This window comes from Catharus ustulatus, chromosome 17 (genome assembly GCF_009819885.2).
Source record: "Catharus ustulatus isolate bCatUst1 chromosome 17, bCatUst1.pri.v2, whole genome shotgun sequence".
NCBI classification, from domain to species: Eukaryota; Metazoa; Chordata; class Aves; order Passeriformes; family Turdidae; genus Catharus; species Catharus ustulatus.
This window is the reverse complement of record NC_046237.1, coordinates 10,287,421-10,359,509: the sequence shown is the minus strand read 5'-3', so window position 1 is coordinate 10,359,509 and position 72,089 is coordinate 10,287,421.

Genomic DNA, 72,089 nt, shown 5'->3' with positions numbered 1-72,089 from the left:
TTTTACAATATTAATTTCCTTCTTTTTATACCTTAGGCTGTCCAAACCCCTTTTTTACATCCCTTTGCTGAGTAGTTGCTGCTTTCACTGGATTCTGGAATGCTGTTTCCTATGCTGGGAATCTGAGCCAGAATTGTTTCCAGAGCAGAAATACATTTTTAAAGGATGAGCAATACACAAGTCATGCTAAAACTTGACAGATCCTCAATATATTCACTCTCGAATAGGTATGGCTGTATATGTTGGGCATTACAGACTTTTTTCTTTTTTTTTTATACTGTTGAATATTTCTCAATGAAAATTGAGATTTTGTTTTACGTTATTTTTTCAGGGAAAAGATCCCCTCAAGAGCTTGGATGATATTTTTCCTGAAGGCTGAAGAGAAGGAAGAGCAGCTAATGCTCTGTGTTCCTTCTCTTCTAGGGACATTGGGTCAATGTCTTCTGTTCTCACTCCCCTTGCATCCTTGCACTGCCAATTCTCTTTAGGGGTGAGGAGATAAATGTTCTCTTCTCCGTGAATTTAGGATGATAAAGCAACTCTTATTGCAACTGTTTTCAAGTTTGGGAAGAGGTGTAAAGTGGCCCGGGAGAGGGCAGGGAATGGGACTGAGCGGAGGATGTGGTGTAACAAAGCAAGCAATGGCTCGAACCGATTTGCATCAGAATTCCCGGCATAGGTGAGGAGGAAAGAAAGGAAATGAGTGAACTCAGACTTGGGATTCGCAGAGGAAGAGCTAGAGAGGGTTGTATTTGTGTGGAGGAGATATTAGATGCAAGAGCACTTAACAGGGTTCCAGGCTTGAAGTCTCACACCAAACGGATCAATAGGATTGTTTAGACCCCTTGATCTCAGAGCCTTGACACGAAGATCTTCTGTGCATACCCTCACTCTGTCTCCCTGAAGTCTTGATTCTCCCAAACAGGCCTTGCTCTGGCTGTATATCTGAATTACTTTTGTCCATAATTTTATCAGATTATAGCTTTGATAACCTGAACGTGGGGAGTGGATGCAGATCCACATAGAAGAAATAATTCCTGATGTAATGAATGTGGGGGTTGTGACTTTAGCAGGAATTCATTTCACTCTTGCTGAGAGTTTTGCAGAGTGGATTTGTGTGATGCTTTGTAGGCTGAGCATCCCTAAATCCGACCTGTGACAGTTCAGCTCATGACACATCTGGTGAATGAGTGACCTCCCAGCTTATGGCCACTAAAGCAGAGGAATTTCACCATCGATCTGGAGAAGCACTTGAGACAATGGGAGTAACAGTGCAATAAAGATTGCAATATATCACAGATTCGGCTGCTGGCTTGTATAGATCAGAGCTGCATTAAGACCATTACAGCCTGCCTGTGACTGATCTAAAGAGAGAAAGCCAGCTCTAGGAAGGCAAAGAGCAGCTGATATAGGAACAAAACCAAACTAACTAATGAAATTTTTTTCTAAAAGTTCAACGTGACAAAATTTCTTTTGCCAGCCCAGACAAATGCCTTTGAATTCCCATTCTGTCGCTGATCAGGGAGCCTGGGATTGATCCCCTGATGCAAAGTCAGAAAAAGGAAATGTTTGCTACACCCTGAACTGAAAAAAGTGACTAGAGGAGTAAATCCCACCAGCCTAAATCTGCCCACATTTACTGCTGTGGAAATACAGCTGAGGATTGGCCCAACAGGTGTTCAGCTTTCCAGGGCACATGTTTGTCCCCTGGGCATTTCCTTCTTTCCATGTCCCTGCAGATCACCTGCATTGTCTGGAGCTTTTCCTGTATAGCAGATCCACCGATAACCTGTAAAGGAGCCAAAGCAGGAGCAAAAGCGATTGCAAGAACCCAGTCACACAGGTGACTCCTTATCAGCCTAAGAACAAATGCCCTTTCCTGGTCCCTCATTCCTGTTAAGAGATTTGCTGCCAGTCACCTTCCTATGGAAGTAAAAGATGGAATTTGACACTTTGTGGAGAAAAAAATCTGGGTGGATAGAGGAGAAAAAGGAAGAGGGACCTTCACCCATGAGTCCCATACTCTCCAAGTCACTTCCATCTGCTCTGGGTTTGCCAGCACCCGCTGGATCCTTTTCACAGGGATGCACTCAACATCTCCGTGCCGTGCCAGGTGTGCTGAGCCATTGAAGGCATTTTTATCAGCAGGATGGGGGAGCCTTAATCCTCCTAAGTAGAGCGAAACCTCCCTGCAGATAAAAGACTTGCCTGACTTGTTCCAGAGGGAGTTGGTGACACGCTGCACCCTCGCCCCCTCTCCCTTAGGAAAATACGGCCCAGAGGGCAGAGGGACGATCAAAGGCTGTGCAGCTTGGCTGCCTGCTGCCAGCACTCAGAGGCCACCCCGGCATTTCGGGGAGCAGCTATTGGAGCTGAATGGCAGCGCAAGGGAAGCGCTGGATCTTGGCACACACAGCACCTGGGGCTCTGCCACCGCGGAGGAGGGGTTCGGGCTTGGGAGGGGACCTTGTTTCTTCCCACTCCTTTGGCAAGGTAGAGCCCAGGTGTGTCCCTGGGAATCCCTAGGGTTTTAACTCGCTTCGGAGGAATAATGAGTGGATGGTGGTTTTCACCTGCACAGCTTGTGGGTAACTCTTGGGCTTCCCACTGCATTTCGCCTCTGCAAAACTGCTCACTCCTTCTCCTGCTGTCCCCTTCCCCAGAACACGAGTCCTCTTCAAGAGCTTCTGTCATATTCTTTTTCCCCTCTGGCTTGACAGTATAGGGACGGAGGAGGGCAAAAGGGCAAATTTCCTCGAAATTTTAAAGCAGAGCTAGAAAACTAAAACAATTCCCTGAGAAAAAGCATGTAGCAGTGTTGGAGTGGGAGCAGGCTGGGCAAGTTCTGCACTTTCTCCTCTGAGTAAGTGTGGCTGCCTTGGGACAGGGTCCAGCTAATTATCAACTTGCAGGAGTTTTGGAAGGTGAGCAAATAGCCTTAGTGAGACACTGGAGGGTGTTGGTAAAAGCACATTTTTCATCTGGCTTTTTAAGGCAAGCTGAATGGAGATTTATCTGTTAAAGAGCTTGCCTGCATGAACTTGAAGCCTAAACTTCAACACATTCACATTACCTGTTCTCCTACTGCAGAGTTGGCAACTTAGAGGTTTCCAGCACAGATTTGTGTTGTCAGTCCCAATAACCAGACACAGGGAGCCAAAGAGAAGCTGTGGAGCAAGCAGGGATTGTTTAATTAGTGCTGCTGCAGCTCAGTGGGACAGAGAAGGCTGGATGGAGGTGGAGAGGGAGCAGGGAGGGGATTTACCTTCACCCTGAGGATGAATCTGCCTATTGATGATGGTTGGACTTTGGAAATTAAATCGTTGGGTAAAGACCATGCCTAGCCCTGGGTAGCCCTACTGTTCTCCAGAAAAGGGACACAGTGCAGTGTCCTCTGCCAAGACCAGTAGATCCAGGAGCAGACCCTGGACTCTAACAGACTGTGTCATGCTTTCCCAGGAGGAAATCCAGTTTTTCCAGGGGCAGCTGAGCAGGACACTGGGCCATGGTTTCTCTGCTGGTCCTTTGGGTAGCCCAGCATTCCTGCTGCTTCCAGCCTGGAGCCAGTCTTGTATGTGAATAGAAGGAGTGAAGTAATGACCTTTTGGGAAGCCCTCTGGTGTCTCTAGCAATCCAGACCACAGGCAGGAACAACCAGGCTTTTGCTTTGTAAAAATTCATCATCTGCCCATTTGCATTTCAGCCATCCCTTGGGTTGTCTGACTTTTATCCTCCTTCTACATAGGAAACCGTATAATTTTTGATTTTTGAACCCTCAGACTGGAAGCTACAAACAGGAATTTCCAAGAAGGCAAGTGGTTATTAATAATAAATAAAAACAACCTCTTACATGTATGGAGCACCTCTCATAGAAAGAAATAGATCCCAAGGTGTGATACAGACATGTTTCTGCTCTTAGGAATCACTCTGATATGGATTTACAGCACAAGGACATTTTATGCTCTACCAAAGAAAAATCACATTATCCATCACTGAAAGCAGCTGTCTCAGGGGCTGAATGAAACTGATATTTTCCAGAATTAGCAGCTAATAGTGATTATGATTCATTTTGCATATTTATATGAATATGCTTCAGTCTCATCTAATACTTGAAGTCTGGTTTTCTGTTTGTCGTGATGAGCTCTATGTCTAAAACTCGTTTTACGCCCAGATTCCACTTTTATTAAAGCACTCCAACAGGCACAACCTTTTAGCCTTCCCTGGTGAGAACAATATTTGCTTTCTGATAGGCTGGATTTCCATACATTTTCTTTCAGTGTGTGCGTGTGTGTCATGATGAGAAGTTTTAAAACAAACGGAGTTATCCCCAGCTGCTAAGTTCTGACATGCACTTTAAACAAGTAAACCCAGGGATGTGGCAGGCTGTGAAGGAAGGGAGAGCAAAACTGCCTTACGTGTTGCTCTGATCACAGAATTATCATCTGCTATCACACAGTTTACCATTAGACCCAGCTGCTGCCAACCTGACCAGTGCATTTCTTCAAGCTAAGCTAACAAAGCACTTATTTGTTATCCAGGGAACTACCTCTAATAGACTTCCAGTGAAATAATATTTGCTTTCCAACCCTACTTTGAATCCCACTCACTTTGTTAAAAAGATTGCCTCTGGCTGTCTCCGCTGGTCTAATCTAATAGTTTCTAGTTTGTACAAGCAAAGCGCTTTCAGCCAACTATATAAATAACTTAAAGAGAAGAAGACACTTTTACAGCGCTCTGTGCCGGGTGCTATAGAACATGACAGATTAGTAAATGACGCCTCAGTGGAGCTCATCTGGGAACCTCTGTCAGTTGAATATGAGCAATTACAATATTGTATTTGGGCTGAAAGGGTTGTCTGTCTTCTCACAAAAAGGCTAACAAGAAAAATAATTCCTGTCTTGCTTCTCCTGTGCATGAAACTGATCTAAGTGGCTCTCGTCCCTTTTCCCTTTCCTCCCATTGCTGCCGCAGCAGCAGGAGGGGAGAGGGGGGGAGAGGCAAGTGAGGAGAGAAAAGAGAGTTATTTTCTCTCTGTTTTCACTTTTGGTTTGAATTGAGAACGAAGAAAGAATAATATTAGGAGACGGGGCTCCCTGAGGTTTGAGAGGGGACGCTATATCATTATATCAAAGCTCATTCCTGCCTCCCACCCTGCCCCAGCAGCCCCGAGTGCTGCCTAAAGAGAGAGTGCCCCATGCCCTCAGAGCTGCTCCATTTATCCCAGCTCACCTGCTAAGATCACCAAGGGCCTAGAGTTTCAAAGAGTTGCCTAAGGTTTACCCATGCTATTCACACTGTTGAATGTTTTTTAAATAGAAATGCTCAGGCTGAGCACCATGCAACAGAGAATTTACCATCCACACTATGATTTCCAAAGGAAAAAAATTGCATCCCATTGAAGCTTCCTTGAGGCTCTTTTGAAATTGCCTGTAGGACTGGAAGGTCAATACCACATGGGCTCCTCTGGGATCACTGAGGGTACACCAAGTCTTTGTCATCATTTGACGAAGGATTTTGCAAACACCTATAGCCAAAGCATTTTTTTTTGTTCCTTTTTATTTATTTTTTTCCTGAAGAACCACCCCAATACCAGGAATTTCTTTGGTTTACTCTGTCTTTTTCTCACCACAGCCTGTTACTCTGGCTCTTTCCAGGCCCGTGAGTAACTGCATGCAACTGCAAGCCCATGAATGTGCACCAGCAGAAAATTGTGCTCTTATTAAATTAGGTACTCATGCTACAGAGAGGAAAACAGTGTCATTCCACCTCCATTCTGCTATTAAAGCACTGTGTGCCACATGCTGTGCCACCCTGCAGGTATATGGGGAGGTTTGGAAGAGGATGAAGCCACACAGGTCTGAGCATTAAGCCACTCACTGCTGTGTCAAACAGGCCCTGGCATTCCTGGCATGGAAATTGCTTTCTGAAGTCCAGTAGCTTCTCTGGAAGAAAACAGAGTCATGATGAGAAGTGACCAAGAAACTGCCACTCACTGAAAGCAAGTTGTGATCCCTGCATGGAGAAAATAGAGTCACAAAACCATATTTCACTTGGGGTAATGCCAGGAATAATATAATCTAAAACCTGGACAAAAATCCATGCAGAACAAAACTAATATGAGCCTTTCAAATCTAAAATCTGCCTTTGGTTCTGCCCATGCTGCTGCACCTGATGGCAGTGCTGTGTGCTGGCAGCACTGGGCAGAATGTGACCCACAGGTTTCCCCACACTGTAACCATGCTGTACCAATGCTGAAAATATCTCTGAAAACAGATATATGGAACTGATCATCTCAAGCAAATCAGGCAGTTTTCATGCTGAAATGTGTATGATGCTACATCCCTGGCTCATGGGCAGGGGCAGTGGCTCAGGGACTCACTGCAGCCTTGGAGAAGAGAAGTGCAGCCATTCCCTCCTGGGGCTTAGGAGGTGTTTAACAGGATTTTAGTATCTGATTTCCTCCTCATTTTGCTTTGTTTGATCCCAGCTGATTTAATCACAGGTTATCTTTTGCCAGATAGGAAGAACCTGCGCGATGACACAACAGCACTGAGTGTAAAGTTACCTCCTAAAAATACAGCCTCGATGGAAAAGCAGAGAGCATCACAGGAGAGCATGGAAGGAATGGACCAGCAGTTCTGAATCAAAGAGCCTGGACTGCAGTCACAGACTGGGCCACCAAGTTCTTGTTTGATCTTTGACTTGATCTTTCATCTCTCTTTGGTCTCTTTAAACTGTGAACTCCATGGGACAGGGCTTGTCACGCTGTGTAGTATGCAGAACATGGAAAGGATTTGTTTCTAGATTGTATCTGGTTTTGCATTTAAAAATAGGAGTGCAACCCCTTCCTTTTGCATGAAAAAGTACAAAATAATTTTCAGAACACAGTCACTCACATCTTCAGTTCTCAGAAGAAGATCTGGTAAGTCTTTATGTTTTCAAAATGCTGATTTCTATATTGACTGCCTTTATTTCAGCCTTGGACATCATATTCTCAAATGTAGGTGAATACAGTTTTCTAAAACTCTGAAAAGCACATTTTATAAAGAGAACTTTGTGGGAAGTTTCCTGTTCCTGTGGGAAGTGAAACAGGCAGACTTTGGCAGCCTTGGCAGATTTAGGATTGTGTTGAAGGGATTAATCTGTTTCAGATTGGATGCCTTACACATTTTGCAGTTGCTGGAGGGGAGCACTGGCAGCAGCATAGGGACTGCCAGGGCTAAACAAGGACAGTGCAATGTCCAATGAGTTCATGAGTGTGTGCCAGAAGTGCCACAAGAAAGGGCAGGGGCAGCATCTGAGTATCATGAGCATATTTTTCCCATCAATGCGTGGTTCCTTAAATGAGTGGTTAGATCTTCAAACTGCTACTGGGTTGAGCAAAGCCAGGGCTCATACTCATAATGCAGGAATTATCTGGTAGCTGTACCTAGTCAAGGCCAAGCATCTGCCTGCCCACAGCTCAGCCCATGCACCTCTCCTTGGAGGAGCAGCCATGGAGCAATTCAGCCTCCAAGACCTGCATTTCTCAGACTCAGAGTGGGATGAAAATAGCATCCATATATCTTTCACATCCTTAATTGTAAAGTTGTTAACCTTGCATTTAGTGCTTGAATACTCTTGTGATGGGCACTGGAGATAAACCTCTGAGAGCCAGACATTGAAATAACATTGTGAACATTTTTTTTAACCCAGAGAGCTATTATTGACAGGGTGTCAGCTGCTGATGAAGGGCCCTGAAATATTTTATGGGATGTGACAGCTAATAAAACAGGTTGTTGTTTTTAATTGTTTGGCAGGTTGCAGTGAATTGTGAACAGATGTGAACTGGGTGCAGAGGAGTCTGTAGGTTTCCCTGAATTTCTTCCATTTTCACTGCCACCACCAACATTGAAAATCAGAAATATTAGTTTCCTTGCTTTCACCCTGTGCCTTGCTGCTTTGGTCATATTTAAAAATTTCACATTGCAACCAAAAGTGCTCTGCAAAATGCCTGGGTCCCAATCAGCAAGGGCAGAGTTTCAGTACAGGGGGGATATGAAACAGCCATAATTTTCCACATAAAGTTCTGCAAATGATCCTGTCACAGCTGATCTGCCGCTTGCACAGATGGTGCTGCCCTGAGGAACACTCAAAACTGTCCTGAGAGCTGAGTCCTCCTGAGCTGCCCAAGCTGAGCATTACCTGCATTGCACTGCAGAAGTGCAGGCTCAGGGCACGGCGAGAGGAGGCTTGAGGCTTTGCATCCCGCTGTGCAAAGCTTCCAGAGCTGCTCTGGGGACGGAATTTATCCTTGGTTTCAGCCAGGTGCCCTGGCTCCTTCAGCCTGCTGCATAATTAGCTCCTGACACTTTCCAGTTCAATGTGCTTTTGGGAGGCTCCAAAGAGCCTCTCTTTAAGAGACCCAGAGGGACTGTACAGGGCTTGCATTGCCTGAAATGAAAGATGTCTTATCAGGTTACACTTTTAGCTCCTATCTGTATAAGCATGCTGATAAGTGGTGCTTTCTCTTCCTCCATCTCCCCACTCCCTTTCTCTCTAACATAATCTTTTGCCAGATCTAGTCAAAGCAGAATAGCTACAGGGGATTCATTAATCCTAGTTTGAAGGTAACCACCACCACCACCGAATCATAAAAATAAAGATTTGAAGATCCAGGTTTATTATTCATGTACTCTAAGTCCAGCCTTTTCTTCCTGCTCCCAGGGTACATTTCCCCTCCCTGTGCTGGGACCCCTGCAGTCACTCTGTCTTCTCCCCCTGATGCTCTGTTAAACAGTTATCAATTCCTGAGGGAGACTTGGGATAAAATGGCACTCCTCCCATGTGCCGAGAGCTGCCAGGCTTGTGTACCCTGGCACAAGTACAACAGAAACTAAGCCTTGGCCTGCAGCAATGTAACACCCAGATAAACAAGTCTGCCAGAAAGAGGCCGGGCTGAGGCTCTCCGGAGTGCAGATAGCTGCAAGACAGGGTGTATCCAGGAAAGCCAGGCTGGTACATCCCTCCTGGCAGCAGCCCAGTGCATCCCCCACAGCCCCCTCCCCACGGCACGCCTGCCAATAATGCAGGGCAAAGTCAGCGTGCAGAGCCGGGCAGGGGAGCCCTGCTGCTCTGGGGCTTCAGTGTGTTTGACCATGAGAACACACTCAGAGGGGTAGCACTGCTTGCCCAAAGCCTTGGCTGAAGGTGCACCCATGGCTGGTTGAACCCTGGAGATTCTGGGAACAGACCCCAGCTGTGCTCAAGGTTCAGGAGCAAGACTGAAGGAACAGCAAAAAAACAGTTCTGTCCTCTAGAATCTGAGATTATTCTGCCTTTCTCAGAGCTGGGCTCCAGAAACACTGCCTGCCTCCTGCCACAAAGCCTCTCTTCCACTCCTGGGCACTGGCACCAGGAAGGAAAGCCCTTCCTGCAGGGCAGACAGTGAGATCTGCGCTGGCAGAGCATCCTCCAGAGAGGAAACGGCTCTCTGCATACAAGTCAAGAAGATGGCCTGTCTCTGGGACATTTGGGCACTCCCTCAGTCCCTGTGTCCTGAGCTACATACTGTAAATCAAATAATTTTTGAGAAGAATCATGATCTCCAGGTGTCTGAGCACTGGGCCCCTGCCTGCTTCTACCAGTGAGAGCAGACAGAGCCAGAAGATGCCCCCCAGCTTCTTCCCATCCTTTTCTGACATGTTCAAGTTGTTCTCCTTTTGCTTTTCCATGGCCTTTGGAAAGACTGACAAGGATCATGTGCCCAAGGAATGAAGATCAGCAGTCCCCCAGCAGTGATGGGCACTCTCCACCCCCAGTCCTCCCCCAGGCCAGCACTGCCCATCAGGGGTGGTTTATCTGTTCAGGGAGGGGAGGCTGGGCAGGGCTGCACCATGAGCCCACCTCCCACCTGAACAGAGCAGCCACTGCAGCTCTGGCCACCACAGAGCTGCTGGCACCTTGCACAGCCCAGATGTGGCTGCTGCTGCCCACAGTGGCTTAGATTTCAGTAGGGCTTGGGTGGATTAGAGGCCAACAGGGACAGGCTGCTCTAGGCACCCTCTCCTGCCTTTCGTGTGCTAAAGGGAGCTGCAGACAGCCAGGATGGGCCAGGAGCTTCAGCAATGCCATCACCCACCCAGCACAGCTGTGGGGAGCAGTGGAGACCCTGGAGGGTGGTTCTGTTAATATCAAGGCACTTTTTGAAATTGGGGTTTTCCTCTCCTGCCATCAGAAGTGACCTGGAAAGCCATGAGCAGCAGAGAGCTTGCAAGGCTCAGTGTAACCTCTGATGAGGGATGAACAGAGCAGAGGTGTTTGTTAACTAAACTGGACTGCCCTCAGTGAGGAGAAAAAGGACATCCCATTAAAAATATTCAATCAGTTTAGAGGCATATGCACAAACCAGCAAAGACCAATGTTGTTTGCAGAGAAAACTGGCAATCTTATACAGAGAAATATGGGCCATGAGGTGCCTTGTGTATCACCTGTGTTCAAGGAATCATCTTGCAGAAATGTGAAGGAACTCTGTTCATAGACCCCATTACACAGGACTGCATTTTCCTTCTGAAGCTTGTCACCAATACCAGGTAACAAAACCACCAAGCCAGTTTTTCTATTAAGATTTTTCTTCTGTCTTCAAACTGGAGAGGGTGCCTAAGTTGAGAAGGGCACTTTAAAGCAGAAATAATGGTACACCGCAGCTTAACTTCATTTTGGGGAATTTAAAACTGATGAATGACTCAGGAAAAAAGTTTCTGCAAACCTGGACTATGATTTCATCAGCTGAGGGACAAAATCCTGTCAGCTCTGCTGCAGACTCTGGCTGGAGCAGTCACATGCTACAGATATGAGAGGGAGGCAAGCTGCCGTGAAACTGAGGGATAATTGGTACCTAATAAGTTTAAGTGCTATCAGTGGTATTGTTAAATATAGTTAAATGCAGTTTATCCACCTCTAATTCAGTATTGATCCACTTCTACTGTACACCAAGGAGGCCAAGTGTGCTTGATTTTCAGTGCATCACTTCAGCATCACTGACTGCCCTGGAACCTGTGGGACCTTTTGGAAACTGTGGTTGACCTCAGCAATCCCCACTCAAGATTAGCTTAATGCAAGTCCAGTGATAATTGCAGTTTCATTAGTAAAGCTCCAGCTCCTTGAGTCATTAAACCCTTGAAGAACTCTTTTTCTCCTTGTTTCTTTAAACATTTATAACCTCCATTGCGACACTGAAAAAGGCACTAAAGACTGAGCTCTAAAATCTCAGGACCTAAAAATCAAATTAAATAAAGCTTTGAGAATTATTCTCTAAACCCACGTGCCTGCAGTGAAACCCATTGCCTTTTTGCAGCCTGACTCAGGCTGCTCAGTCGCCTGGAGCTGCCAGTTCTCCTTCCTGCTCCCTTCCTGCTCCTGTGGGCTCGTGGGTGTGGAAGGGAGAAGATGTGTGGAAGGGGAGATGGGTGCAGAGGCTGAGCTGCACTGCTCCCAGCACTGCCTGCAGCCCTGGATCCGGCAGGTTAAAGCTGGAGCACGCAGTGCAGGTGCTCACTGCTGATGGTTTGCATTCCCCACTGCCAGGACTCTCTCGGTGAGCCTCAGGAGCAGAGAAGAGCCAGGTTCCCATTGACAGCACACTGAGATGTCCCCTGTGCACTGTGAAGCACCATCCCTGCTGACCCCCCATGCAGACTGCTGGGGGACGTGTCAGACTGCTCTGAGCAGAGATCTCACAGCACAGCACCGTGCTCATGGCTTCATCACACCCTTGCACCTCCCTGGATCCCTTGGGAAGCTGTGTGCCAAACAGGGCAGAGGGATGTGCAAGGGATCCATCCTGCAGCATGCCAAGCCCCCTCCTCTCCCCCTGGCTCCCACTCCCAGCCCCTTGCAGGATCAGGCTCTTTCTTATGAACTGTCAAGTCATTATCGTCTTTCCCTGTTTGGCATTTAACGCCTCTTGGCAAAAGATTAATGAATTGACTGGCTTTCAACAGGTTTTATGAAGCAAGACAAGAGCATGCCAGCACAGACAATATTAAAGGGAACAGGCAGGGAAGCCTCTCCTGCCTGGTGTGTCTGTGCTGCCTGTGCCTGTGTGCAGGCACGAAGGGCTCCCAGGGAACTGTTGGCTCTGAGCGCCAAGCAAGGGGGAAAATTGCAATAAAACCAACATGTGGCCTTTAGCTTACTGCTTTACCTCGGATGAACCTTCATTAAAACTGCTCCCAGACTTCTGATTTCACACTAAACCCCACACACACACCCCAAGAAGATGATTGTTGTATATATTCACACATGGAAACATATGATTTAGGGATTGGGGCATTTAACGCACCGTTTATATCTCTGTGGTTATTTCACCCCAGTGAAAGTGCCCCCCCAGCCATGCTGTCAGTGTTTGGGTGCACAGGATTGCTCTGTCACCTGCTGCAGAGGGCAGAGCTGTCTGAGCAGAGAGAGGAGTGAGAGGTGCCTGCATGATTCATACAGGGATAACTCAGCCAAAAGGTTCTGGTGGCTTCAGAAAACCTCTGAAGCAGAGACCTCCCCAAAACAGATTTCACGCCACGTAACATGTCCTTCAATATTTTTTATAGTTTTTAAAATATATGGATTTACTGTTGATTTAGGTGTTTAAAACAAATGAACCATTTTATTCAAGTAATATCTGTGTTAGCAGTGACTGAAACTATTGCTATGATTATTTGCACATGAGAGTAAAGTAATGGAAATTCAGGCCTGATGAGCCAAAATGCTCCTAAGTGTTAGAGAAATTTCAGTCCTGGACCTACTTTGAACTCCATGACTCACATCCCAGACCTAGATTTTTAATCCTCTGTAGTAGTTGAAAATATGTAGCACAGAATCTCTGTTTCAGGGAAGCTTAGAGACAGAAACCCATAGGCCATTGTTCTGATTTTAGAAGGTCCTGACACTGCAAAGTGCTGAGAGGTACAAGGAATTCCTCATTCCCATGGATGTAAATGTTATATAAATTTGGTCAGCATCTCACAGATCTTGATTTATTGAGAGTATCAGAGTCATGTGATGGTTTACCAATTGTTGCCTCTCCCTATATAACATTGCATGGTTAATTTTTTAATAGAAGTTAATAGTGCTGGAGGTTTGATGGGCTAGATCCATGGGAAACTAAGGATGAGATTTTCTACAGTACCTCTAAACCCATACAGCATTTATAAACCTCTCTAGATCCTTGGCCTAGACCTGAAACATCTGCTCAAAAAATCAAGAAAAGCAGTTCTCAGGCAGGAGCTTCCTTGGAGAGCACCTGAGAGAGCCCATGGATCAGAAAAGGTGACGGGTACCAAAGGGTGTAGAAGCTGTGATGCCACTTGAAATGGCCCATGTGAGTGAGCTGTGGAATGCCAGGACATGTGGTGAGGGTTCCTGGGGTGACACACAGCCCTGCTCTTCTCACACCACTTGCCCCAGGGCTGGCTGCTGGTGGCCAGCTGCAGCACAGGCAGAGCCTTTGCACCCACACAGGAGATCTGTGAACTTAGAATTAACATCAGGGCTCCTCTCCAGCACAGAGACAAGAGAGAAACGTCAGAGATCTCATGCCATGTGCTTCCTTAACAGCCACGTGGAGATTTATGGCACATGGCATGTAAAGCAGGCAAACATTTCCACTCACATTTACTGCACAGGGAAGTTATCCCACAGTGCCACTGCTGCCAGCAGCATAAATCACTGCAACACTGGGAAGGTCCTTTTCAGGTGACATCACTCTGTGGTAAAAATTAGAGTCATTCTACTTCTTTTGGTATTAATAATAAAATGTGCTACAATGGGTTGGAGCCTGGCTTGCAGGAGTCTCTGCTCTCTGGCTGTGCTCTGGGACAGCTAAGGGGCACTGAGTGCAGGATAAACACAGGGAGCACTGGGGATCCTCCTGGGCAATTGTACAGGCACTAGTTTTACGTCAATGGAGAAGCTAAAAGACATTGTTCCCTCGACGTGGGCTGGAATGAGGCAGTGTCACCATGGGAGGGTGTCTCCCTTTGAGCAGACAGGTATGGGAATGCAGGCTGCAGCAGGGATATTCGAATGCTACAGACACACAGCAACAATGAGGTTCCCCTGCACAGAGTTCATCTGACAGTCATTTTGCAAGCAGCTCTCTTTGATGTGACATCGTGACCAGCATATTCTAACTGGAACAGTGACATGGCTCCACACCTTGAACCACCCACAGGTACATCAGATCAGCCTCAGCAGATGCCAGATCCCTGTAGAGGCAGGAGTTTCCCAGGAGGGAAAAAAAACAAAACAACAAAACAAAACAAAACAAAAAAACAGAAAAAAACCCTGACTGAACCTGGTTAGGGAGCTTGCAATACTGTGTTTTCTATTGTAGCTTTGACATTTTCTGCCATTACTGCTGTGGACATGAAGAGAAGACTTTAAAGGCATAGAAATGAGTACAGGGCATCCTAGGCAGGGATTGTGACAAATTTTCACCTGCAAGAAGAGGAAAGGACGTGAGTTACAGCTTCTGTAATGTCCCATTTTTCCAAGGACCAATTCTCCACACTCACCCTGAACCTGTATTTTTTACATAGATGCATTTAAGGCTTCATTAGTGAAGTCCTCATGCTGTTTTCATGCTGGCACCATCACCAGGGTACACGTACCCACACAGAGACTTCCAGGCTTTTGTCTTCTACTTTTGAGTTCATAGAGCTTTTCATGCTCAGAAATGGTAGAGACTCACATTGCATATTTAATTGCAGCTTGGGGTGCATTTATTTATTTCTTATTTTCCACCAGTATGCTTCCTTGAGGCTCTGTAGCAGGAGGCCTGGCACTCACAGCCTGCACACGCCAGCAGGTGCTGGTGACCACATCGCTCTGTAACATCAAAGCACAATTTCAATACCCAGGAAGGTTGGATTTTCTGCTCAGGGGGAAAATTTCCAGGTATTTATTTGTATGTAAAATCCTCTCTATGCATTTTGTGTGGGCAAATCATGGGGCAAACCAACTGCTCCCCATTGTTTGCCATCAGAAATATTCACTTTGTGAGCCATCATTGCCTCTGCGTGAAGTGGGTGTGAGCACAGGTGCTGCCACACCTGTCCAGTGGAAGCTGAGGTCCCTGCCAGCCCCCTGTGCTCCCTGCCACTGTCCCACTCTGTGCTGACCTCTGGGGCTGCTGGGTGCTCATGAGAATGCACAGGAGGTGTCACTGCACAACAAGTGAAATGGGAATTTCCCAAGCAGAAGCACAGAGGAGGAGATGTATTTCCCCAGTTTAGATAATGCACACATATCTGTGTCAGGGTTTTAAAAGCACAGTTTGAGGACATGTGTGATCTCTGCTGCAAAATGAATGGCTGTTCTCAGCCAAGCAGGCTCAGATACCTGTGCAGGTGACAGATTGCCAATGCTCTGATAGATAAATGCAGCTCATGGACTCTGTGTGGAGCAATTCTTTGCCCTGGCTCACACCCATCCACACCAGGCCCACTGATGTCCCCACAGTGCTCACATTCACAGCCTGACCTACAGCACATCAGCCTCCTTTATACTGAGGTGGGATGTGAAACTCTTACTGTCTGTATCTACCATCCCTACTAAATCCCCACCTGCCTTCCCCTGGGCCCCCAAAGCCCCCATCATTGTAGCATTAACACTCCTGAGATAACAAGAGCTGTCATCAGGTATTGCCCCAAAGGCCTGTTCTATCTCAGGAAGGGTCGTGGTCACCAGCTGCCCCAGGAAAGAGGCAGGAAGCCATCTCAGGCAAATGGAATTTCATCCTCAGCCACGCAGCTCCATGGATCCCCCTCAATGAGAAAAGCTCTTGCAGTTCAGCTGATGCTTGAGAAGAAGGGATACTCCTCATTGTGAAGTCCCCATGGTTTGCAGCAGGTCAGCTCACTCATGAATGACCATCCTGAAGGATACCGTCAAAACAGATCTGAGCCAATTTCTAAAGTTTTTGAGAAACCAAACTAACTCCAGGATGGAGAGGGGATTGTAGCTGAAGGACTTGCTGGACTGTTTTCAAGAGTATTCCTTGAAAACACAAGATCAGGAGTGTGTGTGTGTGTGTGTGTGTACACATACATTTACATCTCTTTCCTTCCCTCCTAACAGCTTTTCCTGCTCATCTTCTCCCTTAATTGAGATTTTTTAGCTCTGACAGTGGATCACAGCAGTAATTATTTTCTTGATCTCTTGCCACACACTCTCTTTCATCTAAACTATTTCACCCACTCACTTTTGTGCAACTAAATGAGACATAGCAAACACGTAAGTGGTGCATTCATGCAGCAGAGGGAAGAGGAACATTCAAATTGGGGCAGCAGGGCTGTCTCCAGCCTTGCAGGACTCCATGGAAAGTGCCTTTGGGACTTTACATAATTTCTTCTCCAACTGTAATTTTTTTCTCTCTGTTCTAAAGCCTGTTTCCAACCCTCATCATTACAGAACCCCTCATGGCACTTAGAAATGAACCTAGACACTCTGTTAAAATTACTGGAAGGACATCAGAAGAACTCCTGACCTCTGGAGCTTGATATAGACCTCTCCTGGTATTTTTCTTGTTTCTTCAACCTGATTAATTTGTCCAAAATAACTGCCATGGATTCATTTCTGTTTTCAGCAAAACACAGGTTGGGTTCTCTCTGGTAGAAAAATATTTTGTCAGAAATATTTTGACTTTATTTCCAAACTGCGAAGTGCTTGCTAGTTCCTTTCTGTAATTATTATGCACTTTTCATATGTCAGAGAGAACACTGAAATGAAAGGGATGCACTGCACTTGGCAAACTTGATCTCCTTTCCTCATTGTTCCTTTTCCGCAGCTTAGGGAGGAATATATCATTTTGTGCAAGAAGGGAAAATTCCTGCTCCTTTCAGTGCTGTGAATGCTGGGAGTTTGATGACATGCAGTCCCTGTGCCAATGCAACAGGACACCAGCTCAGCTGTACTTTTGGCTCAGCCCTGTGCTTTCTAGGAACCATTTCACAGCACCACCACCACGGACGAGGAGCACGAGGGAAGGGGCAGAATCCTCCTGTTGCAACACCCCATCCTGGCTTTTTACACCTGCACTGAGCAGGCTTCTGACAGAGCGCTGAAACAACACTCACAAGTGGAGGGAGAGCATTGCCAGCTGTCAGGGAGGAAGCACAGCCCTCCTGCATGTGGGGGGTGAGAGAAAACCCAGCCTGGGCTGCCCTGCAGCTCCTGGCTCTGCTCCTGCACGCTGGAGCTGGCACCGTGGGCTCCAGCTCTGCCACCTGTGCGTGCCAACACTTGTGCTGCCCTGGGAGCAGCTCAGCACCTGCAGCAAGCTCAGACATCACCCCCGCCCTCTCGAAACCCCTCTGGGGGCTGCTCCCCTTGGTAAATGCTTTCCTTCCTCTCTTCCACCTTGGGTCCCCTGTGAGTGGCGATGACAGAAGGCAGAAGGGAGTTCAAGCCAATGATGTTGTGCTTTTCAGCTGTGGCTTTCTTGAATGTGGCTGGAAAAAACCCAAACTCCAGCTCTACAGAGCTGCTACCAGGCTTCCCAAGCACCAGCTCTATGGAAATCTGGGAACTTTTCATCAGCAGTACTTCCTTCACTGGCAGTCACTGAATACTACCTGCAATGAGAAAGCAACAGGTGGGCTTAAGTTGATGTCTGCTATCACCTTCCTCTCTATCTGGAGATATTTTTGTTATCTGGGGAACAAAAACCCCAAAAAACCAAAACACCTCACCCTGAATAAGTGTACATTAAAAAAAAAAAAAAAGCCTGACAATTTAGAGGATGAAGATACACTCAACTTCTTCTTACAGACATCATTAAAAGTTGTCACTCTAGACGTTTTTCCAGATGATTTTTTTAGTTTCCTATATTTTATTCAGTAATAGGCTTGTCCATATGGACACCACAAGAAGATTAAGCCTGGGATTTAAAGGATTCTCAGGGAATTCTCTGGAAGGGAATTTAAGGTAGGCTGTTCAAGCCACAATTGGTAGTGAACCCAGAATGCTTCAAATTTTCCCTAATATCATAAATTGACTTTTATAGCACCATAAACATGAGGTCAGACAGTGCTGGCAGGTGTGCCAGTGGCAGTGCTGATAATCTGCCAGGTGAGAGAGTTTCTAGAAACTGCATCCTGCAAAATGACTGGCACTGGGATAGCAAAACCAGGTGAGGATGCAGACTCACAATCAGCATCACCTTTGCACTGGCATGCTGGCATGGCTAAGGAAATTAATTATCCTTCACTGCTGTTACACTGTTAGTAAATGGGTTATTAAGGTAAAAGGGAAATTAGCTTTACTGTTAAAAGTTTTTTTGTGATGCTTGAACCATTCTTTACCTTAGTATTACCTTTTTGGGCAAGTAAACCAACCTTCCTGAACAGTACAAACCCAGCAGTAGCCAGAATGAGCAAAAATAAAAGGTGAGAGGTGATGGTTATTTCATTCAGCGTGGTTGCCCCATTTCCAGGTCCAGCATCATGATACCAGACTGGGTGTCAAACTCGCCAGGAGACATGGAGGAAACAGAAAAGTAAGAGACTGTTTCTCAAGCTGCAGAGAAGGTACTTGTAGGGTTTCTAACAAAAATACTAAAACACTAAATATGAAGTTTCTCGGGGTGAATTAAACGGAGCTGGTGTCAGTAGCCCAGGTGAACATTTGCCAAACTGGTCACTCAAAAAAAAATCAACATCTGCCCTACACACTGAGGTGCAAAAGCAGGAAGGAGGACTTTCCCTGCTGAAAAAAAAGTCATTTTCCCTGAGTGCGTGTGCTCAGCCCGGGCTGGAGCCATCTGTTCCGAGGAGTGTGTCGCCTTACAGCACGCGAGTGTGTGTACACAGGAGCGTGTGTTTGCTGCTCCCTGACCCAGAATCGTGCTGTTACATAAACCCTGGGATTATCAATAACCTCACATTACAAACCAGCTCCTGTTCAACTCATTAAAGGATTGTGTCTCTGACTGGTCTGACTCATTTAGCCTCTTTGGCACTCTTTCTGTTAACGAAGATAGCAACTCATTACCCCGCACAAGCTGGAACACCCATAGGTTAACTCGCTTTTCCCTTTGGAAACGATTCTTTTACAAGGATATTGCACCAGTTCCTCCTGCCCTGGCAAACAGGAGCCAGGCCAGGCAGCAGCTGGGTATTCTGACCTCAAATACATGATCTGAAATCATGGCTGGATGTATCTAAGGCACCCAGACCTGGGCAATCCAGCAAACTTTCACCACTCTTGTCTCAAGCTCAGGTCCCAGCTTTATCACATACAACATTACATCACCTCCTTGCAATGGAACACATAACCAAGAGCCTGAGAGAAGCTGACTCTCTCTAGGGCGTTGGGAAGAACCAGTTTTCAGGGAGAAGCTGAGATGTGACCTTGTGTCTTTGTCCTTGTTTTTTTGTCTCTCCTTTTTCCTTCAACCAGCTCTACAATTTGACCAGGACAATGAGATCAGCAAAACATTGTTCCTTGGAAATCCTAGAATTTACTGCCCTGGTTCTTCTGGGCCACAGCTCTTGTGTAATCTGCTGTCTTGCAAATGCTAAAGGTCTGCTTTACAGACTGAAAGGTTCCTTCATTTTTGGTTTTTTTGGGGTTTTTTGTATGTTTGTTAGTTTTGTTTTTTGGTGGGGTTTTTTTTTTGGTTGGCTGGTTGGTTGGATTTTTTTTGTCTCTTAATAGGCTTTATGGGATTTGACTCTAAACCCAAAAAATCAGCCAAATTTGAAGGTGTAAAATTCTTCAGTGTTGGTCAGTGCTGTGAGTTTATACCCCACTGAAGCCAGGATGGAGTTAAAGGTGCTCCCAGTCTGAAAGTGATGGCTCTGTATGGCCAGTACCACCTGAAAACATACCAGAGTCACTTTTGAGGAAAAGCATTTTACTGGCTGAATGAATGACTGCTAAAAAAAAAAATATTCCAGGTTACTTTGGATAGGAATAACTTGGATAAAACCAGAGGAAAGAAAAAACCTAACCCAAATCCTTCAGAAATCATTTAAAGTTAGTGAGCAATGTGGTTGGAACTTCAGCAAAATAAAGCAAAGAGGTAAAACAGAAGAGAAGAAAGGAGAAGAGAAGAGAAGAGAAGAGAAGAGAAGAGAAGAGAAGAGAAGAGAAGAGAAGAGAAGAGAAGAGAAGAGAAGAGAAGAGAAGAGAAGAGAAGAGAAGAGAAGAGAAGAGAAGAGAAGAGAAGAGAAGAGAAGAGAAGAGAAGAGAAGAGAAGAGAAGAGAAATTATAATGAGGAGGCAGCTAATTTTTTTTTAAGTAAAGCTACAGGACTACAGGCAAAACCAAGGAAAATTTTGTTGCTCTTCCTGTGGAAAAGTTATGAAATTCCAATAGAGAGAGTGTTCTGATCCATCTGAGGCTGGCATTTTAATGGGGCTGGTTTCTCCAAGGCAGGCCATTACAGCCCCATTCAATATTCTAACCATTGTGGAAAAATGCCATGTACCAACAGCTATTTTCCACAATTTTCTTCAGAAAATCTGAAAGAAATGCAGAAAATTGATTTGAAGCCCTGGCAGGGAGATAGAGAAACGGTAGCACAAGGCTGCAGGCCAGTAATTTATGTTCTGAATGTCACTGAGTGCTCTGACTATAATTTCAGGGGAGAATGATAATAATTAAAAGCACAAACTCTCCAGTCGTTTCTTACAAGGGGAAAAGTTGAATGTAGTAAGTGTAGGGATTTCTTTAATGCTTAACTTTTCCAGTGGAGTTTCAAAAATTAAATATAGTAATATTATTTGCTCTCCAAAGTTATCCCAATGAGCTTTCCTGTGCCGGGAGGGGAAGCACTTCAGCCACCAAGCACAGACACTGCTGGGATGAAATGTGGGGCTGTTTGACAGCAGGCAGCTCCCCAAGAGCCCTCAGATGGGACCAGCACCAAATGCTCCCCTGGGACATGAGACACTGCCAGTGCTGTCCCTGGGAGGGCTCAGCCATTCCAGCCCTGAAGGGTGGGGAAGAGACCAGAGTCAGAGGTGACAAAATCACAGAATGGCTTGAGTTGGAAGGATTGTAAACATCACCTCATTTACACCCCCTGCCATGGGCAGGGACAGCTTCTACTGTCCCAGGTGCTCCAAGCCCTGTCCAGCCTGGCCTGGGACACTCCCAGGGATCCAGGGGCAGCCACAGTTGCTCTGGGCACCCTGTGCCAGGGCTCAGCACCCTCTGAGTAAAGAACTTCCAGATGAAGGTCCAGCCACGGGGGTGATCTAATTTATGTCAGGATTTGCCTATTTGGATTTAGCCTGGGTTTAATGCCCCACCAAATGAGCTGCTCCTGAGGAAGCAGCCTGAGGGAAATCTGAGCACAGAGCCAAGAATGCCAGGCAGGTTATCAAAGCTAGCAGCTCTGCTTGTGGCTTAAAGCCCTTGAGGTGTCCAAGGTGACTCTGCAGACAGCACGAGCCCCAGTCTGGTGCCTGCAGTGGTTGCTGGAGTGTGGGTTCACTGTGCAGGGGTTCCAAAAGGGGGGTTTATCTGGGACTACACCAAGCCCAGGCCCCTTCTGGGCTGGTTCTGCAGTGCCTGGGATGTTACTGCCAGGTTCCAGCTGACATTGAGGTGCAGGGTGTTCCCTGCAGGTGCACCCATCCCCTAACACTCTCCCTGCAGGAGTGTCCTACAGGGGACAGGCTGCCAAGCTGCAAACCATCATTTGCCACAGCCAGCTCTCCACAGGGGCATCCCATGGGAATCTCTGAGGATGACGGTTCATCCTACAAATACAACGTGCTTTCCTTCCCAGTGGGAGCAGAATCCCAAAGAGCTGTTGAAATTGTAAAGGACACACACAAGCAGCAAGAGAATTTCCACTCCTTTGGCAAAGTCAGCAGGAATTACCTAGAAGCACCTAAGAGCAAACTTTCTCTTCTGCAAACAGGGATCATCTCCTCTCCAAATTATTAAATTTGCCAATGGCTTCAACCCATACAGAAAAATAAAGGCACTTTTAACTTTTCACATCCATTCTGACAACCATAGGGACATTTCTCAAGGCATTTGTTACATTCCTTGAGGAAATATTAGACCTGGAAGTACTACTTTACATACTTAAGAAAACTAAATTAATGGTCATATTTCAGTAGATGTTGCTAAATGTACAGCAAAAACTAAATACTTTATTTATGAAAAGAATAAAGTCAATAAATAGAAGAGAGAATAAAAATTCTGGACTGAGGAAATATTTCTATTTTTTCAAGAATATGCTCACTACATTGATGCCATATTTTGCCTAGATTTTTTCAAGCAAAGTAAATCATAGAATCATTCTGGATACAGGCAGTGTCATTGCAGAGATAAATGGCTCTCAGGTATTAGTTTCTAACTGGGTAAACACTGATCCTTTGACCATTGACCATATGTCCACAAATCATAATATTTACTGAAATACAAAGGAGATGTATGCACTGCTACATATAGCCATCTTTATTTGCAGCAGAAAATCCTCCTGGCAGCACCTCATATTGAATATGAACAGGACTTGAATTGGGACAAATACAGCAAATTTGTTTATCAGTGCTGCCTCCCAATGCTCTTTCATCTCCCAGAATATAAATATTCATTTAAAAAAAAATCTTCTAATAAGTAAAAGATTAAGTATAGGAAGAACATTTTGGAAAACTGTGTGACTGTGAATGACATAATCTATGCCTGCCTGAGTTTGAAGACAGCCTGAAGAGAGGTGTAAATACCTAAATCTTGTATTCATCTCAGTCAGGTATTAACTCATTTTTCTTCTTAGCAACACATGTCAGAAGGCAGAGGGTGATCTCACAATTTGCTCTGCCAACTTGTTAGAAATTCCCACTGGAAACATTCAGAAGGAAAATTACCCCTCAGAGATATCACACTTTGAAGTTCCCAGCAGCTTCCCTGGATGCATTTAGCCTTGCAGAGGGCTCCCAGCAGCAAAAATCCCCAGGGAAATGCAAATTCCATGGAACAGGATACCCGAACATCCCTGCTGGAGTGGTGGTGTGCTTTGCTGGACACAGTAATCCTATCCCAAGCCACAGATACAAAAAGTAGCTGATCCCACCCTGGGCAAGGCTTTTGCCCATTGTTGGAGTGGGAATGCTGAGAAGTCGCCTTTAGTTCCAGTTTATGACTGCACCAGCAGAATTGACCACTTTGCTGATTTAACTGAGGGCAGAACTTGACCCTCAGTCCTCGTTAGCTCCACTCCATGTCAGAGACACTTCAACCACCAGACCTGTGTTCCAAACCTTATTATGGCATGTTATCATATAATAAATATGTGATTAATGATAACTGAGCACCACTTAATGAAAGGGTTTCTTGCTTTCTCTATTTATATTACCACACGTAATCTGAACCTCAGATAATTAAATGTTACATAAAATATTCCAATACCAGCAATCCTGGGAGCTTCTTTTTGAACACTTGGCAACCTTGTAATGGTTTGTCATTAGCAAGCATGCCCTAATGTGACATTCCACTTCAGCAGCCTCCCCGAGAAGGGCTTTTTTTTTTTTTTTTCCCATTGCAGCAAGGAGCTGAAGGCTGAGTTATCCAGCAGAAGAAGCAGGTGTTGCAGCGCTGCTCCCTGTGGAGTTATTTCAATACCCAGACGTCATTAGCACTGAGCTACAGGACGTTGTAGTGCAGTAAATGCGTCACGTTGCACTGGCTGCCGTGGTCCTCTGGTGCATCCTGCCATGGATCATCCCAGGATCCTGTCAGCAAAGGTTGTTTGAAAGGGAGGCACTGGCTCCCAGGAGCAGGAGCTGCAGTGCAATGAGGAAGATTGCAATCTATTTCCCCCCCTTTTATAGACACTATCTTCATTGCACGCACTTGGCACTGAAATAAGGGGGAAATACTGCAAATTCAGGGATCATAGAATAGTTTGGGTTGGAAGGGACCTTTAAAGGGCATCTTGTCCAATCTGCCTCAATGAGCAGGGATAGTCCATGGGTCCAGTTTAGTATAATTGTATAAACATGAATATTAGCTGAAAAAATCCCAATATCAATAATACTGAGTTATTGCAATGTCCCTGATGGGGCACCAGTGGTGTCACCAGGAAGGGTTTTGCATTGCACTGGGGTTGATTTGTGATCCCATTTCTGAACAGGTAGCATCTTGCCAGGGAGGATATGGGTAGGACATGGATGCAGCTCTCTGTGCAAATCTCTTGCTTGCCATGCTGGAGAGGCTCTACTCATTCTGGGGACCTGCAAGTCCCTCAAGCTCCTCATCCCAGGAAAGCCTACCCCAGTTTTACAAGACAGGTTCCTGCCTTAGAGTGCCAGAATAATTCAGCTTTGAGAGGACCTGTTAGATCCGACCAGGTAATTGAGGGTTTTATCTGCTCTTGCCCTAGGTAGGGAAAACAGGGAATTCTCTCCACTAAACTAAGCTGTTTTTTGTAGTCCTGTATCAAGTCTGGACTGATTTAGCAGAGTTTGATGTCAGCAACATAAGGAACTGTGTAGTCTCACTGTGCATGGTGGGGTAGGGAGCGATTGCTAACACAGCAAGGATGAAAACAGACCTCTGGCACATGGAAATAAAACCAGGTAGAAACAGGTACTGAATGAAACAGTTCAGAGCAAGATGCTGCTTGAGCTCCATAACTCCAAACCCCAAGTGAGAGAAGGGCCCTGCAGACACCCAGGCAGCTGATGGAGCGATCTGAAGTCACTCCAGCCAACATCTGCTTCAGCAGGAGCAGAACTTGCCCCGGTGGTGTCAGCACAAGTCAGCTCACACAGCAGGAAGTGTTTCCATTTCTGTGAGGTTTGCATTTGAATGCCTGTCTCTGGGAATTGAAGAGGATAATTTTATCTAAACCGATTTTCCCACTCCTAACAATTTTACCCAGCAGGTCTCAGGTGCCAAGTGGAGCTTCACCAGTGGCTCTGCCTGTGTGCTCACAGGAGACAGGGTTTTAATTCTGTAGCAATTCCTTTGTTACTGGAAGATGGGAATGAAAGGCTGGCTGAATGAAGGGAGGCATGACCCCAGTGTCTTAATAAAATAAAATCCTCTGGGGTTGGCCCAGAGGTTATGCTTCTATTGCCATGGGAGAGACCTGGCTTGATTCCTGCCCTGGTGCTTTGCTGTGAGGCCCAGCAGCAGCAGGGCAGGGTGTTGCAGGGGTTTTGGCCAGCAATACTCAGCAATGACCTTTCTGGCTGATTGCAGGGCAGTGTGGATGAGCCCCTGGGGCACCCAGCCCTCCCCAGCTGGCCAGGAACACCAGAGGGGAGTGGGATAGATGACAGCCCAGGTTAAGGAAGGGGCCTCAGGGCTCTTCTGGGGGCAAAGGTCTTGTCCTCAGGTTTAAAAATGTTCAAAAAAAGCAGAGAGGGACACACCCCACTGCCACAGCTAGGCAAGACGTGGGATATTCAACAACATATTATTTGCTGGAAAGAAAATGTAGGGTTTTTTTATTTAAAATGTGGCTCTCAGTGAAAACCACATTTATAAAATTTCAAACAATGTATGTTTTGTGGTTGTTGGGACTGAGCACAGTACTCCTCACGGAGCTTTAAATCATTTCATATTAATGCAAAAGCGCTTGCTGCTTTGCTGAATCGAGAGATCTCCAAAAGAGCCTGAATGTGAAAAGAAAAGTAACAGCTGAAAATTCCAACCAGCGGGCTCGAGTTTTCCAAGGCCTGTTTGCTTTGGCCTGCCTCTGCCATTCCTTTCTTTCTTTCTTTAGAAGTGTGAAACTGGTTGGTCGCTGGTATTTGTTCTGTGGTCTGCACTAACTGTTCCATCTGTGTAAACTCCAGCTTGCCAGCCTGGGAGTTTAACAACACTTTCCCTTCAGCTGGAAGGAAAATGAAAGTCCCGTTAAGTGGCACTTTGAAGCTTTGCAAAACACACTGCCCTGGGTTTGAACACGGAGCAGGAAGGTCAGCTCCTGCCCAGCCATCAGCACAGAGCTGACCCAGCCTGGAGCACTGGGGCAGCCCCGGAGCTCCTGGTGGCACAGCTGGCACCGGGCACACAGAGGGACACACACACAGCCAAGCCAGCTCTGCTTTTATCAGGGGTTTCTCTTTGTCACTGGCTACCAAGATTCTGATCTAGGGAAGTATTCAGGCTCTAAATCATCTCTTAGGAGTTAAATAGGAGTTAAATGTCCAAATATCCCACTGGGCCTGGTTTCCAGCTCATGTCTTGCAGATTTTCTTTTCTTTGATGCCCAGTTTAATCCTAAAAGGAGTCCAGTTCCCCTCTGAAGAACCAGTTCAGCTGTGCCCAACATGACCAAATCTTTGATAGCCTCTGATTCACAGGACTGAAGATATTTCTACGGTGCTATTGTCATTCCAGGTCACTACAATAACTGATATTTTATCTATGGGTTGTGATTTGAGTCCAGCTTCCAGACAAGTGTAGGCTGAGGAGCAACCAGCTCCAGTGTCCTTTGATGGGGAGGGACTGGCTGTGCCATGTGCCAGATTGACCCTGATGAAGGACTGATCCCACCCTGGCAGGACTCTGGGCCAGCTCTGATGGCACCTCTCCATTCCCAGGCCAGCTCCAATCTAGAGTTTATAAGCTGGGCTCAGTTCTTCTCCAAATATAAAATATTAAAAAAGAAAAAAAAAAAAAAAAGCAAAACCAAACCAACCAACCAAACAAAATAACCCCCACCATCAACAACAAAAAAACCCCTGATTAAACCCACTCCCAGCCTTTTATTTACACAGAAAAGATGACTGAAATGCTATTTTGCCTCCTATTTCCATGCTGGTTTTCTTCTGCCCCATGATGTATATTTGTCCTTCCCAGGGTTCAGCCCTCCCTAGACTGTACTCCTGAGCCCCAGGCATAAGGCTGCCTTTTCCCCTTCCTCTTTTTTCTTTTTTTTTTGTTTCCTGACTGTGTGCTTAGCAAGGGTGTATTTTTAAAGCTGTGTAGGGGTTTTAGCTGCCTGAATTCTGTCATGGCTAACAGAGAAGCTGTGCTGTTATTACACAAGTAATACTTTGAAAATGTGTAGTAAAATTCAGGATCAGTTACTGTCAACATAGGAGAGGGATATATCAGCTCAGAAAAAAAATCTTTGCTGCTGAGAAAGCAGAATTCATCAGATTCTTCTAAAATAATGTTTCTGAACATTCATATGAACTCCCAACAGATGTTGAGTTCAATCATGTTTTCTCCTAATCAAAATATATACTGTTGGGTATTTTCACAGAAAATTTAGAGGAGGGGAGAGAGGATTGCAAGTTTTTTAAAGGAAACTACAAGTGAGACTGGAAGTAAATGTGTTTTTGAAGATGACTTCCAATAAATAATCAGCTTACTGAAAAAAGCCTTTTCCTGAAATTCAAACCAAAAAAATATCACTGAACATTTTTCAGATTTGTCTTTCCCCTGCTGCCTTTTTCTGTCTAAAACCTGATTCTTTTCAAATACATTTTCCTTCAGCTGCAACATCTTATTTTGGCTGAAAATAAACTTCTATTGAAAAGTCCAAGCAGCTTTTCTCTGCAAGGATTTGGAGATTTTGCTTCAAGAAATGTTCACAAAATATTCCATCACTTTGCTGTAGTAACCAGAGATATTTGTTCTCTGAAGAAAACTCCATTGCATAATGCAAACACCTTTTCATTTTTTCTGCACTCGAACGCCTGTACCTGCCAACCTACTTCAACCAAAGAAAGGTCAGCTCTACATTTGCATAAAATCGAATGCATTTGCATAAATCAAGCTGCAGCTTTATATATGACATTGATCTGGAATGCATATTGTGTTTTTCGTGGTGAGAGGCAATGAGAGGCAGCAGCAGCCGGTTATGAGAGTGTCTGTCTTGGGCTCAGCCCTGCTCTGAAGTGAGTGGAGATCAATCCCTGAGCCCACCTGAACGCTCACACATGTCAATAAGAGCACAGCAGACAGTCAGTTCTCCTTCTGCTCAGCTCACCAGAGCATGAGAGACTATTTTATCCCCATTTTTTATCTGTTATGCTTTCCTGAAGTCATAGAATCAAACCTGATGCTGTAGGCATCAGTGGTCCGTGTAGGTTGAAAATTCAGATGGAACTATCCAAAATTAGGCTTTGCCAAGATCATCAATAAACTGATGTATCCAAGATTTTTATACAATACATTTTAGTTCATTTGAGTTTATTCAATATCATTATATATTTGGATCCAATTTTTTGTCTGATTTGATGAAAGTGGCAGAGAAAATCTAGACTTCATGACTTTTAGGAACTTGAGACTTCACATTAATTTCAAATTCCAGGAATGTCTAATAAAACCACTGCAGCTGGCACTGCTCAAATTGCCAATATATTCAAAAGCAGCTCAGAAGTGCTGAAGTGATGATGTGACAGGAGAGCTTCTGCTTCTGCTCTGAGTCCAGAGTGGCATCAAGTCCTGTCCTGGAAAGTCAAAGGGCCAGGCCACCTGCTCTCTGTGCTGACCTCTGGCAAAGAAACCACCTGAGCAGCTCCAGACTGGCCTATCAGATAAATTATGTCATTCCTTTCACCTTTAAATCCACCTAAGTAGGAGATCTGCACAAGGATGGATCTGAAAACCAGACTTCTGCAAGGGGATTTTTTTTGTTTGTTCATTTGAGGAGGAATCATTCCATATCAGAACCAAGAATTGCTTTCAAACACCACACCTGGGCTGTGTAAGGCAGGCAGGAAGGATTAGCTCTTTGCAGAAAACTCCTTTTTAAACCACTCAGAGCTTTGAGGTAGTGCCTGAGCCTGTCATCAGCATGGGGGCTGGCAGAGGGCATGGCCAGCAGTTTAAAGGGTTTGATTTACCTGAATGCTGACCAGTCAGCTCTGCTGCTCTGAGCAGAAATCAGATTGTTTATCCAACCCCCCTGCTCTGATCTGCACTTTTGGGTTCATGCTCGAAAGCAAAACCTGCAGCAGCCAGGTCAACAGCCTCAGACAGCAAAGGTCACCAGGCCTGGGCACTAAAACAGGACACAAAAACGTGTCCAGCTGAGCCCCATACTGACCCCAGCACTCCATTCATTATTGCAGTGGTTAGAGCTGATTAAGAGTGCAAGGATCCCTAGGCAGCTGATCAGAATCAGAGACACCACATAATTATAAGTGGAATTGCCTAAAAATCAGCAAATTTTTACTGAGGAAAAAGGCCTTGAATTCTTTTTATTGCCCCCAAACCCTCACCCCCTCACCTTACCTTTGTTCTGCTTTCAAAGTCAGCAGCCAGACCCTTTTGGTCTCCCTCTCAGCTTGGGGGCAGTGGCAGATGGAAGCTGTCCCTTGTGCCTGGGTGCAGTGGGACAGGGACAAGCTGGGCTGCTCCTCTTTTCTGCCTCCCCTTAAACACCCACTGCTCTGGGCTCCTACAGGCATGGCTTGTGGGAGGATTTCCACAGGTACAGGGCTCTGATGGTGCTGATGGGACAGATGGCAGCAGAAACATCCCTTGGCCTGGGCACAGAAGCTTTTGCCTGCAGCTGTGATGGCTCCAGAGAACACTGTGGTGAAAAGAGCTGTGGAGCAGCTCAGGCTCCACAGGAGGAGAGCAGGGACTGTGTGTGCCAGGATCTGAGCTTCCTCACATCCTGGAGCAAATCAGGAGAATCTCTGTCAGGCCCATGGAGAACTTGGCTCTAGAAATGCTGCTCCTGCATGGAACAGTTCTTGAGATCTAACCCATCCACCACAAATGGAGCAATAATGCTGTTAGAAGGTGATGTCTTTGGTGCTAGCACACAGACTAGTTTCTGCTCCAGTATTCAACAGGAGTTTTTGGAAAGGCAAAATTATGACTTGGGAATTGCAGCTGGCCATAGCATAGTGCGGTAGAATTTTTATCAAGACTAGCTGAGAATGTGACATATTTAAACCAATCAAGTGTATTTATTTTACTATAATCTCGTAATAACAGCAATGACCTCAGTGAGGGGACTTTTCTGAGCACTAGAGATTAGCTGGGGTTCACAGTCCCCTGAATGCTGATCTCTCCACGGCAGTGATGGAGATGTGGATCCTTTTAAAAGGATTCATTGCTGTCTGCTGAAGTCTCCATGAAACAGCCCCACAGGGCCATGGCATGGTTTTTAATAAATCAGCTCTGGCCCCCATCACCCCAGGCGTTGCCTCCCAGCCAAAACTGCTTCCCTCTGGCATTTTTAGCAGCGTGGCTGTTCTCATTGCAGATTTGTTTCCTCTGTGGTTTAGAGCCTGCTGCCTTCCACACTGGCAGGGCCAGCATAAGGGGAAGTAGGTGGGGAAATGCCCCTCCTGTTCCTGAGCCAAAAGCAGGGCAGAACTCTGCCTTCTATTTTGGCTGGGGGGAAGCAGCATCCCCTCGTGCTTTCCTTTCCTGCCCCTCTGTGCAGCAGGGGCTCCCTGGATGTTCCCTCTGGGTGATGGAAGGAGCTGGTGCTGTTTCCCAGCTTGAACAGCCTCAGTGCCTCTCCTCCTGAGCGCCTGCCCCTGCCCTGCTCAGCCCGAGGCCTTTGCACCAAGGGCACACCAAAGAATCAGCCCAGGGAAGGGCACGTCAGAGTCAATTAGAAAAAAAACTGCCTTTGCAAAATGATTGAAAGCCAGAGGCCATTTAAAAGGTGTTGCCAAGACTTTGAAAGTGTCAAGAACATTTTGGAAGCTCTGCTGGCCAGGGTGTATTTCTTGAGTCACTGTGTGATGTTTTAGATCCTGGCTAGATAATAATCAGACAGATATCCCATAATGCAGAAACATCAAGTCATTATCAGACCCTGGAATAAAAAGTAAAACCACACTAAATACAAGATAAAGCAATATCCAATGAACAAGTGATTTGTCTGATACCATTCTACTGAAGGCATCTTCACTGTGCTCCAGTGACAGCAGATGAAAGGCAGGACACAGAGAGGACTTCTTGGAGCTTGTGCAAAAGTTGCTTTTAACTACAATTACAAAGTCAATTAGAAAGTCATTTCAGCACTAATGAAACAATGAATGATTGATGCTTAATGGTTCTGGCAGGAAATACAGCCTGGTAAATACAGCTGACCAGGAAAAGGCAATTCAAAGTTACATCAAAAGTTTAGGGGGGTTGTGTGTATTTATATCTGTACATGTATATGAGAATGTAAATTTACAAAGTCAAAGTGCTTCGGTTTGGGGGTGCAGACCAACATCTTCAACCAGACAGAATTCACACTCCCAGTCATTCTGGTGTAACCTATAATATGCTCAAGCTGGCAAATGTGTTTCCAGATCCCAGGCTGGACTGGGAGGGCTTCACTGCCTAGGTCAGGTGTCAGCTGGTCATTTCACCTAATGTCCAGTGTGCCTTGGGCAGAAGCAGAGGTGAAAAAAGCATAAATCCAGTTATATATAACACACAATAAATATGTATTATGTATATTAAATATAGGTATATTTCTCTATAAGTATAGACATATATAGATGTGTATATATTTCCAAATGCTCCTGTCTTGAAAAGGTGATGGATCAATGCATTACCCTGTTTTCTTTCCTGTGGCTTCTATTGCTCTTGCTGGGTTTAAAATCAATATTGATGTTGTGATGCCTTGGCCAACACATTTAATCCCAGGTGGGATTAGACATTCTCTCTGTAGCAGGGAGAGAATCCCAAGAGATGATTGAGACTAAATCCAACTACTGAGATAAAGAGAGGTTTCTGAGCTTTGTCCAAGCAAGAGTCTCAGATTTCAATCCTTGGAGTGGCCCAGCTGTTCCTCCCCTGTGGCCCAGCAGCACAGAGCTGTGCCTGCAGGGCACTCCAGCACGAACACATGCCCAAAGCTGATGCAAGAATCAGGGAAAATGCTGCAGCACAAACCTCTTTCATGTAGTTACACCATACACAGGTGTGTAGTTACACCACACACCACACACAGGCTGGTATAGAACTTAGTGCTAGAGCAGAGCTACTTGTGTGTTAGAGTTATGCCATAGAGGCTTGATTAAGCAAGACAAATTTCCTGACTCTTCCTTTAATCCTGACTGCAGTAAGGGGAATGAACAACCTGGGAAAGGTCAGGGCATGGTGGCACTTGCAGCAGTGCAGGTGCAGGGTAACTGGACATGGTAAAACTGTCCCTCCCCACACAGCCTGTGCTATGCTCTCTTGACCATGGAGCCACTCTGGGTTTTCCCTGTGAGGATTGCATGGATGTCAGGATCAGAGGCTGGCTGGTGCCCTTGGGCCTGGACACTCAAACAGCCATTGCCTGAAAGAGCCTGACTACTTGTTTTACCCATATTTAATGCTTCCCATACAAGTGTTTTAATGTACTTTAAAGGTGTGTTCATGGTGCTTTATCCACTCTGAGGCAAACACTTGAGGTCTTGGCTTCTGACAGCTCTGTGACTGTGGGCACCATCTCTGCCCACACCCTGCTCTTTCCATCCCTGCTGTGCCTGGTGTCTCCTTTCTCTGAGCACTTGGAAAGCTCAGTGTAAGTGCAGGAGAACAGCAGTGCATGGAGCAACTGGCCAGACTGAACCATTTACCTGAGGCCATTTGTTTATGGCATCCTTGCTCTCACCATGAGATCTTTCTCTTGTTTTAATCCAGGCACATGGGTGCTGCATCTTGCAGTTGTTTCAGGCTTAGGGTGCCCTGTGAGCAGCCACCTTCCGTCCCCTGGGACCTGTCAGCTGGTTTGTCTCAGTGTGTTTGGTCTGTCTCTGGAGAGCTGCTGTAAAAGGATTGCTGAGCCCATCTACAGTTCACTCCTGCTAATTAAACACCTCTGGTTCTGTGCTTGCTTGCTCCTTTCGTTTTCCCCTTCCCTCTTTTTTTTTCTTTTAGGCTAGTTCCAAGAGGATATTATTTTTAGCTCAGGAGGGTTAAAGGGGAAGGGAATTGTGCCAGAATCAGGTTGTTAGGAGATGGGGAGAGAGGAAAAAAATGCTGGGGGTGGGGGGTGATCTGCAGTGATTAAAATTCCATCTAATAATAAGATAGAAAGCTGCAGTGCACAGGCCCAGCCTAAATTAAGCTCCTGAATTAGAAGCACTTTCCAAAATTCCTCTCTGGACAATTTAATTAGGCGACAGGTATTTCCACAGTCACACGCTGCTTCCGCTGGGCAATAAATAAAGACCCCAAGAATTCCTACCCTAGAATCCAGTGAAGAAAGCAAAACAAAACTTCCAGCAGGACACAGAGCAGCGTGTGGTGAGACTGGCCCAGCTCCCCTCCTCCCAGTCAGTAATAGATGGTGCAGGATCACAGTCCTGACTGGGGGCAGGGGCTGATCTGCAGTTTGCTCTCTGATAAAGCCCACATCCAGGCACTGCACAGCCTATCCATTATCTGGGCTTTGCTCTCTTTGCAGTGCAGAACTGACGTGTGCAGCCCTCAGTCCTGGCACAAACGATGCCATCCCTCCCTGTCTGCCCTGCTCTTTCCTTCTGCTGCTCCCCCAGCCCTCTCTGGGGCAGTGGTTAGGGATGCTGGATCCCCAGCCCCTCCCTGACAGCACAGAGCACTGGGGAGAGGACATGATGTCTTCTCAGGCAGCTTGGAGCAGGGGAGAAACAGGAGCCTGAATGTTTTTCCTCCCCAAAACCATCATCACCCTATATTCACCATTTATAATTAATAAATCAAAATAATTCAAAAAATAAAGTCAATTATTCCTTTTTATGGTTTAATAGCCCATGAAAGCAAGTATTATTTTCTTCCCTCCATAAGATCACAGAATTATTGAATGGTTTGTGTTGAAAGAGACCTTGAAGATCATCTCATTCCAAACCCCTGCCATGGGCAGGGACAGCTTTCACTAAACCAGATTGTTCCAAGGCCTCTCCAACCTATCCTGGAGCACTTTCAGGGAGGATGTACTCACAGTTCCTCTGGGCAAATCTACCTCTGCTATGCTGAAGAATTCAGAGTACCAAACCAAAGAACATGCATTGCTTTTACCTGAAAAGTGCCTTTATTTAACACACTGCCTTTATTTAACACACAAGTGTAACAATGTAGGCCATGCCCTGATAGCAACAATGGGAGTTTCTAGAATTCCCAGAAATATTCCTTCTCTCAGCACTGTTTTTCTCACCACTCTTCCTACTGGCTTGTCTTGTATAAATCTTCCTTAATTCCTCTCCCAAATATTTGATGCTGCCGTAGCATTTTCATGGAAACGCTACATGTGTGAAAATATTCTTAGATTTCCTTGAGGTGAAAACCAGAGAAATTAAAAGCAAGGCTTATCAAGAAAGTGTCAGTTGTAGGCACCAGGCTCTCATGGAATATCTGTTTGTGTGACATCCTTTAAGTGACTTCAGCAGTCCCTCTTGGAGGGTCATGTCTTCACCAAGCTTCCCAGGATCAAGGGCTGGCTAAAATCAAACTAACAGTCAGAAGGACTGAAAAATTGGAGAATTCTTAAGGATTTTTGGTGTGTCAGAATTTTCCCTGAGTGGTCATGGGAAGAGTGCTTTTTACTCTCAGGGGTGTTCCAGCCTTCAGCAAACACAGTCTCTGGTAACTCCCAGCTATTGCCAGGAAGAATTGCCTAATTCTTCAGGAAATGGCATGAGTCTGCATTCCTTCAGCCTCTGAGCTGTCCTCTGCCTTTTTATTGAGTGGGTGTCTGAGTGCCCAGGTTAGCAGCATGTTGGGGATAAAGCATCCATTTTTGCACCATGTTGGAAGAGAAGGGAGTATTTCAATTCATCCTTGTCTAGAGAAAACTTTGAAATTATTCAGAAGTATCTGTGTTCTCATTTAACCTGTAATAATGATTTTATTTAATCTGAAGGGATTCTTCTAACTGCAGGAGCTCTTACCCCATGTTAATTAAATATCCATTGATTTCTAAAACAAAGGAAAACACTTGTGCTTATTGAGATTTTACTGTGATATTCAATATAACATGGTTCTATTGTATGGTTTAGTCCTCTACAAATTTACCTTTAATAAAGAACAGCTAATATGCAGAGAGATTAATTAAGAAAATATAATCAGATAGCAAAAGAATCATTGTAAATGACAAAAAGGTGAATTGATGGTTACTTTGTTTGGGTTTTTTTTTTCCCTTTGGCCAATACATACTTGGTAATACTAAAATAAAAATAAATATTTTTAATCAAACTAGGTTTTAGTTTAGTCCACAAGGGAAACACTGAGATCTCCTCTACTTAGAGTACTTACACAGCTAAGACATTTTAAAGTACTATTTAAAAAATAGCTACTAATCTGAGAGTCAAGGCTGGAAAGGTTTAGTCCTGAAATTCTTTGTAATATAGACTTGATGATCTGTGCTCTAAAATCATTGCTCGAAAAAAGGAAAAAAATGCCTCTCAGCTCTCACTTACCTGAATTACAGCTTCAAAATTTCTCTCCAATATTCCCCATATGCCCTGCTCTTTATCCAAGTGCTGGGTTTCCCATGGTGGTGCCAATCTGGAAAGTCAAATATTAAGGCACATAAAAACCAATTAATCCTGCCCATTAATTGCTGTTTTGTTTTTGGGCTTTTTTTTTTTCATTTGGTTCCTGCCTAGAACAACATCTCCCATCTGAGAAAGCCATTAGCACTGGGAAGACAGGCACTGAATAAGCATTTTGCTGGAAGTGGGACATGTTTGCTTTCTTTGGAAGGTGCAAGTAGTGGAAGAAGTAGAATATGACAATAGGGTGAAACTGCAAAAAAATGGGTGTGGGAGTTGCATTTTTAAAAGAGAAAGCATGTTTCTTACCATTCAGAATTCCACTTGGACTTCTGTGCATGTACACACTCCTACACCTTAACAGCTGCTTCAAAATACCCCTGTCCTGGTAACAGCACTGTGGATTCACAGCCTCTGAGATTTTTGCCATATGACTCCATCAATGGTTTGTGTAGCTAAATTTATCTTTAATGTAAAGTTAAGGAAGAGCCCTGCAGTGAGCAGAAAGCCCCAGAGGCTGCCCTGTGCAGGCAGGGCAGTGCAGCTCTGCAGGGCCCCCCAGGGCTGCTCTTTTCCCAAGTTTCAATCTAATTCCAGTCCTGCATTTCAGATTAGGCCAGGCCTTGGTGGTGCTCATGAGATGAAATGACACTGCAGACTTGGCTCAGCCATCAGTTTGATTTGCATGATCTGCACTCACACCTTTTCCCGATGTCGTGCCATGCAAATATTTGAGGTAATTGACTTCCACTTGCATGGAACCAGGTAAACAATGAACTACAAGTGGCTGCATTCAAAAGTCACTTGGCTTATCCTCTTTTGGAAGAGTCTCAGGAGATGGAAGACTGGAATAAATTGGGTTTTGGCCAGGACTTGGGCAAGGAGGATTTGGGGATCTCTTTTCTTATGTAGTGAGCAGTCACAAAGAAAGAACTGGAAGGAAGCCTGGGAGATTGTCTGGGCCACAAAGTGGCATTGCTTCAGTGGATGTCTTTCCTGACAAGTGGTGATTTAACCCATTCATGGCAGTGTCTGGCACTGGGGAATCAGCATCTGCACCTTCCCATGCATGTGGAGAAGGAACTCTGTGCCTCCAGTGACCTCCACTTGTCCGTGCTTTGTGAACTGGAGACAGACCTCAAGGACCTGGGGGAATGGTTTTGCAGTAAAATTCCTCAGCTCACAACAAGCACTGAGACAACACTTAGTCTCTCCTTTAGTCACAATTCTTGTGTGTGTTTTTGTTTCCACCAGGCTGTAGAAATTTTGCTGTTGGCTTGTAGTAACAGCAAAGCAGGATCCTTTCAGCTGTGGCTGAGAACATGCTGTTTGGACAGCAAAAAGGTAAACCCATGATTTGGCTGTATCCTCCATGTTCATTCTCTTGCCCTGTTTCCATTCTACAATTTTTAAAGACTTGGAATGAGTTAGGATATGCAAAGATTAAAGGGCCTTTCTGTCTCTCTACTCTAGACCACTGTCTGAGATAGGGAAGGAAAGAAAGTTAAAAATAAACTCTGCACACAGCCAGCAAATCTCAGGAGGGCTGACTTTTCCTCTAGGATGCTCCAAGTTTCTAACTCCTCTAACCTGTTTATCAGATCCTTTAGTGTCTGTACCACTGATGAATTCTGATTTTCTTCCTGACTTGCAAGATCTATAGCTGTCACTTGCAGAGGAGAAATGATGCTGTGTGATCCATGTGACCAAGTCATTAGCTAAATCAGACCATATTTTGCATACTGAACAGCATGTCCTCACAGAGAATTGTTTGTAATCAGTCAATATTATTTATTTTTAAAAGTGCAAAAGATACCATTGAGTAAATTTGAATAAGAAATAAATTTGGAGAAATTGTAATCAGCCTGTGAACATTTTGCAAGCAAGGAGAAAAAGAAACAGGCTAAATTAATTGATTAAATTACTTCCAGCAAGTGCCTCTCTCTGTGCTGATCCTCTTCTCAATGCCTTCAGTATTTTGGGTGCATACCTCAAGCCTGACCTGAATCAAACTCTGCTTTTCCAATCAGAGCTCTTTCTTCAGGGGGGATTGCCAGTCATACTCCATTAAGTGATGGGTTTGCATTGTCAGCAAACTATCATTAAAGGAGCAGGCTGATAACATAAATCTCATTTTCACTTGTAAACCAAGGCTGGTCCTTAGGTGCAGTATTTGCTCTTTGCCTTGCTTTTTTTTTATTATTTTTCTTGGCTTCCCACCCTTGAGATGGTGATGCAGTTTTCAGGAAGGAGTTTTCCACACTCAGTATGCCTCTTGTTTTCCACCTACTGAAGAAGGGCCAGTAACATTTGATCAGCTGTAGTTGCACATCCAAGGATGATCCTGCTATGCAGGGAGATTCTTGAGGATAATAGCAGATGGGGGCTTCCATTTGAGCCAGAATAGCACTAAGGGCTGGAAGATTTGTTGATCTCAGCATGGAACCTCCCACACTGCAAAGCACTCACCAAGATGCTCACCAGACTGAAGTGTACGTGCCAGAGGCCTCATCCACTCAAATAACTTCCTGATCTTTCTGTGTTTTTAAGTTCATCTCAACTGCCAGGAATGCCCAGGAAGGAAGGAAGGAAGGAAGGAGGGAAAGTAGAATATCCTCTTGCTCCTCAATACCCCCTCATATTACAACTCAGCACTCTGCTCTGATGCTTTGCTCTAAGAAACCTTTGGCCTAGCACTAGAAGGTATCAAGAGACATTCACAGCACTCATTCTCCTTTACATTTCTGCTGGATAAGGAGGCTCTGGAGCTTTCCAGTTCCTTCTTTTGCAACTGGAAAATGAAATTTCCAGAGTAAGAGCAGCAATCTGTACTCACAAGACTTTCTTTGGTCCATGGATCCTGAGGACTCAGCATGAGTTTGGGTAACTGCATACTGGATGGGGGACATAGGAGGGACTGTATGGGGGGAAAATAAAATGTTGAAAGAATTTTAATGCTGGCAATTCTGACCCCAACATCTGCACACGGAGGACAGCAGCAATATTGCTATAAAGAAACAAAGCAACATCTGGCACAGCCTTGACCCAGCCAGGGGGATGCTGCTGGGCAAAGGGAAGAGGGTGAATCTGGAATTTCACATACCAAATGAAGAGTGAGGCCAGCTCACACTGATGGGGTGCACTGAAGTGCTGTTCTAGTCCCCTCCTGCTGCCATGGTGAGGGGGAGGAGAGGAGCAGCGAGCCTGCTGCAGCCTGCAGGGATGGCTTGATTTGGTTCATTGAGCCAGGGAACCTCAGAAAGAGTGAATTATGGGCAGTTTTGTGTAAACCACTTCAGGTGAAGAAGGAGGCGGTTGTGATGGATGCCAAGAATTTACTGAGCTGCGGTGAAAAGTGTTTGTGGATTCCAATGTGGCGTGACATATCAGCCCTTCCAGTTACAAGGTACTACCCAGCACAAGGGTTGGCTTTTCGTAATGCTAACCAGTGATGATGAAAGTTTCAGCCTCATGTAAAGTCTCTTACTTGAATTTTTTCATCCTCTTTCCCAGCAGGGCTCTGTTCCTCATTCTTGGAATGCAAAAATGGTGGTAAAAAGCCATAGTCTGTCTTCATCTGGGTGTAGGCTTGGGATTTCCTGCAAAACACTGTCCAGAGTGGCTCTTCCAAACCATGCAGGTCCCAAATCTATCTGCACTTACCCCTAAGCACTGCAGCAGTCCCACAGATGTGTCCAGCTGTGCTTTCCCAGCTCTGAGCCACAGGCAGAGGTGGGTGCCCTCCAGCCAGGACAGCACTAGGGAGTTCCTGGTTGTATTCTTCCACTGAGAGGGAAACTAGCAGAGCCTCGTGGAAAAACGTGACCAGAAAAGGAACCTGCCTTTTTCTTAATGTGGATACAAGAAAGCTGTGGATTTGTTTCATCAGCATAACACAAAAACAGCTGACACTGAGGCTTTGAATAGCCAGACCAAGGGGCAGAGGATATCAGTGCACAGGAGGAGCAGCAGAGCTGTGAGCCACGTTAGCTACAGCACACAAACAGGCTGCAGTTTTCCAAACTTTCCTTCTAGCGTGTCTTTTGAAGGCTAAAGACTGTAAAATGGAAAACTAAAAAACATTAAAGTGAAAAATATAGATATGTTTTATCTATATATATGGAAATACATACTTCATGGACACCCCTACACCAGGCATTCTAGTTAACAAGGGTTCAGTAATGAATCCAGTGTGATATACACCAAGTTCTTGAATTTATAGACTTCTGCTAGCCCATGGGAGAGACAAATGTTTCAACATGCTCTAGCAATGAGTCTGAAAGATGAAATTCAGCTCTAGCCGGGAGTGTAGAAGACAAATTCCCTCAAGCTTCCTCAGCAGATGCAGCTCCTAGCACCATTTTAGATGTACCTCAAAAAAAATATAGACAATTATATATTTCTCCCTCTCAAATAAAAACTTCTTTGCCTTTGATTCAAATAGAGATTCACTTCCTCAAACATGCTGTGTTTACATTCCTTTTGAAAATAACTTTCACGAGACACAGATTCACAAGTGTTGCTTGGTGGCCTCCTAAAGACATGCAAAGTATTGTACACAACTGAGAATTACAATTATCCCATCAGCTTCCCAGCTTAAGCTGGGAGAATCTCAAGTTGTAAAATTAGTTCTTTTCTGACAGGTAACATCTATGAACACTGGTAGATTTTTTTAGTTGTTCTTTGAACTACTATTAAAATATTAATATCTGATATCACATATTACTGCACTAGAAACACATTGGTGTTTCAGAGACATGACAAACTGAATTTGCCTCTGTAACGGTGTTAGGCAATATAAAGACTTATTTTTTAAGTACTTTCTTTCAAACTCCTTCCACTTTCATTTTGTCCATTCTTTTTGTTACTTTTGTAAATATAAATGCAGTTGGCAGTGGCCAAGCTCTGCTTGCATTGCTGTAGAGAACAACAAAGCCATGTTCTTTCCTGAAAGGACTGAGCCACTGGGCAGAAAGAAACTTCACCATGGTTTGTTGGAGGATGTTGTCCTAGGGAAGGCAGTTCTAGTTTGCTGAGAAATTTACTTCAGGGCAAGTACATGGATAGACACAAATTGGGTTCCAGTGTATCTCCAGACCCTTCTGCCTCCCTCACTGGTAATTGAATATTAATTTTCACTGTGGTGATGCTGCTCTGAGCAGTCATGAACACTCGTGAGCCTTCACAAACAGAATCTGACAATGAACAGCGCCTGTGAGTGCAGAATATTAAAAACATGGATTTTCATTCCTCTGCAAAAGCATCTGTAGTAGTCATGCACAAAATTAAACATGTCATAAATTAAGGCACCTATTGGATATCAATGCCTCTCTTAAAAGTGTATCTGTCCCCAAAAGGGGAAAATCTACTTATTTGATCTCACATGATATTTCCATTGGACTCTTTGGAGCAGCACTGGTGGAACTCATGCATATGATTAAAATCAGCTTTCCTGGCAGAGTATTTAATACAAATAGTGATTCTAAAACCACAATTATCCTTAAGGAAAGGGAAAAAAAGAAGTATTCTACCAAGTAGTCAAGATAAAGAACTTTTTCTTCATATTTGAGGAGGAGATTTTGAATACATGAATGTGTGAATGGAGGACAAGAGCCCCTCACAGACTTAGCAGAGCTAGAGGTCATGCCATAAGTTATTGGAAAGGTTATTTTTTCTAGAGATGTAATATGGTTTTGAATTTGACCTATGACTTCTTAGTTGCCACACATGACCCCAAATAATCCAACTTCAGCTTCTTGAAGGCCATTAGCAGTAGAAGGTCATGCCATGTGCTTCTCCATTTACAAGGTAAAAGTGTTAGGCCAAATTAAAGGCTACTCAGAAAATGTGCAGAAAATAAGCTGGTGAATAAAGCATTTCTTTATGTTTCTCACCTAGTAAGATGTGATTTCAGATTAACCTGTGGTTGAACAAGCCTCTAGCAGATTTTTCTTCCTTATTTTTTGCTGAAGAGATTCTAATTAGCTACTAAATTTTGTTATAATTTTAAACATTCAGATATTTTTCTATACGAAAAAAATTCTCCTGTCACCTGTGCTGATACAAACACCCAGAGTTTTCTACTTTTTGTGTTATTTAGGAAAAGTTGAGATTCACTTTTTCCAAACTTTCACTGCAGATACATAAAGCAGAAATGTCTAAACACCTCCATATGAGTCAGCTGTGTAAGCTCTCCTACAGACAATGGTGAACTGTTAACCGTTCTGAAGAACAAATCTTTTCTCTTGATGTGCTTGACAAAAATTGGACATTAATCATGATTTACAAATCCCTGCTTCTCTCCATTGACTCAGCCATAAATGAATCATGGATGACTCGATCACACCATTGCCCACACTAGAGTTGTCTGGAGTCAGGTGAGATGAAACCCTCTGCAGGTTTCTAAAGAGATCCAGGGACCTTCCAAGGGAAGTTTGAGACAGATTTTTAAATTTTTAAATGGAAGGTTTTTAAATGCTCACCTTTTTTCTCCTCTGTTAATTGCCCGTATTGAGATTATCTTCAGCAATTTATTTGTAAAGACTTATTAGGCTCTTTTCAGCTTCTGCTGTCTTTGTGATCTAATAATTTACATAATTCTTTTCTTCTCAAATAATGCTGAAAAATATCTGCCTTGAACACTCATGGTACACTACAGCAGCAGACAAATAAGTATTTGCTATTTTTCAAGTGAGTTTCAGCCAGGAGAAACTGAACTTTTTTGTTGAGAATGAAGCACAAAAAAATAACCCAGTCCTTCAGAAGAAACTTAACAATTTGTTATTCTGTTAAATGAAAAGTTGGAAAACTAAAACCTCTTTTCTGAAAACAAAGTTCCCCTACAGATCTCAGAAATATGCACTGGAAACTGCTAGGATTTCAAAATCCTAAACATCATAGCCTTTGAATTCTATGTTCTGTTCACTGGGATTTATCAAACTTATTTTGTTTTTTCCACATTCTCCATTCTTTTAACTCCCCTTATCCCACTTCCCAAAAGCCCACATACTTAGTTTAATAAAAGCAATTATTACTTCCATCTATTTCTCCTCCAGGCAAGACTTTTCAAATATGCCACATTTTTGAAAACTCTATTGTCTGGGAAGCAAAAATGCACGTGAGACCTGAAACATGCCTGTCCCTCCATGTGACTTCTGAATAACTGAGGCAAGTGAACAGAGATGTGAAACTTTGAGGAAAGGGGAGAAAGGGGGGCAGTTACATGCTGAGTGAGTGGCTCATGTTGCCTCATCCTGCTCTCTCCTTACCCTCTGATGACTCAGCATCACAAGGGAAATAGTGACTCTGCAGTTCTGGTAAGCCCTGGCTAGTAATTGCTTCCACATATCCCACTGAGATGGAGTTTTCTTCAAAAGGTTTGACATCTTTGAATTCTGCTTATGAGCTGCCCACAGTTTGTGTTGCTCTCCTACAATGTGGAGTGAAATGTAGAATATACCAAAATGTGGGTGCCTTTTTTTCTAGGTGCTCTGGGGACTAATATAAAGAAAAAGAAAAAACCCTGCAAAATTAACTCTTTATCTCAATGACAATGTAAGTAAGGCAAATGTAATAAGCCATACCATGCTGAGGAATAGCTTTATACTGTGTTGTTGGAAACTTTTTTTCTGTAGAGAAAAGAATGAACTCTCCTAAGGAAGTCAAGACAGTTTAAATACATGGTGCAGCTCTCACATGACAGCTGGTACAACTTCTCAAAACTCCTGGTAATGCCTAGAGCAGAGTCAGCAGAAATGGTGCACAGCCAGAGCACCCTCAGCCTCGAAGCTGAGCTGCCTCTGAAATGCACTGCTCAGGCGTGCCTTGGGAAAGTTTTCATTGTCCTGTTAGTTTTGACCATTGCCAGCAATTGGTGATTGTCTGATGCAGAGCTGGGAAGTGTTGCAGGCTTCTGTTGAGGAGAATGTGCTTCTGCACATGCCCTGCAGGCAGTACTGCTGTCCAGCAGAACATCTCAAGGCATCTGAAGCCAAGAGGTTCAACGACAGGACATCCCCTAAAGCTGAGCCAAGTAATGTACTGTAAGCTGCTCCATCAGCTCCTGATATTATTCTTTTCTTTTCTTACAGCTTGACTTTCTCGGAAGGATGTGGCTTTTTCCTGTGCAAAACTTCTGCTTTCACACCATATGAACCCACCAGGAAGGTACATCTGTTCTCTTGTGAGATGTGCTCTTCTCCTCTAGGCTGCTGACTCACCAAACTAGGAAAGGAAAGGTGGTCCCTTCCTAGAAGGAGAGTACATCTGAGCTAATGTGCTTTATCTGAAAGAGAGAATAAATGGGAACTTTTATTTCTGATGAAAATGAGAAAAGAGCCCCCTCAAGCAGCATTGCACTAAAATAGAAAGAGAAGGTTCTTCTACCCTCGCCCCTTGGGTGCTTTTGAGGTTAGCCTGCCTTTGCTACCAGATATCCCTTCAGAAGGTGTCCTGTCTTGCCATGATTGTAAAATAAAATAGGATGTCTAATAGTAGTTTCCTGTTTCTGCAGATGTGTCTCCACTATTAAAGGCCTCATTTTTAATTTGAATCCAAATCCCTGAGTGATAAGAACAAAGTTGGAAGCTCATAGGAAATTATTTTGCTTAACCACTCTTTTCCTTCTGCTATGAGTGGATGGACAGCAGTAAGAAAACAAAGAGTTTTATTTGTCCCAGAAAACAAAGCTGTCCCAGACTGCAGTGCTCCCAAAACTCCAGCTTCAGGGAGTGCCAAATCAGTGGGACACAGCAGCATGGACACAGCAAGAGTCTCTGGCTGTGATGGGGCTGCTTGGGGCAGCACTGGGGATTCAGAGCCACACACAGCTCACCTCTGCTGTGCAGAGGGAATCCAGCTGTTGGAACCTTAAACAAGCAGAGGAATCTGAGGGCTCTGTTGGGGAATAAAGAGAATAGTGGGAAAATGCCAAGAGATTATTAGCTCAGCCAAAGATTACGCATTTGCACTAGTAATTAAAGTATTTAGCATTGGATGCAGGCTTTGGCAAGTGCCACCAACAAAAGATTTCACACATGCATGTGTGAGCACAAGTCCACAAGAGCTTTCTGTCTGTCTCACACACACACACACACTCACACGCAGGCAAACAGAAAGAATGAAATAAGCCATTAAGAAATATTTCCGCATAATGCAATTATTACAGCTGTATAATTGAATGGGGAAACCATTGATCTGTAGTAGAAAGGAAATTGCTCTTTTCATTGTGTTCCTATGAATATGTGAACATTAATCTCAATCTATAATCAACGTTCATTTCAAATCTGATTGCGTGCCACTAAACACCCGTAGCTATGCTAACATTATGTTAATACGGTTCAACATCATAGCTCCCAGCTTCACAGCACAAATATTTTTCTTTGGCAATCAATAGTAATTTTAGCTGAGTGGATGGAAGTCACGTTTTAATGGTAATCTTTCCTCCAAGCCTCCAAGTGGAAACTCGACTGGTACCTTAACACGGCCGCAGTGCATTGCATGTAATCAGATAAATTAACCTAAAAGACAGAGAGAAAACACAGATCAGGAATAAAAAGCGGCGCCAAGAAGCTCTACATTTTCCTGATGGATTAAAGTGCTCATTATCATGAGAGAGAGAGTGGATTTCAAGAGGAGAGCTGAATTCCCTTGGCTTTGAGCCGTGGCTGGAGAGGCAGCAGGTCACAGTGCTCAGCGCAGCCGGGGATGCCTCCAAGGAGGGGAAGCCAAGCAGTGCAGCCAGGGCTGAGCTGGACTCTGCTGCCGAGAGCCCTGCTGGCCTCAGGGCACCAGGGTTTGTCCAGGAATAGGGAATCTCAGTTTTAGTGCTGCAGTGCATTGCAGGTTTCCTGTGGGACCCTGGGTAAATGGTTTATTCTACTTGTGCTTCGCTCCCCTGGCTCTGAAAAAGGATGTGATAGTGCTCTGCTGTCCCCTGGGGATGCTGTGAGGATTTGGGGGTGGTCAGTTCCTGGGAATGGGAGCTACACAGCTATGATGCATTAGTTAAATCTCTCTTGGCCTTGCTGGTTCATAGAGGTAAAGCTGCTACTGTGTTATATCAAACTGTTTTATTTCCTTAATGGCATCTATTTTTAGGTATTTCCAAAGCCTTTTTTTTTTTTTTTTCTGCATTTGAGGGGCCAAGTTGCTGGACTGAGTTCCTTAAAATCTTGCTTGTTTTTAAAGGAGAAAAAAACCTGTGACATTGCAAAGTCTAGAAAGAAATTACCAGGTGCAGACCAGTGCCATTTTCACAGTTACCAGGAGCTCTATAAATCCATACCTCCATAAAGGTGTTCAGACATAGGAACATTAGGATAGGAAAACATCTGTACTGTTAACAACCAAGGCTTGCTTACCCCATATCCTCTCCTTTAAAGTGAATGGATAGCAGGAGTTTAAGGGAGTATGGGAGAACTGATCAGACATATGGAGATATTTCTCCACAGAACTCTCTCAGGATCTGATGACTCAGGTGCTTCTTTAGCTGTAAATGTTATCTTTATCTACGGTAGAGTTTCATTTCTTTATTGCATTTTTTTCTTTTTTTTTTTTAATTGTTGAGCATGTATTTCTAAGAAACCTCAAGGGGTTGTTTTGTCCAAGAGGTTTTCCAAAGCCTCTCTGAACACTTTCAAGCCCTCTGCACCTTCAGTTTCCTCTAGTAAGATCTTCCTCAGATCTTCTGTGTACAGGGGGGAATTGCTTTGGATTCTGCTGATCTTGAAAAATATTTTCAATAGCAGATACAGACTATAGGTTGCCTTGGTAGTACCTATTCTGTGTCATTTTATTTTTATTTCCTATCTTGAGGCAGCTTTTAAAACCTGATATGTAAATCTGTTATCCTTAAATCTGCTGCTTCTTGGAAGTTGGGTCCCTCCTATGTTCCTTAACAGATTGAGGTGTCTTGACTTGTGTACCCCATAAGACTCTCCAAACAGTGAGTCACTTAAAAAATCTTATCTCTGTTATTTTACTTAGTGCTGGATAAATTCCCAGTGTCCCATTAATCCAGGGTTGCTTGCAAAGATGTTCTCTATGGGAGCCAGTCTTCTCTGTTGTCACTCCAGGGTCCTGGCCATGGTCTAGGAGAGATCCGTGGGACTTTGCTCCAATCCCAAATGCCTCCCTGTTTTAGCAGACTTCTTTTAGGGGAACAGGGACCTCCTGAATGGCTGTCATGCCTCATCTTGCAGATTGGTTTATGAGCCTTTTCTCTTTTCTAGTTTCCTCAGAGGTATGAGCTTTCAGCAGCCTGCTCAGATTCACCAGGGAGGAAACCAAAAGCAGAAAGACAAGCTCTGAAGTGTCCGCATGCTCCACATGAGCAGGCTCCTTTTGTCAGAGTACACCAATTTTACATGCTTTGGGCCAAAGCAGGAATCCCTCAAACTATTCCAACTTTGCAATTTAAACACGTTGAATTTTCACTCTGTGTAAAAACCAGAAATTCTGAGTAGTGTCACCTTTACCTGCTGGGGTTCTCCACAAGAAATGTGTAACCACTTCGTAAATTCATGTTACTGGAGGTGTCCACCCAGCTGTTTTGTTTCAACAATGCTTTTCCACTGCCTGGGTGGGAAGTGTGTTGGAATATGGAACTAAAATCCATTTTTTCTAACTTGGATATATCTAAGGTAGACCCTTACAAACAGTGTTATTTCAAAATTAACAGGACATACTTGTGTGTGTGTAAGGAGTGAGGTTACAGCAAAAAGCAATCCCTTCCCTCCTCTAAAGCTGAGCCAGTTTCAACTGGCCTCTGGCTTTCCCCAGGATCAGGAAGTTGAAAATGAGACTGAGAACCAACCCTCTCCCTTCTCCTATTTGATTCCTGTGCCCAAGCCACTGTGGATCTGACCCCAGGACCTCCTGGCTCTAAAAATGGATTTTGTACTGCCCAAGTGGCTCCTGTAAAGTGCAGAATTGGAAATGCAGTGTTTGTAGTTGTAATGATTTGCAGGAGAGGTGGGCCTTTGGAAACAGGGAAAACTGGCTGCCATCACCTCAGTGGTTTCTTAATATGGTGCAAAGAAAAGGAGAACCATTATCTCCTATTTGCTGCAGGTTATTCAAGCCTTCTAGCAAATGGGCTAAATCCCCACTGGTGTAAATTGGTTTAGCTCCACTGGAGTCAATGGACCTGAGCTGATTCACACCCTATCTTAGGATCTCTCCTGTTACCTTTGAGCATGGCAAGAATAAAAGTTGTAGCATTACAAATAAAGTCCCTCCTATGCTGTGGATGATAATCCATGCCTTTCCCTGTCCCCATGGAGCTGAGTTGTCTCAAGATTATGAGCCTTAGATGTTTAGAGCAATTTTGACTGGATCAGAGGTTACAGCCTCTGCTTTTTAACATTCTGCTTTTATTTTCAGGCTATGAAGTGTAATAGTTCACCATTTTGGTTTAAGTATCACAATAAAAGTCAGTGAGATGGAACAGGCAATAAGCAGCCGTTTTACATCAGTGCTGCTGAGACAGAGTGCTTAAGTCTTCATTAACCTACAGAGGAGGGAGCTACAGAAAAGAGACTTGAAATAAAATACCAGGGATGAGGCTCACATCCTTCCTGGATGTGCAGAGGCAGACACCTTGGAAGGCTGGCTCTGCTGGGAATGTCTCTGTGCCTGTGCTCTCATACAATGAATGGGAGGGTGAGGAGACCCCACACTGGTGTGTCAGGGTTGGAGTGCCTGGGCTGTGTCACTGCTGGGGGACATCAGGAGCTGAGAGCCAGGCAGGCTGCACTGCAGGGGCTCCATCACCCAGGGATGGCATTTCTGTATTTGCAGCATCTCCTTGCTCTTCATTAAGCCCTCTATTAGAATTCTGAGACTGCTGGGTCTCTTCTGACACGTGATATTTGGATAATGGACCACATTTCTACATACAGTCCAAGAGAAGGTGAAGAATACAGTGCTAGGTAGAAAAATTGCAGATTTCTCTCAGCTCTTCCACAGAGAAGAGAGGCTCCAGGCCTCAGAGGATCTCTGTGGTCTCCTCTGGACTCACCCCAGCAGGTCCATATCTGACTTGCACTTTACCTGCTCCCTGCTGAGGCATAAAGATGCCCTATGTGAGACTTCAGACTTCTTTGGTGAAGGAGAAGTTACACTTCCCCTGCAGCCCAGACACAGGAGAGCTCAGATAAAGCTATGGCTGCTTTCCCTCTTGCTGAACTGAGCCTTCTCCCTGGTCCCAAAAGTGCAGAATGCCTGCCCTGCTTTACACAACACTTTGCTGCTGCTGATTCTGTGAAAGGTCTCCTTGAGATTGCCTCTGTTTACTCTTCAGTATAATGAAGATTGTTTCCCTTGCCTGGGGGTAGAAGTAGAAATGCTGAAAATTTACTGTTCTGGTTTATTGCTTAAAAGAGATTTTGCTGTGCCCTGAGTGTGTGTCTGCCTTGTCCTGGGTTTTGCCATGTCAGAGCACTTCCAACATCTTTTGCAATCTCTGCAGGATCTCTGTGTCCTGGGCCTCTGTTTAAAACCCAGAACAAGTGTGGCAAACTTTCCAAGAAAACAGCCACTCCCTGTGTTTTTGATGCATGGTTTCCCCATTTTCATCCAAAATTTGCTCCATTTCCAGGCAAGTTAAATACCTCCTCCTGAATGCTGAATAAAAAATTATGATATATGTTTTGTGTTTTTTCCTAAGATAAAACCAGAAAGAGAAAAAGCACAAGGAAAACATCTGTTTTAAAATCAACAGATATACCTGTCCACTTATGTTGTTGCAGGAAAACACAACAAGACGAACCAGGTGCAAGGTGAAGACAAAGTTTACAGTTTGTTCTGTTTTCACCTTTGTTAGAGGTTTCTTAATTTGCTTACTTGGTGGAGCAATTCAGATAAATTTATTTACCAGTTATCTAAAGTCCTCATATTCATGTTACATGAAATGATTGGTTACATGGAATTTTGCTTTCAGTTGGAATTAGAGGTAGCAATGTCCTGGAATACACCTGCTTTGTCACTCTGCCTTGCCAAGTGGAGATTTGCAGCAAGGTGGAAAAGAAATGAATATTTTCACATCATTGTAGGTGAACCTGGGCCACTCACCTACAGGTGGATATTCAAATCATGGCCTCAAGTCCCTGGTCTAATCAAGGGCAGAAAAGTATTTTATTTGCATGACAAAAACAATATATTGATGATAAGGAAGAGTCAGAATAAATACTTTAAAGACTTTAAAGACTATGAGGCAGTTTGTTACTATGAGGGTGAATATACTGTAACTACCTGAGATAAATGGGTGGTTGGGAATAAGCAATAAAATAAATAAAAGTAGATAAGTAAGTGCTTCATAAAGCTCTGCTGTTTCTTCAAAGGGCAATGAACTTTCCTGATGTCCTAAGATTAGAAGGATGTGTGTGATCTTAGTGGCCACCAAAATTCATGGAAGAAAGGGAACAAATCACAAAGGTTTTACCTAATTTGTATTTGTGTTTTTAGGTCTGCATTCCTGAGTGTCCTTGCCCTGAGAGACAAGGACATGCTAAAGCTGTGCATGGTTTTGAGCACAGACTAAATGAAGCACTTTCAACCATCCAGCCAGTGACTCAGTGTAAATCCTATACACTGCTTGGAGATAACATCTGAAATAAAAGTGCTTTTTTCCTCTTTTTCCTCACGGCTGCTGTTGTCCTATGAGAAAGGGCTCTCTGTGTATTTAAACATTGATGAACTCTTAAGTAAAGAATCAAAACAAAAAGAAAAAAATAGTCCCCAGGAGTGTGTGAACAGCAAGGGCTTCTCTGCCTGTGCCCTGATTCTTTTTCCCCTTCAAATAGATTCATGATCTCCCTCCTTGTCCACCAGCTCTGCTAGAGGCAAATGAGCAGGGACAGGCACAAATATTCAACCCTAGAGAGAGAGAATGCTGAAATAATCCCTCTCTACTCCCACCCCCCATTTACATTTACTCTCTCCCCTCTCTGAGCAGCCACCCCAGTGCCCAGATGTGTCAGCACATGCAGGGGTTTGTCTGATTCCATTTTAGATCTCTGCTACCTCCTTGCAGGAATTAAACAAGTGTAAATTTTATAATGGGCTGATCAAAGATGAATGGAAACCTGCTCTTATTCCCATCTCAATTTCCTGAATAGCAGCATCTCTTTCTATCCATCGGGCTCTAAAAAAGGGGCACTGCTTCTCTTCTCCCTGTTGTTTAATTCCAATAATTATTGTAAAAAAAAAAATTAAAAAAGGCTTCTGTGGAGGTGACAACATCACATGCATGGGAGCTGGAAGCACCACTGGGATGTTGCATTGATCCCACCCAGGGATGTGGCTGAGATATCCCTGTGCTCCTTTCTGCTCCTGGGGACATTGGCTGTACAGACCTGAGGCAAACCCAGTGCAGCAGTGAAATATCTGCTGCAAAGCACATCTGTAACTGCAAGGATTCTAATGCAAATACAAACAAACAGCAACTGAATGAACTTTTTAAATCAAGAACTGAGACTCCAGAGGACTTGGACTATGTGGCTTTGTGGTTTGCTTTTGTCATAAGGTTACTCTCTCCATGTCAAAGGGAATTTTATCATTGCCTTTTAAAGAAGTGTAAGTTCAAACAATACTAAGATGTTCTTCTCTTGAACCCTCTTTGTCTTTTTTTATACAAAGCACAAGAGGCAGTATGTCATACATATAAAGACAAAAAGGGCTTAAGAGCTGGTATTTTTCCATCATATCAGACATGTAGAGACCATGAAGACATCACCTGGATGGGTATTCAGCAAAAAATTCTAAAGTTGGTTCAATTTTTGGCATTTAGCACCTGGGGCCCTGGTGGCTGGGTTTGAACACAGAGCAGGGTGGGCACAGGGGTGACTCCAGATGGCCTCAAATGCAGTGACATCGAAATGAAAAATCCCTTATGAGCTGCTGAGTACAGGGGGTATATTTTAGTCACCAGTTAGATGGTCTGTGCAGTGAGCACTGCCAGAATATCCTTTTATTTCTCTATGAGAGAGCTCCTGTGCCTTTAACCAAGTGTGACAGTTCCTTAACCACCATGCCCCTCACCAGAGGTTCATTTTCTTCCCCTGGGACATCACTCAGAGTAATTGTCCCCAGTAATAATCAATAAATCCAAATTATCTTGAATAAAGCCAGATTTATTTAACACAGTGTAACAAATAGAAAACCAGAAAGAAAATCCATGTAAATATAATTTAAAGAGAACAGGCTTGTCTGAGACTATGAACTATGTAGTAAGCACTCCAGCTGGCCAAGATATTTTACAACAGTGAGTAGAGACCAGCACATTAACCCTTTAGTTTAAGGGATGTAGATTTTTGACTTGGGAAAACTTCAGGCTGCACAGGGCCTTCTTTTCTAAAAGACCTTTTCTTAAATAAAATTTTCTTAGCTCTCCATTTATTTAATCTTCTGAGTAAATAAGAAATACTAAAGATGGAGGTATTTTTAATATGAAAAGGGTGGTTTTTTGTTGTTGTTGTTGTTGTTGTTGTTGTTGTTGTTGTTGGGTTTTTTGGGTTTTTTTGGGTTTTTTTGGATAATGCCACTCTGGAACTTTTCGTGGAAATGCCTTAAATATTTTTCATTTTCTTCCCTCAGATGGGTGGCCATCAGAATATTCTCTGGAATCATCTAGTAGCCCTACAGCCTTTGGATTCCAATGGCACTGGGATCAAATTCATGCAAAATGAATTTTTGCATCAGATTTCTTTCCCATAACTTAGCAATCAAAAGCCATTCCTGGTCCTTTCATCAGCTGTTTTTTATCTCCCTGTTCCTAGAAGTCACGTTCTCAGAGGCTGTGATTTCAAAATGCCATTTTCCTGGGACTGCTGGGTTCCAGTACTACTTCTCAATTTCTCTGGTGACAGAAATTGCTCCTGGAGCACCACTGAGGCTCTTTCTTCAGCTAATTAAAATTTACACCTACAAATTATCTCTGCTGTTTGCCTCAATCCCTGAACACACATTCATGGTGGTGCAAGTGAGATTCCTCTTCCCCTGGACCACTCCTTCAGTTGTTCTTCCCCCTGAATGTCCTTTATTGTTTGATTCACCATGCAGTGAGAGCCTCACCATCCACAAACTTGTAAGGGATTTCAGCTGGAGATGAATTTTTAACTTTGTTCTTCCAAGGGCTGGGTATTTAGAGGCTGATTTTCCAAGAGAATTGTGCTGTGATGCCATCCTTGACGTAGCCTCTGTTGGCATCCCACAGATCAACTACTATAAATCTGTCTTTGAAATTTTGATGGTGAACTTGGTTAAAAAGGAGGCTTCCAACTTTGGTGATTTAAATGTGATTTTTTTGTTATTGTTGTTATAATTTGCTGTAGTGTTCAAGCAAGTAATTTCATGAACTTTGAGAAGCTGATTTAATTTTATGTGTTCATGGCTCCATGTTGAGGTCCCATGAGAATTGAGCACTAAGGTGTCAGGGCACACTGCAGCCTTTCCCTTTCCTCTGAAAGCATTTAGGACCTTTAAACTTTAAGAGGCATTCCTCTGCCAAACACAGTTAAAATTAGCCAACTGTTTCAAAATTTTGGTGTGCTTATGCACATGACCAGAATATGAGTGTGCAAAGCTTATTCCCTCAGAGAACAGAGATAAAAAGAAATTGGCCACTATAATTGAAATTGATAAAAGTATTCAACATTTTAAACAGAACAATTCAAGACTACTCTTATCACAGTCTTCCTTTTCTGCAAAAAACTGTAGTGACCCACATCCTCCTATTTGTTTATGTCACTGAATGCAAGATTGTGATAAGTAGAAGGTATGCAGTGCACCCCAAAATAACTGCAGATGTGATAATTGCTCCTCTGAAAACCTGGTTGGACCAGTTTATTGTGCAGTGTTCAGTGTGTGTATTTAGAATTTGTGGGCAGCTTTTAGCTTGCACACAATTCTCTTCAGACACATTCCTTCTCACGCCTGACCTCCGTTTTACATGATTTTAAGCTGTTTTCCTCTTAACATGAAGCTATTCCCAGTGCATTTCAACAACATATTTAGCATGCCATTAATTTTTTTCCCCTTCAAATCTCATTCCATCTGATAGCCTGGCAGCTCTGACTATAACCAGTTTCCTTCTCATTACCAGTCCTTTAAAAGGGAGGAAGAATCTTCAGGGTTTCGTTACCTTTCTTCTTTCCCATTGTGAATTTCCTACTTTGTCAAAAAAACACCGAGATTGTTGTTCACAGCACTCATCCCACCGACAGAGAGAGAAATGATAAAACCATAATGCTCAAATTGAATCAACTGCTGTCATTGTGTTGCAGATAATTGAGCTTATTTTTAGAGTTCTCCTCTGTGGAGGTTTTGGGGGTTTATTTTTCTGTTAAGTCATCCTCTGTGGAGGTGTTTTTATTTGGGGGAAGGTGCTTTTTTCTTTGCTGTGTTTCTGAAGCACCAAGGGCACAAATGTTACCACAATTCTACCACAGCCTTTGCTGCTTTTCTTGGGGTTTTACAAGTTGCTACAAGGAAAGTTTGGTCTATCTTTACCCAAGTGTTAGCCTCAGCAGAGCCTTACCCATCAGTGTAACAATTGTTAAACTCTTTTTTTCTTGGTTTCCTTCCCCAAGAAGAGGTGCAGTTTGGCTTCTTGGCTCCCTTCTTATCTTTTCACAGTGGCCCTTGGAGTGGAGTCAGGAATGAAGTCTCATCATACTTGGCACAGGAGAGGCTGATTCATTAAAATCAACTTTGTCTGAGTGAAAGGGTGAATTTGAGTTTAAATTTTTTAATTTTACGTGTTTCCCAAGGATTTGCTTTAATTGCCAAAACGTCCATTCTGTCTGAATTTTTAAATGAAAATATTCTGAATATGGTTCTAAAGTGAATCTTTGCATTTTCAGAATTACCTTTCATTTTCAGTAGAAAATTTTACATGTTCATTGGCCAGATTCTGCATTAGAGCAGACTTCTGTTTGTAAAAGTACTTGAAGAGAGTTGTTTTTATATTGTCGTCCTAGTTTTGGATAGGAAAATATTTCAAAGTACAAAATCTGATGGCATGGAAAACACTTTCCTTCCACTTCACTTTTTTGAATAACTGCCTCTGTTGAAATACTATTCTACTTCTTTTACTTTTTCCTACTGCCCATCAATAATTCATTACATTATTAGGAAATGGATAAAGATGGAATAAATCATTTAATACAGTATTTTCCAAATTCTCATCGATGTGAGTTAGAGTGTGTGGGATACAAGAAGGTGATTATCATTTCCAGCAAGTAAAAGAAGCAGATGAACAGTACAAAATACTCAGTAAATGCCTTATGCTTGGCAATGCAACTTTCTGGTTCCCTGGCTGTGGCACAACCCAAATCAGTGACAAATATGAACATACAGACTCAAGCACTGTATGATGTGGCTGTGAATGACCAGGCTGTGAATTACTAAATTATTTAAAGACTGTCCAGGGGTGATAGTTTTTTTCCCTGAAATTTTAAGTGCAGACTCTGATGTTGTACATTGTCATCTAAATCCAGAGGGTTTCTGCCCCTCACACCTTTCAGCTCACATATAAGGAACAGATTTTTTAACAGAGCTCCTGTCTGTATCACCACTGTGGAGCTGCACCTTTCTAAGTCCCACAGTCAGCAGTATCAATCAGATGAATAAAATTGTGCATGTGCTGAAATGCTTTGCTGATGGGGAAATGCAGGCTGCAACAGCTTACAACCTGCACAGACCTAAACTGGGACCTGAACATGAAAACCAGTATAACATCCTCTCTCTCAGATCATTTTTCCACCTTTCAGTCTTCATGAATAAAGGCTCCAAAGCCCCCCAAACAAGCAGAGTCTGCCCAGAAAGCTGATCAGACCTCAGCCAGTGCTCACACATTGCACAGGAACAGGGAGCAGCACGTGGTGCCTTCCTGGTCATTTAGGAATTGCAGAAGGAGCTAAGCTGAGACTGGCTACTGAACTTGAGGTCAAGTTTAATTGCTCTGAAGTAGTGCCATGGGAAGGAGGGGTTTAGTTAGTTTTTCCACTGGAGCTTTCAGAAAAGCAGCCACTGACTCAGCTTATTTAAAACTGCCTTAGGAACATGTGGTCCATAGGGCAGAGGTGCCCACCTTAAACACTTTGGCCATGGTTGTCCATTCCTGCTTGATTTGACAAACCAGAATGCATTCATTCTGTGCTCCTTCCCCAGCTCACAAGCCATACCAATGGTATTAATCAGGATTAATGGAGGCTTGAGAGAATTAGGAAAGCATCCTGTGTGTCAGTCCTTCAGCAAAGCCATGTCTTAAAATTTATTACATTTGCAAAGACTTCTCACCAAAAACAAAACAAAAAAAAAAAGGAGGAGAGGAGAGGAGAGGAGAGGAGAGGAGAGGAGAGGAGAGGAGAGGAGAGGAGAGGAGAGGAGAGGAGAGGAGAGGAGAGGAGAGGAGAGGAGAGGAGAGGAGAGGAGAGGAGAGGAGAGGAGAGGAGAGGAGAGGAGAGGAGAGGAGAGGAGAGGAGAGGAGAGGAGAGGAGAGGAGAGGAGAGGAGAGGAGAGGAGAGGAGAGGAGAGGAGAGGAGAGGAGAGGAGAGGAGAGGAGAGGAGAGGAGAGGAGAGGAGAGGAGGGCAGCTGTGGGAGCAGGGAGCTGGCAGGGCTGGCTCAGCCCTGGTGCCAGTGCTGTGCTCCAACGTGTGAGCCAGCTGGCAAAGGGGAGCTGCAGAAACGCTGCTCTCTTGCTCAGCAGATCTGCTCTTAATTACCTGCCTGTAAATCAGGATTCATTTAATAAGTCTGTGGAGCTGGACAGTGTGTAGGCTACAGTCCCTGCAAGCTGAATTTCTCCGCCCTGGGTATGTGCAGGGTTCAGCTGCTACTGTGAACATCTTTTCTCAAAAATTCTACATTTTGCTTCTCAATCCAGAACTAAAATTGTCTTAAAACATAAAGCAGAGTTTGAATAGTGGTTTCTACCACGAATAGGAAGCTTTCAGCTGCAGCAGCAGGGCGAAGGCTCCAGCTCCCAACTGTACTGCAGGGCCAAATTCTGCCCTGAAATCCCCTGTGCTGAGGTACCAAAATGGGCAGGAATGAAACAGTGTAGTAGTCTGTGCATATGAGAAATACGAATGAGGAGAGCTTTTCTGAATGAAAGAAAAACAAACCCCAAACCTGATAAACAAATGTTTTAAAAGGTCCTTGACACAGGTCAGTCCTAGACATTAACAGTCCCTGGAAAAAGTGGCTTAGATGAGACAAGTCAGAGGAGCTGATTCCAGCTGAAAACTCAAGTAAGTGCTGAGTGCTTTGGGTACCTAGTGTTGCTTTTACCATTTTTAAAAATCATTTTTCACAGTTTTAGGGCGGCATATTTTATTTCAAAAGAACTGAATATCAAAACCCTGTTTTGGTGACTTCAGAAATATGTTTATATCAGAAAACTATTTCCTTCTCCATTATTTTCTGAACCCTCTTAAAAATAACACATTGCACTTTTGACTGCAGAGTTTATCCAGTTTTAGGCTGCTGCATCCTTCCAGCAGCAGCCCTTTGGCTTCTGTAAAGGATGAGTGACTGGCTGTCTATCACAAAAATATGAGCCTTTTCCATCACTGTCTTCACTTCTAATTTACATCTACTGGCATTTTCAGTTATATTCTTAATTTTTCTCTCCTGAGAAGGAAGCTTTTCATATATCCATTTTTAAGTAGAAACAGCATGAATTTCCAGAATAAGGGTGGAAAGAGAAGAAGAAAGAATAAAAGCAACCTTCTTTTCCTTCTTTTTTTAAAAAAATGTCCTTTTTTTTGTACTCCAGCCAGATGGAATTAGGGCAATTGTTCACTTGAAGTACTATAGAGATTAATGAGGTCCAGAGGCAGAGCCATGAGAAAATAGAAATGTAAAAAAGTGAAGTTTCCAAAAATACAGCCTCCACGATACCATAGGGATGGATCAGATTGAATGTTTCATCTCATAGCCTGACTGGGCAGGCTGCCTCATGTTCTTAGCTTATTAAAAACCTGAACCCTTTGTTCACCCTCTCAGGCCAACCCTGGTGAAAACAGAACTGATGCTCAGGACTTGCATGTCTGCAGCCCAAGAGTCACAGCCCTCACTTGACCAAATGTTTAAGAATACATTTAAACTCGTCTAAAGGACTGTCCTGTTTGCATTTCTTTGGTGAGCTCACTTTGAATTAGCTGTGTTGTTTCTGTGGGAGAGGGAGGGAGCAGGGGAGGCTGCTGTGGTTAAACTGGGGTCAGAGTTAGGTCTGGATGTCCTGGTTTCACTGGGGTGTCCTGTGAGCCCAGCAGAGCACAGGGACTCAACTCCTCCTCCTGCAAACTGAGATGGCTGAGATGTTCACAACAGATTCAATGTCTGAAACTCCAAAGGGCCAATGATTCTAACCTGCAAATGCCAGGATTGCACCCTCCATCGTTTTTCCTGCCTGTGTTGGGGAGCTTCCCAAGGCAGGGGTGAGGCTGGAAAGTTGTCCTGCCAAGGGCTGGTGCCACAGTCTTGCTTGCAAAATGATTTCAAAGCAGCAGAGGTGATGTGCAAAGGAAAGCAGCAGTGACCCACGTGCCCATGATCTGTCCAGAGAGGTGTGAGAGCTCTTTAGCTCCGTACTGGCACACACAAAACAGCCCTGATGTGAAAGGTTTGGCGACAATTGCTGCACACTTGAAGTTCCCGAATACTCAAGAGTCTGCTACATCAAGCCACTGGCACAAGAACATCTGCAAGAGTCACTCAGATTGTGGGTACAGCTTTCCTACACACCCATGGTCACTAGAGCATCTGAGTCTAAAGTTGTGTGTGGAGAAGGAACAGGGGAGTGGCTTAGAAAATAATACATTTATTTTCATTACTGTTCCTTTCAGGTGTTTTTATAACAGTTCCTATTCTGCTAGTAAATCCAAGACAGTCTTTATTAGAGCAAGATACACAGTTTAGAAGTGTTGTTTTAAACCATTAGATGAGGTCTGAAACTTGCTGTGTTAACAAAGCATGGAGAGGAAAACTCACAAGGCACTTACTAAAAAATTTCAATACTCAATACATGGGACAGTTAAATTTAAAGCAGCTTAAATGACTCCTGTGTTTTACCTGCTGTTGCTGCCACACACAGATCTTGTCACTTTAAATCTTCATTTGGCAATTTTCTGTTCCATAACTGTAGGGTATATACTTGGATCCACAGAAGTATAATATTCTGACAGCTGTTTCCTTTGCTAGCAGTTTATTTAAGCACATTATTTGGTGCAATTTAGACCTCATTCAGAACTACTTCAAAAACTTAAAAAGACTCATTTCTCCCCCTGCTTGTCTGTCTGTCTGATCCCACTCCAGTCATCAGAGCTTCCAGTTCACAATATCATTTCAGCCATAGTTAATCAAACTCAAAGAGGAAAGGCATATGCTTTCAGGCTAGATTTAACCTTTATATGGGTGCCAGAAAATCTTTGCATGTAGAAAGAAATAAGAAAATGCTTCTGCTGAGAATATCAGGAGGGTATCACTTCCATCTATAAGTGCTCCAGAACATGGATTATATGAAGCAAATTAACTACTTTGAATGAAATATGATTTGTGTTTAAGACTCTATGGGAAATTCTTGTTCTTTATGCACTAGCCCCTAGACCTCAGACACTCTCTCAGACCTAAGTCTGACACTACACAAGTCCTGCTGAAAATAATGGGAACACATTTCCTCAGCATAGAGAATTTTGGAGTGAAGTGGTTGTACAGAAGCAGAAGGAAAGAAAGGAGGTGTGTACAAGGCATGGCAGAGGTTTGTGTGACAGGAGAGGTGGCAGAGGTGTCCCTGGCCTGGGAGGGAGCAGGGTGCCCACCCTGCACCCAGAAATGGAGAAGGCACAGCTGAGGAGGGTGCAGTACATACACACAGGTGAACAGACCCAACTCAGTCTGGACTCATGGCCCAGGTTTACTGAGGCCAGAATAAGCATCGTGTCTTGCTGGTTTTTGAGCCTCTTTGCTGTGCTGGGAGCAACCAGGAGCTTTTGGAGCCGTGGCAATGGACTCATTGTGCAAATCATGCTAGAGGACAGCCACGCCGTGTTCCCAATCTGCTCCCACCCCAAAGCTTTGCATGAAACTGGGAAGCCCAGGTCTGTGCCTTGAATTCCAAGTTCCCAACCTGGTTCCTGCCCCTGGCAGATGGCAGAAGCTGCACATTGTCACGAATCCCTGCTGCAGCCTCCAGCCCCGCTGGCTGCACCCCTGCACCTCCTCCTGCCCCAACCTGCGTGTGCCGCAGGAGGGGCTGACATCAGGCTCGCTAATGAGGCTCCACAGCCGGAGATACCCATCTCCAGGAGTAATTAAATTAACCAGATTTACGCAGCCCTTCACCGCACACTTTGGGTTTTCCAGAGGCCTGCCAAGATGTGAGCTGTGTGCTGGGAGAGGCAGGAAGGCGGATGGGAAGCTGGAGGTGTCCACTGTGAGATTCTTTGTGCTCAGCCTCAAAGCCAGGTTTGTCTATTCCTGGCAGCTGGCAAAGGGCTGTGGAGTTTGGGGAGATTCCCTGCCCCACTGCAAATCTGGAGACAATTTTTGAGTGGGGAACAGGTCCTTCCAGGTTATGTCTGCTCCTACCCCCCTGTGCTATCAGGCTGCATCTGATGTGGGAGCTCTTCCTCAGTTATAAACTAATTTGTAGTGGGCAGCAGAGTGTTTGGTGGTTAGAGGAGGGAGGGGAGGGAGGCATCCCTCTTCCAGCAGATCCAGGCATTTCAGCCAGCCCCCACAGCTCTGCCCAGCAGATTAAACCTGCCAGTCTGCTGCTAATATCTGTATTAGCTCATTTTAAAGTTAGTTTAAGTAGATCTAATCTGCAGTTCAGTCACGGTGTACAGTGTGCACGCAGTCATTTATTCAGTGCCACATCTTTCTCTCAGTAATTCACCCAGACCCGCTCACCATGAGGACACTAATTGCCTGGATGAGGTGCGTGAGATTTAGCCAATGCTTCAAGTATTTGGGCAAGTCGTGTTAAAAGCCCGGTGACTCAGTGTATCCATGTGTGTAATGGGGCATTCCCTTTGTCTCAGCGCTGTTGAAAGGCATAATGAGATCTCGCAGAGGTGTTGGGCTGCAGGTATTCAGCGTCTCCCAGGGCTTGGTCATCAGGTCTTGATGAAGCCAACCTCGCTCATGAAAGGAGAGGCAGAGACTTCCAAGAGTCCAGCAGGACTGCTGGGATGAGGAAGTGCTGGAGAAGTTGCTTTGTGAAGTTCTTTGAAGCTCTTTGGAGAGCGGCAACTAAAGCATGAAAATTCCTGCCCTTGCCAGTTTTAATGAAATGACCAAGTTTGTTTTAGTGGGATTTACTTCAAAATGTCCTTTTGTGTCTGAAGAAAGCAAAGTGGCTTTGTCAGCTTTGCTTGTGAGGTAGCAAAAGTATTACACTTGAAATGGAGCTGTAAAAGGAGCAGTCTTTTAATTTAGCGGCATTTGGTATCATTCAATAAATGATAGACTAACAGCAGCTAGTGTTTGTCTCAGAATTTCCCAGGCAGATTTCTTCAATCCTGGGGGAAAAAACGACAGCAAAGAATAAAGTTCAGGAATACTGAAGCCAAAAATGCCCTTACAAGTGCCTTGTGTCACAACTGCACAAATGCAGAGCGTGTGGACAGCGGGTGCTTGCCCTGGAGAGGTGTTACTGCTCTCAGCTCTCCAGGAGCAGGGGCAGCTCTGCTCTAACTCTGTGCACGTGTTTTTCTTCAGTCTGTTTCTACTTCAGCTTTTTTTTATGACAAGTGCTACAGTGAAGCTCTGCTTCCTTTTGCTCATTTTTCACAGCTTTCCATAATTCCTAGCCCAGTTAACTCTGGCCTTGTTTGGACATGTTTCTCCTGCTGCAGCTCTGATTTTCACCAGGGAGCTGGAAAGTCAGATGGTTTCAGATGGCTGGAGAGTGCTGTCAAACAAGTGGGGATCAGCTTGGTCCCTCAGTCAGAATGTTTGAGATCACTGAACATCTTTCCTTTCAGTGTCCTCATGGGATAACACTTCTACCTGATAAATGCCAGGTATGAGACCAGGGCCATTTGCTCAGGGAGAAAAAAAAGGTATTAGCCTGTCCAAGGAAACTGGCACAGCTCTGAACAACACAACTTCCTAAAGGACAAGGAAAACACATCTTCTGGCATCTTTGTTCATTCACCCAGTTCCCCACCTGGCAGAGGATGTGTTCACTTTGCAAATGTCACTTTGTCATAACACTTTGTCCTTTGCTGTCTACTAAATTTCATGCAATGACAGTCATGTTGAACTAAAGTTTTAAAGTCCTGAGGGCTAGTTCCATTCTCACATGAGATTCTACCCAGTCTTTCCTGAATATTTTAATTCAGCTTCAAGACGTGAATAACTCAGCACTTCTTGGCTTGCAAAATCTCAGGTTTTATACCAGGAAGGGGAAGTAAACAAGTAGCACTTTGCATTGCTCACACTCAAATAGTAATTGTGATGGGAAAGTGCAGTCTTTCAGCATCCTGGCCTCACTTGTTGCATTATCCCTTTCCCTATTGCATGTCCACATACTGTGACAGCAAATAAGCATTCATGTCTGGCTTTCTGTCCCCATTAGCCTCTCCATTTCTTATGGCCTTCCAATCTTTGGTCCAGGTGTACCAGCAAGTTACCAGCCAGTGACTTCATGACAAATGAGCTCCTTCTCCACCTGAGCTGTCTCCGTGTCCCCTGTGATTCTGCGGTTGATGGAACACAGTTCAGGATCTGTTGCAAATTGTTTATTTTATATTGCTCTATCAAGCACCATTTTGTATGGCCAGGATTAATCTGCTGCCCAGGCAGAGCACTGGAGAGGAAAACAAATACTCAGTTTCTGAATAGAAAGGTGACTGGGAGAGAGATTGTGCGAGTTCACTGAGCGTTGTTGTTACGAAACATCTGTGCTGTTTTGCAGGATTGTGCAGATAACCAGAATGAAATTACTCACCCAGAATGATGGGAGAGAATATTCAAGATATTTCTATATCTCCCAGACTCAGGATGTTGTACCTCAACCACCAATATATCTTTGGGGATTTCCCTTTCTGACCATAATATCAAAGCTAAAAACAGATCAGAAAAATGCCTGGTTTAAAATGAGATCTATTTTGTGGGTTGAGAGAAAACCACTGAAAAATCCCAGATCATTCTGCCAAGCCTATGAATTACAAATAGCAGACATGCTGGCTCAAGCAAATCCTCAGTTGCCAAACACTCACCGTTATCTCCTCTGCGATGTTCCTTGCAGGTGTCAAGCTGCCGTGAGCTTAGCAGACACCACAGATTTCCTTGGACAGGCTAATACCTTTCCTGAGAGACATCTGGAGTCAGGACACAGCTGGAAACAAATGTGTCCTGTGTCTTCTCTGTCATAACTCATCTTCCCAGGGAGGAAGGACTCTGTGCTATGGCTGTTTTCTTGTTTAAGGCAGGAGGAATCACCATCCAGTGCTCAGGCCTTTCAGCTTCTCCAAGATCTGGCCTGGAGCATTTCCCTCCTCACCTGGAGAGCAGAATTTCTCCTTCTCCCTGGCTGCCTGTGGGCTGTGCCCTGGTGCTCAGGGGGATTTGTTCTTTGTTTCAGAAGGACCATGGTTAGACTCTGTCCTCTCTTCTGCAATGTGTGACTGCCACAAGATCAGGCTTTGTTCCCTCATGTTAGATTGAGGAGGATGGTTGTGGGAATTTGGTGTTCTGCAGGTAAAGAGCCCCTTTCAGCAGTACCTCCTGTTAATCTGTCCCTGAGGGTCTTTATGATCACATATTCCACAAGTGGCTGAGCTGGCTGCTGGTTCCTGGGCCTCTTTTCTCCCCACTGGGGCTTCCTCTGCCAAAGCTCTCTGCTCTGGATCTGCTGATGGACATTTCCCCCTCTGTTCTGCTGCACTGTGCTCTCCTGCAGGGACTGCTGATGCAGCAACTTCAGACTGGGACCCTCTACAAGAAGAAATCTTGCACTTGAAAATCCCCTGTTAACAACATTCAAAATATGATCTGTTAATCAAAAGCACATTGCTAAAAATACTCCCAGTGCTTCTCGTGCTAATTCCAATAAAGAATAAACTTTCACAGCAATCTGTAAGTTGAGTGAGTTTTCAGTAAAAGTATATACAAAGAAAAGAGAATCTATAACTTTCATGAAATTTAATCTAAAGGATACATTTACAACTTGCCAAGTATATTTTGGGAATGTTGTTAAACTAATGAATTCTGAGGAATGACACCACTTAGATTCAACATGATAATAAGCACAGAGATATCCCTTGTTGATCTCAACTTCTTCCCACTGGGAGCCTTATTAAGCCTGGCAGTGAGACTCAGAAAGTTTTTGCTAGGAGTGGGCTGTTAAGACCAAAGGAATACTGTGCCATTAGAGGTGGAAGCAGGCAAAATATTGGGGATAAGCAGGAACATTTTGAGTAAGTTGGGAAACCTTGAAAAGCAAAAAGTTCCTTTTGAAGGACAAATCAGAGGAATTCTTAGCATTAAAATTGCCTTTGTTCCATGTTTTGTTCAGTTGATCTAATAAATAGAGAAATGGTATAACTTTAGTGACCAGTCACACATTTCAGTGGAAATCTCTTGAGCAGAGCCCTGATGTGATCATGTCATGACCAACTGTGCATAATTTTTTGCACTATTTCTTTGCTGAAGAAATCCTCTAGAAAGGCGAAATCATAAAACAGCAACGAAAAAAAAAATCATGATATGTTCATGTAAAATCTTTGAGTAGAAAAACTAAGAAGATACATTCCTCCATAAGAAAAAGTTCATAATGAATAATTCAACTTGCTATACTAGTTACTGCAAGTCCTGCCCTAGTTAGCCAGGCTGCAGAGTGCTGAGTTAATGAAGGCTACTGCTCTGACAGGGAAGAGAAAGAGCATTGTTTCAGCAGACTTACAGATATATCTCTCTATCTATATTTCAAACTTCATTAAGTGGAGTTAATAAAACTATAAAAGCATATCCTTAGTGTGCAGTACATGAGTGCTCCCATTAATTCAACTGTTGTTCCTTATGTTTAGAATTAAGCAAATGCTTTTAACGATTTGCTAAATCCAGTCTCTGCTCCGTGAACTGGAAGTTACCTTTGCATTTGTACTGCCCAAACAGTCAAGAAATGATAAAGGAACAACTCCTGAAATTATTAAGAGCTTGACCTGTCTGCATAATACTCATAATAATAACAACTCTTTTGTCATCAAAGAGATTCTCACTGAAGCCTGGGAGGGTGTAATTTTCTCGGGGGCCATTGTGCGTGTGATCCACAACGCTGTCTCATCAAATAATCAAGCGCTGTGCTGCCGCTGGGATGTGTCAAGTTACACAAAGAAAATTATGCTTTTTGTGTGTCCATAAAATGAGAGTTCAGGGAGGTTTTTTAGGATGGGAAGTGTTTTAAAAAAAAAAAAAGAAAAAAAAAAGAAATATTTTCCATCTCCAAATGCATGGCAAAAGAAGAAAAAATCCTTTTCCTTTCTCCTTAAATCTTTCTCCTTAAATAACGATGATCACAAGCAGCAGATTGTTGCGACAAAAGAGCAGAAAAAAGCACTTAAATGCACAGCTCCAAAACAGACAAAGGATAATTACAAGGTAGACATGACATAGGTGAAGTGGCTTCTGCTTTTAAGGGAAACAAGATTAAGGAAAGCAGTACAGTTCTTTTTTTCATCCACCCAATCTAATCCCAACTCCAAGCAAGGAGTGGCACAGAGACATCACAGTTTGGCACTGTGACCCCAGCTGAGGAAATTGCCAGAGCAAATGTTTGTGTGCCATTAGCACATTGTGCTAAATATTCAACACGAGCTTCGAGGGCTTTGCTGAATTTGGGCATTGGGAGCATTTTAAGCAGTGCTGGTTTAGAGCTGGAGGTTTTTAATACTGTTAGTTATTTGCAGTTAGAAAGAGGTTTGCACCAGTAAGCATGCTCTTTAGATGTGTGCATTGTCACTCTCATCCTATTCTGCTTCTCTTTCTAATATGGACAATATTTCAATTGTTGCTTTTATCTTCGGTTGGAGTTTAAGCTCTTGCCCTAGGGAATGTGCAGGTCCTGTGTGCAGTTATTTTGCAGTTATAGTTATTGAGGTGGAATTTAAGAAGTGTTCAGCTCCAGACCAGCTCTGCTGTGCTGGAGTCAATGGGACTTTCCCCGCTTGTAGGGTGTGTGGGACAAGTAGGGTAGGTCTTGGCATTCCAGGAAATTTCTCCACCACTGCAAATAACTCAGCAGGTCAATTTGGCAGTGGTCAAATATGTTTTATCAGTTTTTTGTCTGTGTTAAGTTACTGAAAGTCTTGCTTTGACTGAATCCAGGATTAGATGTTTGCATTTTTAGAGCTCTCAGATTTAGCTCTTGTTCCCGGTGCGCAGGCAGAGACTTTACTGTAAAATCTGTAACTCTGGTGTGTGTCAGATCACCTTACTCTGCTGAGAAGCACAGTTTGCTGCAGTGGGTGGCTTGAGAACCTGCCTCTCCAGGTCAAATCAGAGGTCACATTTCCAACCACAAGCTGAAAAATCACTACCACTGGGCAAATATTGCAAAAAGCATTTATCTGGGAGAGGCCACGTGTTCGCCTCAGTGACACTTGCTTTCTGCAAACATTCATGTAAGCAACCTTTTGTTTACACAGTAAAACAAAGTATTGCAGAGACCATTCTGTGCTCACTTTTCTGTTTGGAGATGTCCTCCAAAGGCCTGCACTATGAAATTATATATAGACTGACAGAATAAAATTTTTGATTATCATGAATCTTCCTTGACCATCAAAAATGGAAAAGAAAATCTCAAAGTATTGCAGGATTTGTGATAGAATTATGACAGCTGGTAACTAAATTTAATATCTTTATGCTTTTTGATCTTTGTAAAATGGAGATAATACTTTCTTAATGCTAAGGGGCTGAATATGAGGATGAAATAATTTAAAACTTTGGGGTTCTCAGCTTTTGAACTGCCAAGGGCTGTGTAATAGGTAGACAGATTAAAATGTTGATCAGTTAATGGACACACCAGTTAATGGATAAGTTGTTCATAGAATGAAAGGGAAAAATTTTGAGTGAAATTGGGTTTGCATTACTGGATTGCAGTGCTAGTGTCCAGCACTCTCAGTCACAGCATCATTCTACCCCTGAAGGATGTATCTCCTTTACCTGAGGAGGATTTTTCTGTTATCACCTCACACCCTGTTCTTAATCACAATTTTGCAGAAAAACAATCCCACGTGTCCTTCCCCAGCTCTTCACACTCGGAGCTGTTCTTGCAATTTCTCCAGTTTGCCTTGTGCAGGGATGTTTGTTATCCTGCCTGTCTTTAACTCTGTCTCCTCACATGTGGTCTCCCTCTCCTTCCCTCACAGTTCTGTGTGTTCTGATGATGTGCCCACTTCACTTTCCATCCCCCTCTCGGGTGGGTCACTGATGCATGAACAAGCCCCCACCTCTGCTCCCAGAGGCACTCCACTTCTCACCTCTCACCGTTACCCCATCTGTATCCATTTATCACCACTTTCCAACTTGTCTAACCTCGCTTACTGAGCCATTCTTTTTTGCAGCCAATTGAGAATTTCACTATCAATGCCAGACTTATTAACCCTAAGTCTCTTATGCGGTATTGTATGGAGAAAAAAAAAAGAAAAAAAAAAAGCCTTGTGGAAGTCCAAGTCAATTATGTCTGCTGCTTCAGCCCTGTCAGCTCTCATCGTCACCTCCACTCCAAGGAGTTAATCATATTTGCTGAGGATGACCTACTCTTCATAAATGGATTCTGCTGGCTGCCCTTGCTTAGCTTCCCATTGCAAGAGCCCGTGTGGCATCTATAATCTTTCCCAATACTGGGGGATATGGTATAATAACTCTCTAATTTTGTCATTCCTCCAGCCAACTGCCCCCATGTGCCATTATTTTGTCACCAACAGGAGCCTGAGAGTGATTTCTCCCCGAAAGGACTGTACCAAAATGACAGCCCCTGTAATAGGCACGAGCACACAGCACAAGCTGACAGCTGATGAGCTGCTGGACTTGCAGAGAGAAAGAGTGGAGAGAATTTGCAGGCACCCAGAGGGAGCGAGAAGATGCTGGGCTGTGTTCCTGCCATGGGCCAGGAGCAGAGCTGGAACAGAGCTGGCTTTTCTGATGTCCTTGGGCCTTGCTCTGGCTCTGACTATTTTTATCTGGGAGCCTCTTGGCTCTGGTGTCCTCCAGCACACGAGCAAAAGGTACACAGCTCCATGTGCAGCATCGGGGTGCTGCTGCTAACAAAGGCTAATCAAGCAGCAGATTGGAAAAGCAGAGCTGACACGTGTGATGAATGCACGGTGGGGCACAGGGTGATCGGATGCAATGAAATATGTCCACTCAAGTCATAATAAAAGCAACGAAGGGAAGAGCTGACAGGGAGGGTGGGATCCATCTCAGCGAGGGCGAGCTGTCTGCCCCAGTGCCCAGGGCTGGGCTGCTCCTGCCATCAGGGCAGGGACACGTGTCCCCAGAGCATGACCTGCCACCCAGCACAGCCACCGAGCTTAAGGTGACCTCAGCTCCAAAGGGGCAAGTCTTCATCTTCTGCTGAGGAAGATTTTTTGCATCCTACTGCTAGGAGAAGGCAGAAAGGCTTTTCTAATTGTGTGGCTTGTGATGTAGTTAAATGATCTTTTGGATTTCTCAGGGTAGCTAAAGCACCCCTTCTCCTCCCTACCCCACAGCACCATGCAGGGCAAAATGTGACACCAATGTGACAACAAAATGTGGCTCCTCAGGCAAAGAAGAGAACAGTGTTGCTTGTGGATTATGATAATTTTATCAGGGGAGGTGCTAGACTGAGCTTTGTATTTTCACTGCCATGCTACCCAGAATCCCAGACAACACACTGAGGTCGTGGCCTTGAGGAACAGGGAATCCCCACTCAGCCACAGCATCCAGCAAACCAAAAAATCAACCTGGAACTCCTACAATGAGAGTGTCTTCAGCAATAACTGAGTAGATGCTTTGGAGTGTCATGTTGAAAAGACATGAGGCTACTTGCCATATAAATAGACACCAGGTAGAGGTTATATTTTTTAGATTGCAGTCTAAAAGGTGGGGGTGGTTGTATTTATTATCTATAATTATTTTTCAAACTTTCAGTCAAACCTACATTATGGTACAGCAACAATAACTGCAGCCTGAAAAGTCATATCAAGGGAAACTCAGCTTAAACTCCCCTCAAAAAGGAAAAAAAAAGAGAATTCTAATGATAATCTTTGCACGTCTTTGTCTTCAATGAGATTTTTTCTTTTATATCAAAACAGTTATTCTGACAAAAAGGACTGTTAAATGTCTCTTCTTGCTAGTTACTCATGAGGTTGTCCTTAACATGAGCAGGTATTTCAAGTACTACATCAATGTCACTCCACCAACACAACTTCTCTTGTATATCTGGACCTGAATCTAATTGTTGCATTATATCAGTAGCAGCATAATAATCAGATTCTCATTGTAAAATGAGGAAAAGTTCACTGTAATTCATGGGATTAGATCTAAATAAAATATTCTAATTTTATAGAGAATGGCATGGATCCACTTGCTCATTGTTAACTAAGATCCTGAGACCTCAAAAGATCTTCATACAGTAATGAAATCTGGGCTTCCCAACTTCTCTATTCCTAATGACACAAATTAGGAGGCTTATGTTTGAAACTTTTGTGTTGGTTTTGGTTTATATATCTCCTCTTCCCCACTCCTAGTAACTGAATTCTAAGTAAAACTCTTTTTTCCTTTTTCTTTTTCTCCCCCCTCAGTTCTCCATCTGCCTGTAGTTAAATGTAGAAGCCATATGAAGTCTGTGTTGCCTTTCTTGTGTTTTCACAGCAGACTGTTACTGCAAGGGAAGCTTCCATGAGGAGCCAGGGACCATGCACTGCATTAGCATCTGAGCAGGCAGTGCAAAAAATCAGATCTGATTCTGCCTGTGGAAGATAAATGAGCCAGAGTCCCCAGTGCCCAAGATTTGGTCATCTCTTTATGAGTTCTGAAGTACCTATTAGCAGCTTTGATGAGTGCTAGGGGAGATGAAGTCTACCTTGAACAATGTTAGAAAGCTGAATCAAATAACTTGAAATCTCCCAGAGGGAGAAACAGCCTGAACTGGTTATAGGTTTATATGAACATTCTGACGGTGGGGGAAAAAATGAACATTTTTTTTTCTTGCAGAAAAACCTCCCAAGAATTTACTCTTATCTGTAAGAGCTACTTCCCCAGCCATTTTATAGATGTAGTGAGGCAGATTTGCTGAGGATTTTATCCCTGTTCTGTGTCCTTTCCAGTGAGAGATACAACCTGCTAAAATGAAGCAGGTGGAAATGAACTTCTCGTGTGCTCTGCCAAGGCCTGTTCAGGGTGGCCCTGAGGAATATTTCAGGACAGTGTGTCATTCCAAAGCACTACACAGTCAAGGAAAGTGGATCCTGTGCTCATGTGTGTGTTGCTGGACACAAAAGGGTATAAGCACACAGTTAAAACTGAGTTTCTCTGACTTAGCAAGTCACTGTGTGTCAGTGCAGTCACAGGAACTGCTTTTGCATTTGTTTTTAGTGAAGCAGGATTGCTGAAAGTGCTTTCAAGCTTCCAGCTGGGATTCTGCTTATCCCTCCTTAGAAATGAGCTCATCTTCACTGATAGCACACATTTGCATACCTGTGCCCCAAATCTCTCTGTGCCAGGCACTCCAGAACTGGAGTTCAGCACTCCTAGAGTTTGTTGAGGTTCTTTGTCTGTGTTTCTGATAAATCTATCTCAGAGCTCCCAGACATTTTCTACCAGTCATTGGCAGAGGTGGCTGTGGCAGAGCAGAGACAACACAGAGGCAGGGACACTCACTCTGTGCCCTGCCTTGGGCTGCATAGGTGGGAGCACACATCTCTCCAGCATTTTCCTGCTCACTTTTTCATTGCAGGACTGGGAAAAGCAAAGTCCTCTGAGCTCCAGCCCATAGGATGGGTGGAAGAGAGGAAGAACTGCTGTATCCTTATTTTTGAGGGAGAAGTAGAGCCATGGTGGTCCTGCCACCTGACCACTGTCACTGCAGAAGACTGTGGTGCAGCCAGCCAGTATTTTCCAATCCCAGAAAAGTGGGAGCAGAGGGGAGGGATTCCTTCCTTCTGCAAGCAGTTGTCTCCATGACTGTCCCTGTACTTAGTTTGACAGAAAAGCCAAAAGGAATGAGCTGGGAGGAGCTGATGTTCTCAGAGTGGTTGAAGATACGGAGCACGCTGCTATCAATGCCCTAACTCTGTTTGCATCAGGGCTGCTCCAAATCCAGCCAATTTGCTGGCAGATAACAACTCTCTCACCCCCCTCTATTACAGCTTGCATAGTCACTTGAGGCCTTTCCTTAAAATCTTGGTCTGGGAGGATGAGCTGAGATCCAGCTGAACACTGTTCATTTTCTTTTTAATGCATTCAGTGGATGCTCTGAAGCAGATTTTGATGCCAGACATCTGTGCTGCTTGCACGCACACAGGAAAGGCTTGTTCTGTCATGACAGAGCTTAGAGCAGGATTATTTGTGTCTGATAGTGATGCTTGGTAGCAACTCCTGAAGCCCTGAACATTGCAGAGCATCAGAGGCTGTCACTGTCAGTGCTGTCTTCACTGCAGGGAGCTATGTAAGTAATGTTCAGCCTAATTTAGAAGAAAAATGAGTTGGATTTGCAGCAAGAGTGATTTTCCTGCAGAAGCCAGTGAAGTGGAACTGAGGCAGCAGTGAGGAGATCTCATGTGGGGCTGTGTGTGGTGGCTGAGGGGCTTAGGAGGGAAAGTGTTGTACCTGAAGAGCAGGTGGGTGATGGCAGTGCCATCAGATCCCTTGCCAGCAGCTCAGCCCTGCTTTGTGCCTCTGGAGTCAGGACTGTGCATAGGGGGAAATGTTATATTTATCTATTTATTTGTTCATTTGTCTGTTTATTTATTTATTTCCAAATGCAGGATAGTCCATCTTAAAGCTATTACACTAGATCCCTTAGAGGGTCTTTGGGCTTCTTTGCTCAGTGTTTTCATAAGAGGTGCTTGTGCTCTCCCTCTGGGCTGGGGTGGGACAAGTTGAGTGCTGACTCTGTAATACTGGGAGTCTATTCTGACTTAAAGAAAAAGAATCAGCCAATAAAAAGATTTCAGCTTCAGAAGACACCAGCTTTGCCTTCTGTTCTTGTCCTCTCATTGCATGGAGCAAATGATCAGAGATGAGTTGAGCTTTGAGCCCAGACCAAGAATTTCAGGTATATAAAATGATTTGAATGGAAAGCTTGGGATCCTTACTGCTGTCCCCTGAGAACAAAAGAACTTTAGAGGCACAAGGGGAAGCCAGAAAAGCTTAGTTAAGCCCTAATGACTGCTGAAGGAAACCAGTAAAACTAAAAGAGGAAACAAGTCCCGGTACAGACCTGCTCACCCGCTCTGACCTGAGGAGGTTACTTTGTGGGCTGTGGTTTGAATGCCTACAGTTCACAAAGACCCCCTCCTCCTCTGCTGCCCCCACACCCATGGTGGTGGAGGGTTTGCAGGGCAGAGGGATTGCTCAGCAGGAAAGGAATTTTCCCACTAGGCATTAACCAGGGAGGAAAACTGATCACAGTGTTTCCCACGATGCAAAACAAGTAACACAAATATCCCAAACCATTCAAAATCATGGTCCTTTCATGGCACCT